Below are 72,089 nucleotides of genomic sequence, written 5' to 3' on the forward strand. Positions count from 1 at the left end.
GTTACAGATCTTAAGAAATCAAAGTTAGAAATTCAGAAATTCCATGGTTTCTCAATCTCTTTCTCTCACGGCCTTTCTTTCAATTTCTTATGGTTTCGGTCATGTATGAGAAGAAATGAAGAAGATTAAGAATAATAGTGATTTGTGGTGGTTAAGGTTGCGTTAGGTGTCAAGGTTGGATATATACATATTGCATTAAAGCCATGTTTCATGATTATAAGGGAATGGTTATATGTATTAAAGGGTCACAAGCCACGTTCCCTTATAATGATGATAATGAATTATTATAAGTGAAAAGATATATATTATGTATATATGTAACAAATCTTTCTTTGTTTCTTACCAAAACTAAATGATTAATAATAATAATAATAATAATAATAATAATAATAATAATAATAATAATAATAATAATAAATTCAATATTTGTCTAATTAAATTATATATTTTTTGATAAATAATTTAAATTTAATAAAATAAATAATAATTAAATTAAATTTCAATAATTATAAAATTATTTTCAACAAATAAAATTATGTCTCAATATAATATAATAACTTATAAATAGTTAATTATTTAATTTTTAAAAATATGGGGTCTTACATCCTATTCTACTTATAAAAATTTTCGTCTTCGAAAATTGCTATAAAATAAAAGAGGTTCATATGGCATACAAGTACCAGAGTAAAAGTACGATTATAAAGCTGAAGTTACAAGGTAAGATTGATACAAAAGATGACATGGTTCAAACGTGCGATGGTAAAACAAGCTGGGCGAAAGATTATAAAACATGCATGGGGCTAAAACGACACGCTTAACGTCCGCACATTGATCTCTTACCAACTCCATAGTTTCAACTTTTCAAACATCAACCTGACGTATATTCACCATTCCAAAATGTACTTTAACAAGTAGACTATTCGTGAATTTTCTCAATCTCATCAAACACTTCGCAACCCAATACTGGTCACAAACTTATCTTCTGCAAACTTCTCCACGGGACTCAGAACCCTAAAACATCCTGTGACGTCGCACGCTTACAAGCTCTACCTTTCGTGTTCACGAAACACATCATAAAGAGCTAACGCACCACTTGCTATGTATAATGGTCGCACGTGACATCAAAACAAATCTCAAGTCACTAAAAAGATACAAAGACCTTAGAAAAAGAACAAGCAACTCAGACAAGGTTCACAAAGATTTCAACGATTCACTTTGATGCATTAAACAAGTCCAAAATTACATCAAAGAATATACGAGTCAAGAAGAGGAGTTTAAATAACACAAGACAGATATCTAAGAAATTTAAGAGGACATAAGCAATTAGGATCAAATGAGAAAGCATATGAACAAGGAACAAGGTTGAAAAATAATTAGTTAAATTTTCAAGAAAGAAATCCCGAATAAGAAACTCTCGGCAAACCATGAAAGAATAGATACGTAACCGAGTGGAATCAAGAAATTAACTCCTAACGTTCCCAACGTTACCTATTACTTCTATCTCGTCTATGATAATCCATTAGTGTTTCCATATACATGAATCATTAGTATTAAGTTGGCCAGACCTAATACCATGAGAGATGCAACGGCCGACTAACAACATTAATCAATAGACAATCATGCATTTGAAACTCAAACTCTTGTCAGTGAGACAAGTCCTACTGCATGACAGACACTCAGAGTATGCAGTAAAGCATAGGCAGTCTATTCCCAAGGCTCTAACGGGAACGAACTGCTCTGATACCATAATGTAACACCCTAACTTTTAGCACGTCATGATCGTACCAAAAGTAAGGCGTTACTGATCTATTTTTCGTATTTACTATTTAATACTGAGCCTTTAGTTCGATTCGCGTTTCAATTTTTAAGAAAAAGTTGAAAGTTATGTTTTTATTAATTAAAATCATATATCAAAGATCTCCAAGAAATACTTGTCACATAGTTAGTAAGAATAATAAATATCATACAAAAGAATTCAAATGAAACTCAGATGCAACTCCTATCCCTCTGTATAAAATAAAATCTTAACTAACAAAGGCGAGGGAATTCTAGGAATGCGACTCAACCATAAACTTAACTCAACTAAGACTAATAATCGCCCGCAACTTTAAATTGGGTCTTCGAACCTGTGTCACTGAAAGGGTGGAAGATTTTGGGGTGAGAACAAACCATGCGTTCTCAGTAGGGAATGCAAATGCCGTAAGAGTAATGAAATAAAATGCAAATAATTAACTTTACTCATTAAAACTATATTTTTATCAAACCTTTTGAAAATACTTTTTACTATTATTTATATAATTAATTTCCTTCATTAAATTTCCGAACTTAAGACAAATCTCAATCACAACCTCAGTTCTCAGTCACCTCAATGCACAACCTAATAGCACAGAAAACAGGTCAACACACAAACAAATAGCAATAAAACAAACAGCACAATCACAGAGAGACAAGATAAGCAAACACAATCAAACGCAAGTATGCAAACAATGATGATGCATGTCTAGTCCTATCGCAGGTAATGAGCTCATTTGTCGGTTTTGACCTGCACCCGATGCAATCCGACTCGTAAGTCAGATAAGGCATTCCAACGGCATAACCTCTGCAAGTTTCTACTTCTTGCAGGCGCTGATTCTCCAGCTGAAGTATGTCGAACATGACCTCTGCAAGTACTTGCAGACACTGATTCTCCAGCTGAAGCATGTGCCACTTTCTCCTGGAAGCCATTCCATACACACGGGCATCCCCGCACAATCATTTACATATAAAGCCCACAACTTAACATTTTTCCATCGGCACCATAACCATTTACTTTCTGTCACCCTCTCGTGACCTTTTAAACATTTCATAATTACACGTGCCATGTTCTTTTCTCATTCTTTTTTTTCTAAACAAACCAAACTCCGATAATTTTTTATTTAAAACCAACAACAAACTCTAAAACCAAACAATACGATTTCTCAAAACATAGTTTCTTTCTTAAATAATTTAATTGTGAAACATAAACCTTTCCTTGATAAATCGAATTCAAAATAGAATAATTCTTTTCTTAACTAAATAAAACTTAAATAATATCATTTTTCAAATCCAAATCTTCTAAAATAACCTTTCAAATAAAACCTCAGATTTTATAAAATTTTGACATCTCTCCTAAAATTCGGACTTTGCCACTCTTTTCGCGTCCCAACCGAACCATGCTCAACCTCTTTTCAAACATTTTCAAAATCAGAAATCATTTTCAAATCTCAGTTCAATACCAACAAATCAAACCGAAATCAATCTTGTAAAATCTGGTTAATTAACGGCTAATTAACCCATAAATAAGAATTTATTCTAGAAAGCCTAAAATGTGATTTTTATGGCTAAATGTGATAGAGGAGACTGAGACGAGAATTTTGGTACCAATTCTATAGAATTCGGACCAAGATTGGACCGAACGGGCCAAACCGGGCCAACCGGACCCAAAGTGGGCCCTTGGCCCAACATAACTTAACCAAAACCCTAGTTTTCAGCACTCTCTCTCCTCATTTGTTACACACACAAGCTGAAATTAGAAAGAAAGGGAGGAAGAACACTCTCTCAAGTTCTCTCCCTTGGTTGATCTTCAAATCACCATAACTTTTGATCTAGAGCTCCGATTGCCGCCCCGTTTGCGGCCACGCGTTCACCGCGGAGAGCTCTACAAAACTCATACAATCAATCTTGAGGTAAGCCACGTGTTTCTGTTCGAAATCTCAGCCCTTATTTTCGAGTTTCATGGGTGAAATGTTGAGATTTTGGGTTCTTTGATGTTATAGGACCAAACTCTCTTGAAGGAGAAGGTTAATCTTGTCTCCTTGGACCTTGGGTGTGGTAAGATTCTCAACCCTAGTGTAATTTGTGATTTTATGATGTTTGGGTTTTGAGATGTTGTGTATGGGTATGATGGTTGTGGCTTAGGTTGTGTATGTGTGGATATTGGAGCTTAATTGGTGACTTTGAAAAGCTTGGAAAGGGTTTGGTGGTGAAAAATCTGTTCTTGGAGGTGTTGAGACCTTGAGAGCTTGTGAATAAGTGGTTTGGAAGTGCTCCGGTGGAGCTTGGGAAAATCGGCTAAGGTATGGTTTCGGTTTCCCGTATCTAATATGTAATGTGGTAGGAAATACTTAGGCTAGAGGCCCTAAGATAGGCATTGAATGGTTGATGTTGTTAAATAATTGAGATATATGATGTGGTCATATATGTGATGATGATTATTGATGCCTTAATGGTATGATGTATGAGAGTATGCATGTTGTGATATATGCTTGATGATTGGTTATGGTTGAATTGTGGGTTGAACCATGTCGATGGTGAATATGATATTGATTATGTATAATGATGGTTAATTGGAATTGGTGTTATTGAAAATTGGCATGAGGAATAGTATATGATATGTCAATGTGTTTGAGTTTGAGCCACTTGGGTGAAGTGGGATAAAATGATGAGATAGTGATTTTGGTAAATTGTGGTAAAGTGTCAATGTGTGAGTTGAGGAGGCTTGATGTTGAATTTGATACATTTGATTGATTTCAAAGAAAAGGGATGAAATTGGCATGTTTTGATTGATTTTGAAAAGAGTTGAAAATGGTTGTTTTGAAAATGGCATATTGTGGTTTTGTATGAAAATGTGGGTTTTGGGCATACTTTGACGGGACATAATTTGGACTACGGATCTCCGTTTTGTATCAAATCTGTTTAAAAATGAAATTGGATCCGGGATGTCCATGCCGTTTGAAGAACGGTTGAAAAACGATTTAAAATGAGGAAGTTATGTCCGTTGGAAGATTGGAGTTTAAATCTGTGAAATTCTGCAGCTTTTAACTTAGAAAAATTTTAGCAGAATGACCCCTTGCGCGTGGGCGCACCTGGCGCGTACGCGCCGATCTTCCAAGAAGTGCCATCCACGCGTGCGCGTGATGTGCGCGGGCGCGCCGATTGTGCTGCACCCAATGCCCAGCCATTTTCCAGAGAGTTATGCCAGAACTGTGCCGGTGTTGTGCCTAGGGCACGAGAACACCCGCGCGTACGCGTGGTTGACGCGTGCGCGTCGATGGGTAAGTTTGGAATCCACGCGTTAGCGTGCATGACGCTTACGCGTCGATGAGTTTTTGAGGCCATCCACGCGTGCGCGTGGAGTGCGCGTACGCGTGGCCCTGTTTTCATCCCAAAGTTGATTTTTGAGTTTTAAAAACCAAATCTCATACTTCTAAGCCTCCGATCTCACCATTTATATCTTAAATTATTATGGCATGCCTAGCTATTAAAAAGGGGCTAGTGAATGAGTTAACTTGCGAGTGAAGCAAGGGAAATATGAATGATCAATGAGGATCAAGATGATTATGTGAGATACGGAGGATGGTGGTGGAAGTGCTTGTTATGCCATGGGCCGAAAGGCTGTAATTGTTAATGAAATGGCTGGTTATGGATTTAACCGTAAGCCGGAATAGCTATGTATGCTATGAATATTGGCTGGTTATGGATTTAACCGTGAGCCGGAATAGCTGTGTATGCTATGAATATTGGCTGGTTCTGGACTGAACCGTGAGCCGGATGGCTGATATGGATGTTGATCCATGGATGAGGATTCATGCATGTTTATGCTGAATTATTGATAATTGTGATTTGCACTTCCACTATCTGAGATACGAGTTTCCCTGGGTAGTAGCAGTGGCTAGCCACCATGTGCTCCAGGTTGAGACTTGATACTCTGGTGACCCTATGTCGTAAGTGTGGCCGGGCACTGTGAAAGACCCGGATGAGCTCGCCCCCGAAATATTCACCAGTGAGGGTGATGGATATGGATCATATTTATGATCAAGTTTATAACGAGTATAACTCGAGTTGGGGATGCGCGACAGAGGGACAGTCCAATGGTTAGCGACCAGGACTTGTCGGGTTGGCTCTATAACCGACAAGATGATATCATCAGCCACTAGGGACAGGCATTCATCATATGCATACTATGTGAATTGTTTGAGATTGCCTATTTGACTGCATATTACTTGCTAATTGTCTAATTGTCTTAACTGCTCCTATTTGTATATTCTTTGTCTGATATAACTGTGTTTGTTACATTATACTTCTGCTGGTGGTTGGGAGGTGAGAAGGAATTGGAAAGGGAAGTATTAGTTAGACTGAAGAATCTTTAGTCAGATGCCCGTATATGGTTTAGCTTGTTTATAAGCTTTGATATTATCTGGAGGAAGTTCTAGGATTGCCTTTGGCTTTCCTCCATTATTATGTATTATATATGTGGAAGCTGTTACCATGCTGGGGACCTCTGGTTCTCACCCATGCGGATTTTGTGGTTTTCAGATGCAGGACGTACGGCTTCCCGCTGAGGCATGCTGGAGACTTCTAGATTTGCGAAGATCCTTTGTTCTCCGGGCTATGTTTTGGTTTATATGTTTTGTTAGATACTTTTATCTCCATTAAATAATACAAACTGTGATGACTCCTCTTATGGGGGATTTTGGAGAATAGGTTTTATGTATTTGTGTCCCTTTGGGTTTCCTTTGGGGTTTTCCTTATTTTATCATATGTATATATTGCTATGCTCGGACCGGTTATCTTCGCAGCCGGATCTTGAGTCTTGATATTCCTGTTTTTGACACTCCCTTGTATATATATATAATCTCGCGTTGGTTATCCTTGTTCGTTACGTTATCGAACGGAGTGTTGCGCTTTCGAGTTGCGATTGGTTTTTGTTTACCCCTTTTTTTGCAAAGGCTCCTAGTTATAATTAATCATTCATACTACTATACGTACTAAATTTTTATTTTAGAGGTCGTAATACCTTACCATCTCTGAATTATGACTTAAGCATAAGACTCTGTATGGTAGGGTGTTACATTATGGTATCAGAGCAGTTTGTTCCTGTAGAGCCTGAGGGATGGACTGACTATGCTTCTGTGCATTCTCTGTGTGTGTGTTATGTGCTATTAGTATATCTGCTTGATATATTTGGCATAAACGTTCATGAGCATGCATTTGGGACTTTGAAGCACTAGACTTCCGATATTGAGACTGATCAACTTAATATCGATTGTTGGGTGTGTATAGGAACCAGATGGCGCCTCGTGGACGCGATAGAGGTAGTGCGAGAGGTCGTACGAATGCTCGTGCACCGGAGAATAACCCTAATAACCCGGTGAACTTTATGGCTGCGTTGGAGAACATGGCTGCTGCTATGCAAGCCACTGCTGAGGCTCTTGGTCAACAGATGAACAACCATGGTAATGATGGAGGTGGAGTTCAGGGTCCGATGACCTTGGCAAACTTTTTGAAGGTTAATCCGCCTAAGTTCAAGGGAACTACTAGCCCGACTGAGGCTGATACATGGTTTCAGGCTATAGAGCGAGCATTACAAGCACAAGTGGTACCTGAAGGACAGCGTGTCGAGTTTGCCACTTATATGCTCACCGGTGAAGCGTCGCATTGGTGGCAAGGCATCCGACGTCTTCTGCAGCAGGGTGATGACTATATCACCTGGAATGTTTTTCAAGAAGAGTTCTATAAGAAGTACTTTCCGACTTCTGCCAGGACGGCTAAGGAACTTGAATTGTTACAGCTGAAGCAGGGTACTATGTCCATATCAGAGTATACTGACAAGTTTGAGGAGCTGTTCAGGTTCTCTCGTATGTGCCAAGGGACTCCGGTGGAATATGAGGAATGGAAGTGTGTTAAGTATGAAGGAGGACTCCGGAGTGATATCTTCAGTTCAGTGGGACCAATGGAGATTAGGACTTTCTCCGAGTTGGTGAACAAGTGTAGGGTTGCTGAAGAGTGTGTGAAAAGGGCAACCGCTGAGAAAGGGAGTCACAAAGGTTCATTCCCACAGAACCGAGGGAAGAGCTTTGCACCTAGAGGTCCGTCTTTCAAGAGGGGAGGCTCATTTAGGAGGCCCAACAACAACAACTCCCAAGGAAAGAAGTTTGGGAAGCAGCCTCAGAATGATCAAGCTTGCACTAGGTGTGGGAGTCACCATCCGGGAGCACCATGCAAGGCCAGATGGGGTTTGTGCTACAATTGTGGAAAAGCGGGGCATAAAGCCGCCAATTGTCCGGAGAAGCAGAAACAAGGTGCTGGGAAGGCACAACAGACTGGTCGGGTGTTCACCACTTCAGCTGTAGGAGCTGAGGGATCCGAGACACTTATTCGAGGTAACTGTGATTTAGCTGGTCAAACCTTAAATGCCTTATTTGATTCGGGAGCATCCCATTCATTCATTGCATTTGAGAAAGCCCATGAGTTAGGGTTGAAGATTGTAACTTTAGGTTATGATCTAAGGGTGTACAATGCTACCCATGAAGCCACGGTAACTAGGCTAGGATGCCCGGAAGTTTCCTTTAGGTTCAAGCAGCGTGATTTTGTTCATAATTTAATATGCTTACCGATGGTCGGTCTTGATCTTATCTTGGGATTAGATTAGTTATCTAAGAACCATGTCCTGCTTGATTGTTCTACAAAGTCGGTGTACTTTATGCCGGAAGATACAGAAGGGCCGGTCGTGGTGAATAATTATTACTTGAACTCGATGATGGTGAACTGTTCTGGGATCGAATGTCAGGGTATCATGTTGTTAACCGCGGGCGTTTCGGGAGATGATCAAAGGTTGGAACAGATTCCGATTGTGTGTGAGTTTCCGGAAGTGTTTCCCGATGATATTGATGAGTTTCCACCTAACCGAGAGGTTGAGTTTGCTATTGAGTTGGTGCCCGGGGCGGGACCAATCTCAAGTGCTCCTTATAGGATGTCACCGTTAGAGATGAACGAGCTAAAGTCTCAGTTAGAGGATTTGTTGGGAAAGAATTTCATACGACCAAGTGTCTCTCCGTGGGGTGCTCCAGTGTTACTGGTGAAGAAGAAGGATGGGAGTATGCGGCTCTGTGTGGATTACAGGCAGCTGAACAAGGTTACAATAAAGAATAAGTACCCATTGCCGAGAATTGATGATCTCATGGATCAGTTACAAGGAACTGGAGTTTTCTCCAAGATTGATTTGCGATCCGGTTATCACCAGATAAGGGTGAGGGATGAGGATATCCCTAAGACCGCTTTCAGGACTCGTTATGGTCATTACGAGTACACTGTGATGTCCTTTGGGTTGACGAACGCTCCTGCGATATTCATGGATTACATGAATAGAGTCTTCCGTCCGTTTCTGGATAAATTCGTTGTTGTCTTCATTGATGACATACTGATTTATTCCAAGACTGAAGAAGAGCATGCGGAACACTTGAGGACCGTGTTGCAGATTCTAAAGGAGAAGAAACTTTATGCAAAACTGTCGAAGTGTGAGTTTTGGAAGAGTGAGGTGAAGTTTTTGGGTCACGTGGTGAGTAAGAAGGGAATAGCCGTAGATCCAACTAAGGTGGAGGCTGTGATGGATTGGAAACAACCAACCACCGTAACAGAGATAAGGAGCTTTCTGGGTTTAGCTGGCTATTATAGAAGGTTTATCAAGGGCTTTTCACAGATAGCGTTACCAATGACAAAGTTAACCCGCAAAGACACTCCGTTTGTTTGGACTCCGGAGTGCGAGGAGAGCTTTCAGACATTGAAGAAAAAGTTGACTTCTGCACCTGTGTTAGTGTTACCCGAGCCGAATGAGCCTTTTGAGGTGTATTGTGACGCCTCATTGAAGGGTCTAGGGTGCGTGCTGATGCAGCACCATAATGTGGTGGCGTATGCCTCACGACAGTTGAGACCTCATGAAGTTAGTTACCCTACGCACGATTTGGAACTCGCTGCGGTTGTGTTTGCCTTGAAGGTGTGGAGGCATTATCTCTATGGGGTTAAGTTCCAAGTCTTCTCTGATCATAAGAGCTTGAAGTATCTCTTTGATCAAAAAGAGCTTAATATGAGGCAGAGAAGGTGGATGGAATTGTTGAAAGACTACGACTTTGAGTTGCATTACCATCCGGGAAAGGCGAACGTGGTAGCGGATGCGTTAAGTCAAAAGTCATTATATGCGGCTTGGATGATGCTCCAAGAGGAGAAGTTGCTCAAGGGATTCGAGAGTCTGAAAATTGGTTCTCAAGAAGTATCTGGAACCTTGTGTTTGAGCCGATTAGAAATCTCAAGTGACTTTAAGTCCGAACTCCTAAAGGCTCATCAAAATGATGAAGCTTTATGGAAGGTGTTACCAGCCATTGAGCAAGGAAAACAGTGGAGAGTGTCGGAAGAAAAAGATGGGTTATGGAGATTCAAGGGTAGAATCATTGTGCCGGATGTTGGCACTTTGAGGCAAGATATCTTAAAGGAGGCACACAAAAGCGGATTCTCCATTCACCCGGGAAGTACTAAGATGTACCATGATTTGAAGGCGATGTTTTGGTGGCCGGGTATGAAAAACGATGTGGCGGAATATGTTTCAAAGTGCTTAACTTGTCAAAAGGTAAAGATTGAACATCAAAAGCCTGCCGGTATGTTGCAACCTTTAGAGATTCCACAATGGAAGTGGGAAAGTATCGCAATGGACTTTGTGTCAGGATTGCCAAGGACTAGGGCTGGTTTTGATGCTATCTGGGTGATTGTGGACCGACTGACGAAGTCAGCTCACTTTTTGCCCATTCGCATGACTTACACCCTTGAGGAGCTAGCACGGTTATACATAAAGGAGATTGTGAGACTTCATGGTGTACCTGCTACTATAATCTCTGATAGAGATCCTCGTTTCACTTCAAGGTTTTGGGGTGCATTTCAGAAAGCTTTTGGAACCCGATTAAGCTTGAGCACGGCTTACCATCCTCAAACAGATGGTCAATCTGAGAGGACGATCCAAACACTAGAGGATATGTTGAGAGCTTGTGTTTTGGACCAACCGGCGAGTTGGGATCGGTATATGCCATTGGTGGAGTTTGCATACAATAATAGTTATCATGCGAGCATCGGAATGGCTCCGTATGAGGCCTTGTATGGGAGGAAATGTCAATCTCCGCTATGTTGGTATGAAGCTGGAGAGAAAAGCTTGTTGGGGCCGGAAATGATAGCGGAGACTACTGAACAAGTCAAGAAAATCCGAGATAGGATGCTCACGGCGCAGAGTCGTCAAAAGAGTTACGCCGATCAAAGGCGAAAGCCCTTAGAATTTGAGGAAGGAGACCATGTTTTTCTTAAGGTTACTCCGACTACGGGAGTAGGTAGGGCGATTAAGGCAAAGAAGTTGAATCCTCGATACATTGGTCCATTTCAAATCCTGGAGAGGATTGGACCGGTGGCGTATCGGATGGCTCTACCACCTCATCTTTCGAACCTGCACGACGTGTTTCACGTGTCGCAGCTTCGGAAGTACACTCCTGATGCTAGCCATGTGTTGGAACCCGAATCGGTTCAGTTAAGGGAAGATTTGACGCTTCCAGTGGCTCCAGTCAGAATTGATGATACTAGTATCAAACGGTTGCGTGGAAAAGAGGTTTCTTTAGTGAAAGTGGCTTGGAGTCGAGGCGGTGTTGAGGAACACACTTGGGAACTTGAGTCGGAGATGCGAACGGATTATCCACATTTGTTCTCAGGTAATTGCATTTGAATTTTGTGGGCAAAATTCCCAATTAGGTGGGTAGAATGTAAAACCCGGTTAATTAACGGCTAATTAACCCATAAATAAGAATTTATTCTAGAAAGCCTAAAATGTGATTTTTATGGCTAAATGTGATAGAGGAGACTGAGACGAGAATTTTGGTACCAATTCTATAGAATTCGGACCAAGATTGGACCGAACGGGCCAAACCGGGCCAACCGGACCCAAAGTGGGCCCTTGGCCCAACATAACTTAACCAAAACCCTAGTTTTCAGCACTCTCTCTCCTCATTTGTTACACACACAAGCTGAAATTAGAAAGAAAGGGAGGAAGAACACTCTCTCAAGTTCTCTCCCTTGGTTGATCTTCAAATCACCATAACTTTTGATCTAGAGCTCCGATTGCCGCCCCGTTTGCGGCCACGCGTTCACCGCGGAGAGCTCTACAAAACTCATACAATCAATCTTGAGGTAAGCCACGTGTTTCTGTTCGAAATCTCAGCCCTTATTTTCGAGTTTCATGGGTGAAATGTTGAGATTTTGGGTTCTTTGATGTTATAGGACCAAACTCTCTTGAAGGAGAAGGTTAATCTTGTCTCCTTGGACCTTGGGTGTGGTAAGATTCTCAACCCTAGTGTAATTTGTGATTTTATGATGTTTGGGTTTTGAGATGTTGTGTATGGGTATGATGGTTGTGGCTTAGGTTGTGTATGTGTGGATATTGGAGCTTAATTGGTGACTTTGAAAAGCTTGGAAAGGGTTTGGTGGTGAAAAATCTGTTCTTGGAGGTGTTGAGACCTTGAGAGCTTGTGAATAAGTGGTTTGGAAGTGCTCCGGTGGAGCTTGGGAAAATCGGCTAAGGTATGGTTTCGGTTTCCCGTATCTAATATGTAATGTGGTAGGAAATACTTAGGCTAGAGGCCCTAAGATAGGCATTGAATGGTTGATGTTGTTAAATAATTGAGATATATGATGTGGTCATATATGTGATGATGATTATTGATGCCTTAATGGTATGATGTATGAGAGTATGCATGTTGTGATATATGCTTGATGATTGGTTATGGTTGAATTGTGGGTTGAACCATGTCGATGGTGAATATGATATTGATTATGTATAATGATGGTTAATTGGAATTGGTGTTATTGAAAATTGGCATGAGGAATAGTATATGATATGTCAATGTGTTTGAGTTTGAGCCACTTGGGTGAAGTGGGATAAAATGATGAGATAGTGATTTTGGTAAATTGTGGTAAAGTGTCAATGTGTGAGTTGAGGAGGCTTGATGTTGAATTTGATACATTTGATTGATTTCAAAGAAAAGGGATGAAATTGGCATGTTTTGATTGATTTTGAAAAGAGTTGAAAATGGTTGTTTTGAAAATGGCATATTGTGGTTTTGTATGAAAATGTGGGTTTTGGGCATACTTTGACGGGACATAATTTGGACTACGGATCTCCGTTTTGTATCAAATCTGTTTAAAAATGAAATTGGATCCGGGATGTCCATGCCGTTCGAAGAACGGTTGAAAAACGATTTAAAATGAGGAAGTTATGTCCGTTGGAAGATTGGGGTTTAAATCTGTGAAATTCTGCAGCTTTTAACTTAGAAAAATTTTAGCAGAATGACCCCTTGCGCGTGGACGCACCTGGCGCGTACGCGCCGATCTTCCAAGAAGTGCCATCCACGCGTGCGCGTGATGTGCGCGGGCGCGCCGATTGTGCTGCACCCAATGCCCAACCATTTTCCAGAGAGTTATGCCAGAACTGTGCCGGTGTTGTGCCTAGGGCACGAGAACACCCGCGCGTACGCGTGGTTGACGCGTGCGCGTCGATGGGCAAGTTTGGAATCCACGCGTTAGCGTGCATGACGCTTACGCGTCGATGAGTTTTTGAGGCCATCCACGCGTGCGCGTGGAGTGCGCGTACGCGTGGCCCTGTTTTCATCCCAAAGTTGATTTTTGAGTTTTAAAAGCCAAATCTCATACTTCTAAGCCTCCGATCTCACCATTTATATCTTAAATTATTATGGCATGCCTAGCTATTAAAAAGGGGCTAGTGAATGAGTTAACTTGCGAGTGAAGCAAGGGAAATATGAATGATCAATGAGGATCAAGATGATTATGTGAGATGCGGAGGATGGTGGTGGAAGTGCTTGTTATGCCATGGGCCGAAAGGCTGTAATTGTTAATGAAATGGCTGGTTATGGATTTAACTGTGAGCCGGAATAGCTGTGTATGCTATGAATATTGGCTGGTTATGGATTTAACCGTGAGCCGGAATAGCTGTGTATGCTATGAATATTGGCTGGTTCTGGACTGAACCGTGAGCCGGATGGCTGATATGGATGTTGATCCATGGATGAGGATTCATGCATGTTTATGCTGAATTATTGATAATTGTGATTTGCACTTCCACTATCTGAGATACGAGTTTCCCTGGGTAGTAGCAGTGGCTAGCCACCATGTGCTCCAGGTTGAGACTTGATACTCTGGTGACCCTATGTCGTAAGTGTGGCCGGGCACTGTGAAAGACCCGGATGAGCTCGCCCCCGAAATATTCACCAGTGAGGGTGATGGATATGGATCATATTTATGATCAAGTTTATAACGAGTATAACTCGAGTTGGGGATGCGCGACAGAGGGACAGTCCAATGGTTAGCGACCAGGACTTGTCGGGTTGGCTCTATAACCGACAAGATGATATCATCAGCCACTAGGGACAGGCATTCATCATATGCATACTATGTAAATTGTTTGAGATTGCCTATTTGACTGCATATTACTTGCTAATTGTCTAAATGTCTTAACTGCTCCTATTTGTATATTCTTTGTCTGATATAACTGTGTTTGTTACATTATACTTCTGCTGGTGGTTGGGAGGTGAGAAGGAATTGGAAAGGGAAGTATTAGTTAGACTGAAAAATCTTTAGTCAGATGCCCGTATATGGTTTAGGTTGTTTATAAGCTTTGATATTATCTGGAGGAAGTTCTAGGATTGCCTTTGGCTTTCCTCCATTATTATGTATTATATATGTGGAAGCTGTTACCATGCTGGGGACCTCTGGTTCTCACCCATGCGGATTTTGTGGTTTTCAGATGCAGGACGTACGGCTTCCCGCTGAGGCATGCTGGAGACTTCTAGATTTGCGAAGATCCTTTGTTCTCCGGGCTATGTTTTGGTTTATATGTTTTGTTAGATACTTTTATCTCCATTAAATAATACAAACTGTGATGACTCCTCTTATGGGGGATTTTGGAGAATAGGTTTTATGTATTTGTGTCCCTTTGGGTTTCCTTTGGGGTTTTCCTTATTTTATCATATGTATATATTGCTATGCTCGGACCGGTTATCTTCGCAGCCGGATCTTGAGTCTTGATATTCCTGTTTTTGACACTCCCTTGTATATATATATAATCTCGCGTTGGTTATCCTTGTTCGTTACGTTATCGAACGGAGTGTTGCGCTTTCGAGTTGCGATTGGTTTTTGTTTACCCCTTTTTTTGCAAAGGCTCCTAGTTATAATTAATCATTCATACTACTATACGTACTAAATTTTTATTTTAGAGGTCGTAATACCTTACCATCTCTGAATTATGACTTAAGCATAAGACTCTGTATGGTAGGGTGTTACAAATCTCACCAGTTAATCACTCACAACAACGAACCCAGTCATAATCACAGCCATAACCCACACTCAATTCATCAATTACTCATACAACAGATTTTTAATAATCAACTCAGCATATTCAAGTTAATAAATAATCCCAGATTAATCACCATTCACAGCCACAATTTAACCAATTGCATCACATTCAATTATATTCACAATCACCAACAATCTCAATCTTATTAATTTTCATCAGTTAATCAAACGAGACATTTATGAATTATTTGCAGTTACTCACTAAACTTCAATTGCATTCGTAAATTAGAACAGTTAATTTTAAAATAAATCCCCTATCTCCGTGCAAAATCAAAGTCAATAAAGATTTTAGAGAAGCTTTTTGATCAAGTTGCTGAAGAAGAAAATATCAGAAATCGCCTGTGCCTCTTAGAACTCCAATTGACCAAATTTAAGGAGAAGAAAAGCTACGTCACCGTCAACTTCTACCGGACAAAAATAACGCCAACATGTAAAAAATGAGGATACGAACACTTTTACCAGATTAGATGTTTTATTGAAGTTACAGATCTTAAGAAATCAAAGTCAGAAATTCAGAAATTTCATGGTTTCTCAATCTCTTTCTCTCACGGCCTTTCTTTCATTTTCTTATGGTTTCGGTCATGTATGAAAAGAAATGAAGAAGATTAAGGATAATAGTGATTTGTGGTGGTTAAGGTTGCGTTAGGTGTCAAGATTGGATATATACATATTGCATTATAGCCACGTTTCATGATTATAAGGGAATGGTTATATGTATTAAAGGGTCACAAGCCACGTTCCCTTATAATGATGATAATGAATTATTATAAATAAATAGATATATATTATATGTATATATGTAACAAATCTTTCTTTATTTCTTACCAAAACTAAATGATTAATAATAATAATAATAATAATAATAATAATAATAATAATAATAAATTCAATATTTGTCTAATCAAAATATATATTTTTTGATAAATAATTTAAATTTAATAAAATAAATAATAATTAAATTAAATTTCAATAATTATAAAATTATTTTCAACAAATAAAATTATGTCTCAATATAATATAATAACTTATAAATAGTTAATTATTTAATTTTTAAAAATCTAGAGTCTTACATTGTTTTTTTAATGGCATTCAGCCAATGACAAATGACTAATAATAATAATAATTTTTTATTTTTTTTAAAATATCGTATTATAATAAAAATAATTTAAAAATTTTAATAAATTTTAAACTCAAAATATCATAAAAATTAGTTTAATTATTTTAAAAAAATAATTTTTTTAAATAAAATAATAAATCATAAATAATTTATTATTTAATTTTTAAAAATTTAAAGTACTACAAAGAACTTATAAAATATTGAAAAATAAATAAAAAAATATAATATAATATTATTTGAATATTCTAATGAGTGAAAGAAAATAAAATAATTCTTTAAAAAAATAAAAGATATATGAAGTATTAAATAGTAAATAAAAAATTAAAATTATATGTAAGCAAATTAAAATCATGTATTTAATGTAATTTGCAAGGAAAAAATTTACGTTATTGATTTGAATATTAATCATATTGCGTAATTGAAAAATCAAATCACAATGACAAATTAATTTTAATGTAGTAATAGCAAAATTTTAAAGCCAAGGTAAAACATTATTATCTTCATAAAAAAGTTGTTAAAGACTTAGTTAAGTTAGTTTAACGTTAGTATACCAATATAAGGGTTAAATATTTTTTTTTCCTACAATTTGAGGTCAAAATTAAAATTATTTTCGATTTTTTTTATTAAAATCATCTTTAATATTATAATATATTATAAAATCATCCTTTTTAATTTTTGGACTAAATTTCTTTGATAAAAAAAATATTAAAAAGCCTCTCTTCTCTTCGCTCTCATCCCAACTCATCCCTTTTTAGCTTTTTGTCCCTAATTCGCCCACACGAAGAAAACAAAAAATAGAGGGAGAATAGAGAATACAAGGGAGAGAAGGAGAAAAAAGAAGGGGGTGACGACGCCGGCATAAATAAGGAGAGTTCGCTGGCGTAAATGCAGCACTAGCCTTCGTTCTGTCACTTCGCAGTGCTACGCATGCATTCTTCCTTCTCCTCGTGCCACACCATGCTTCCTAGTTCTGCCTCCTGTAGTGTCACCGTTTCATTCTGCCTCCTAGTCGTGTTGCACCTCCTTTCTACCTCTATTCTGCTCTTTTCCTCTTTTGTTGAATTTTTGGTTAATTTGAAAAAAATTAGTTTATTTTAAAAAAAATTGTTACAGTTGGTTCTGTTGTTACCGAATTTGTATTGTTATTTCATTGTAATTATTAATTTGTAATCGTATAATTTTTATTGTTGCTGATTTTGGATCTGAAACTGTAGTTGATGATTGTTGAATTGTTGTTTAATTTGCAATTTCTGTTGATTTATTGTGGTTGATGCTGTTGCTGAATTGTTGCTAGTGAGTTTTTTAAGTATAAAAAAATAGAGAGGATTCAGGTAGAAAGAAAATGATTGGGGGTAGTAGGTGGGTGGGTGGTAGTGATTTTGGCAGAGTTAAGATTAGGCTTGTGATGATTTTCTTGTAGTAAGAGAAGAAAGGGTCAAGGCAGTGGTGTGATGGAGGTGGAATGAGTGTTGAGGGTGGGGAGTAAATGGTAAAGGCAGAAAATAAAAGGAGGAGAAATGCGATTTCGATTTTCTTCTCTTACTCTCTTTCTCTCTTCTTCATTCTTCCTTTTTTTCTTTTTTTTTTTATTTTTGAAGAACATATATATAATTTTTTAACTTTTTTAATTTATGTTGTTCTTAATTTTGTGATTGTTGCTGTTGTTGGATTGTTGATTTATTTTATGATTATTGCTGTTGTAACACCCTAATATTCAAATCCTTATATTCTAGTCATAAGTCAATGATAATAAGGTGGTACGACTCTCAAGGTGGATTTTTAATACATAGTTTATAAGTGTAATTGAAAGGAGTATTAATTAAGAAGTCTGAAAAGAGTAAAAATGAAATTGCGAAGTCGTATCACTCACGCATCGACAACTAAAAGATAAAGCGTGAAGTCAAAAACATTATGAGGATATAGTCATAAGTAGATAGCCACTAGACGCGACCCGCGAAGTTTAGGCCGGCTAGGGTACAGGATATAAGTAGTTGACATCAATAACTCCTAATCTTTCCCAAATGATACATAAGGGCCTCTATAGACAAGTTTTCATAAGGATTAAATACATATCATGAGTTCTTTAAAAACAAAAGCGGAGAGAATCTATTCAAAATGTAAATAAGTGATCTTAAAGGTCTTTGCCGTCTTTCAGTTAAATCACCGCTCACTGCTGAGCACCTGGACCTGCATCTGAAAAATAAGAGATATATACGGAATGAGAATCCCCGACCCATGAGTTTTCTAGTATGGTAAAAGTGCCAAATAAATACAATGCATTGTAATAAAAACTCACTAAGCATCCTAAACTTTCTTTCACCCAATATTTATCCTATATTCCCGCTAATCCATAAATAGGCAACTGTCATAAGAGAAAGCCAAATCTAATTCCTCTTCCTCATGCTTCCCAACTTTCTAACTCTCCAACAAATCAAAATCAGAATCATAAGCCAAACCATCACCAATTATTCTACCTCAGCAATTCTATATCAATACTTCATATCCTCACCTAGAGCTAGTGAAATCACTTCACTGCGTCTACCCAGAAAACTCAAATTACCTCATTCAATAATCATCAGTTTAAATTAATCATATAATTACTCCATCTTAACAAGAACAGCCCTCAGCGTCAACCGACACCAGCATGAGGGACCTCTCAGTTGTACACACACAAGCAATACAGACAAGTATTACACAATAAGGTACAAGTAGAACAATTAGCACATAATTAGGTAACATAGCATATATGATATAGCAATTCAAAACAAATAGGCAAACCCAAACAATTCAAACATATGCAAATGACGTATGACTGCCGTATGGCTGATGATATGATCTGTCGGTTATATAGCCAACCCGACTCGTCCTGGTAGCTAACCATGGATAGAAACACCCATGCAGAGAAAGTGCGCTTGAGTTACAACCCCTTTGCTATTACCCGCTCAACCCAAAGCCAGTGGAATAACCACTACTGTGGCTACTACCTAGGCGGGTGTTTAAAAGCTCAACCTGGAGCGAGTCAAATCTCTATTACTGTCGCTATTACCCAGGTGTCACAATCTCTGACCTGGAGCAAGTGGGACGAACCACAACCCTTGCTACTGCCCAGGATCTCAAAACATACATTCATTCAGTTTAAAATTAATCATCATTGTTATCAAATCTCAAACATTAACCTGTAGCAAGTGGAACAAACACAACCCTTGCTACTACTAATGTATCACAAATACACATTCATTCATAATCACTCTTCATTATTACCAATTCTCAAACAATGACCCAGAGCAAACGGGACGAACCACGACCCTTGCTACTACCCGGGCATAGTTTCTCTCTTTGTTGCGCCTTATTACCATTAGAGGGAATCTGTGCCCTATCACCATTAGAGGGTATCTATGCCCTGTTACCATTAGAGGGTATTGATGCCCTGTCACCCTTACAACCAGAGAGAAAACACAAGCATATTCACATTCAACTATTATTATTCGTTTACCACATTCATTCATTAATCATATATGCATCTTCGGCATACTCGCCACATGTTCAAGCTTCCTCAATCAATCATAATCATTTAATCATTAATCATATAGATATAGATACTCAGCCATAATTCAATGCTTATCACAGCCATCCGACTCATAACATACACAGCACTTTCACCATCATCCTCAGCAACTCATACAATCATCATTACTCATCATTCATCATTGATTATCACTTTACTTCATCTACAAGTTACCACATGTCCTAGCTTCTTCTCATTACTAGGCACACTAAAAAGATTTAAGACTAAAACGATAAAAACGAAGGCTTAGAAGTTTGAAATTTAGCTTAAAAATACAAAAAATCATATTTGCTGAAAACAGGGTCATGCGTGCGTGTGGAAAGCGGAAAAAAGGAGTGACGTGTGAGCGTCACCCATGCATAAGCGTGGAATTCAGAGAGGGAAAGTGACGCGTGCGCGTCAATCATGCGTACGCGTGGATGCGTTTTGTGCTCCTCGCAAAAAATCGGCACGCTACCATCACAACTCTCTGGAATTTATACCACGCACCTGCATCAGTACAGCGACGCGTACGCATCGGTCAGGCGCACGTGTGAGAGAGTAAAAATCGTAAGTGACGTGTGCGCGTCAGCCTAGCGTACGCGTCGGCGTACGTTTTGTGCTCCTCGCACAAAATCGACACACTACCATCACAACTCTCTGGAATTTATACCACGCACCTGCATCAGTACAGCAACGCATACGCGTCGGCCAGGCGCACGCGTGAGAGAGTAAAAATCGTGAGTGATGCGTGCAAGTCGGTCATGCGTACGCGTGGGCGTACGTTTTCTTAAAAATTTTACTAAGTCTGAAAAAGCTGCAAAATTTTATTTTCAAACCTCAAATTTCTGCCACACATAACTTCTTCTACAAAATTCTTTTTTCAACAGTTTCTAAACCGTTGGAAAGATCGTTGAATAAACTTTCATAAAAATTCAGTTTTGAAGAATTCCTAACTTCGAGGACCGAGTTACGGGCCACCAAAGTTGGTCAAAAATAAGTTTTTTTCCCAAAAACAGAAATCATCAATTATTCCAATGTTCACAAACCAAATTCATGTCCACTCATCCAAATGACCACAACCCAACCACATTCACTTAATTACACTCAAGTAAAACCAAACCTACCTCATCTACACAATTCAACTCAATTTTGTCACCTTCCACTCCTAAATTCCTAATTCCTTATTATTCTACATTCCTCCCATTTATTCACACACTCAATATTCAATATCCATTCAATCTCATATGACATCACACAATATACACATCACTTACCTTTCTTACCTCTTTTTGGCCTCCGGCCTCCTGTCCAAGATTCACGGCTTCCAGCCCAAATTCACAATTTAAATGCATATTCCACAAAATAATATTCATTATCCAATTCATCAAATTCTCAACACACCAAACATATAAATTTACACAATTCTCAACCCAATCATTAATTTACATTACATAACAATTATACATAGTAGTACCAACCATTTACACAATCCAAACTTAATCCTAGGGGCATCTAGCCTAGGAATTCTCATTACACCACACGGTACTTAAATGAAACTTAAACCGTACCTCTTAGAGCCAAATCAATTGAGCCTCTTCTTTGAAAGTCTCCACCAACCCTTAGCTCCAAGCCTCACCAAGGCCCCACAAGCAATATCAATCTTCCAATTGTGCACCAAAATTACCCAATACTCTAACATAATCAATTTTCACACTTATAATCAACCTAGGGTTCATGAAATTGATAAATCACAAGGATTAGAGGATTTCTTTTCTTAACCCACAAAATTGGTTGATGGAACTCACCAATGGCTCATACTAGCGCACTCCTAACAACCAAAACCATAAAATTACTCAACACCCAAAAACTTGAATTTAAGGAGAAAAATGAAAAATGGGCAGAGGAAAGTAAAATAGTCACTACAAAACTTAGATATAATTGTAGAGGATGAAAAGAGTGACGCGTGCCCACAAACGGCTCGTCAATCGGAGTACCGGATCAAAAGTCATGGTGATTTGAAATTTGATGGAGTTAGAATTTTCTCTCTTCTTCCTCTCTTCTCCATAATTGCGCCTCTCTCTCATTCTTTAGGGAAAATGAGCTGAAATGCTCATAACTAATGTTTATATATGTTGGGTCTTGGGGCCACTTAGGCCCGATTCACTTGGTTTAACCCGTTGGCCCAATTTTGGGCCAAAACCTTTAAGATCAGAGTTTTAAATCGTATTTTAAATATTTCTATCTTTCCAAAGTATTAATTCTTATTGCTTAAAATTATTCATTTCTAATTAATTTTTTCAGCTATAGTACCAGACAGATCGCAGCCGATATTGTCGGTCAAATTTTCAGTGCGCATTTTTATTCAGAAAACTATGTTTTCTGACTCAAAAAAATTCACTGAGTCCAAATATCATATTTAAATTATCAAATTCCGATTGCTAAATTTTCTAACCATATTCGTTCCTATTTAATTTATTATTTAATTAATTACGGTTTGACCAAATTTTACAGCTGAATTTTTTATTTATTTTGTGATTAGGGGTTAGTGATGAGGGAGAGTAAGATTTTGGGAGAAATAGAGAGAGAAAGAGATTCGATGATGATGAAAAAAGGGATTGGGGTCAGTGGTGAGGGGAAGATTTTTTTTAGGGGTAAAAATCATCTGAAAAAATATTGTTTATGGATAAAAGAATGATTTTATAACGTTTTGTAACGTTAAAAATGATTTTAAGAAGGAAAAAAAAGTTAGGGATGATTTTAATTTTTTACCAAGACCTCAAAAACAAAAAAAAGTACTTAACCCTTAGCATAATTATCTTCACTATGTTAGGCTAAATGAATTGGAAAAAAATGTTATGTATGCCATGTTATTAATTTCATCTAACAAATAATTGATATAATAATAGATTATTTACAATTAATTATAATTGATTTATTTTAGTCAACAAACAAAATAAATTTGAAAATATTTTCAAGAAAAAGCTATGTCAGTTTCATAATGAAATCATTGAAATTCAATTTGGTATTTATAAATTAATTAAATTAATTAGTATGACATTTAAATATCTAATTAAATTAATTAGTTGATATAATTAGTTTATCATAAAAAATTGAATTTAATAAGTTAAAAAAATAAATCAAAAAATACTCTCAAAAATATGTTACGTCAGCGTATAACTAAAACATATTGAAACTTCAAAGATAAAACTAAAACCAAATGATAAAGATAAAATTAAAAAAAAATTGCATTTATTATCTTATAGTTTTTTTAAATAAAAAACATATTTATACACCTTTAAACCGTATCCCTTTAACGCAATAATATTTTTTATTAAAATAAAAAATATAATAAATATCACATATATTTATTAATAAATTATATAAAAATATTTTTTGAAGCATATTACTTTTTTATATAAAAATAACTTAAATATACTTTTAAATGTAATTATAATAATTAACTAAGTATTATATATTTTTTAGTAATTTACATTTAATGATTTATCTCTAATAATATATTTAATAATGTAATAATTTTTTATATTTTAAAATATTTTAAAATATTTTAATTATAGTAAAATATAAGATATAGTGTAAAAAAATTAAAATGACATAAATTTTTTATTAAAAAATTATACTTTTTGTTTCATTTGATTAGAAATATGAAAAATTTTATCCACAAAATTTAAATGCCCATATTTAAGCCGCATAATTTAATAATTTTTTAATTTAGATACTAATCATGTTAATTCTCCTAACTTTTTTAGTCTATATTCTCCCTCCACCAAAACAAACTTTATCACCAATTCAACATTCAAAAATTTTATATTTAAACAGAAGTTTTTTTTAGTTGTAATTTTTCTCTGTTACTTTTAATTAAATTTATGAATAAAGTATCATTTTTGTTCTCAACGTTTGGGATAAGTTTTAAAGTTGTCCCTAACATTTGAATTGTCCTATTTAAGTCCCTAACGTTTTAAAATTGCCTCAATGTTGTCCTGCCGTTAGAAATCTGTTAACGGAATTGACGACGGGACAAAATTGAGACAATTTTGAAACGTTAGGGATTTAAATATGACGAACACGTTAGGGGACAAAAACGATATATAGAAATAAATTTTAATTTTATCCTTCAATAATATTATTTTTTATGGTACATAGTTATTCAATTATTTTTTATTTACGTCTAAGTAAATTATACTTAATCACATTAATTTTATTCTAAATAAATTTATTTTTTTATAATTTTACGCTTAAAAATTTTTACTCATCATAAAATATTTGTAGAATGATTAGTATATAAACTTGTGGAAAAAAATGATACATATACAATAAAGTAATGTGATTCTAGTCATTTTACAGATATTTCATGATGAGTAAAAGTCTTTAAGAATAAAATTAAAAAAAATAAATTTATTTAGAATCAAAGTAATGTGATTAAGTGTAATTTACTTAAATGTGATTAAAAAATAATTGAATAACTATGTACAGTAAAAGATTGATATTAGTGAAGGATAAAATAAAAATTTATATCTATGTATCGTTTTTATCCCAACGTTTTCGTCCTATTTAAGTCCCTAACGTTTTAAAATTGTCTCAATTTTGTCCCGTCGTCAATTCCGTTAACAGATACATAACGGCAGGACAACATTGGGTCAATTTTGAAATGTTAGGGACTTAAATAGGACGATTCAAACGTTAGCGACAATTTTGAGACTTACACCAAACGTTGGGGACAAAAACAATACTTTATTTTAAATTTATTTAATCTTATCAAATTTTTTTATACCTTTTGTTGGCTTTGATTAATAACATTGTCTATACTAACTAATTCTATTAAAAGATTGACTTTCACTTTTTTCATGATCTATTAAAGTAAAAAAATTGATTAATAATAAAAATATGGGGTAAGTATGGTTTTGGTTCTTAAAGTTTTTCGCCAGAATCGAATCCGTCCCTCATCTAATTTTCGATTTAAAATGGTTCTTAACGTTTTTTTTCGTATTAAAATCGTCCTTATAATTTTTTTGGACAAAAATACCCTCACCACTACTAACACAATTACCTTATCAACTACCACCACCACCACCACCAACACCAACACCACCGCCACAACCAGCATCACCGCCACAACCAACACCAACACCACCACCACCACCACCACCACCAACACTAACACCAACCAACACCAACATTAAATTCAGAAATCAACAAAACCAACAATTCAGAAATGAAATCAGATTCAACAAGAACAAAACCAACAATGATTCAACAAATCAAGAAGCAGAAGAAGCATAAGACGAAGCAGAAACAGAGATCGAAGCAAGAAGCAGAGGCGACGAGGAGCAGCGACGAGGCGGTGAGGAGCAGCAGAGCGGAAGCCGACGACGAGGAGGGCGAAGCGCGAGGGCACGGCGGTGGCGCGAGGGCGACGCGGTGACGACGAGGGCGAGGAGCGGCGTCGGCGAGGAGCGACGAGGAGCGGCAGCGGCGACGACCCCTTCTCTCCCCCCTCCTCCCTGTTTCTTGACCCCCTTTCTTTCTCTCCCTATCCTCCGATTCTCTGTATCCCTTTCTCTCCTTTCTTTCGGCGACGGCAGCTCCAAGCTTCGTCGGCGCCGTCCCCCTCTCCCCTTCCCCTTCCCCCTCCCCCTCTTCCCTTCCCCTCCCCTTCCCTCCTCTCCTCCCCCTTCGTATACCCTTTTCTTCCCCCCCCAAAACGCGTTTTCTTTTCCCCCTCCAACACGCGTTACACGCATTTTTTTTAATTTTATAATTTTTATTATTAAATAGGAATAGGAGTAGTTTAGGAATAATATAAAAAAATTATTAAAAAGGACGATTTTAATACGAAAAAAACGTTAAGGATCATTTTAAATCGAAAATTAGATGAGGAATGGATTCGATTCTGGCAAAAAACTTTAAAGAGTAAAATCATACTTACCCCTAAAAATATTTAATATACAAATATTAATATTTAAATAATCGAGAAATCACTACTTAATAGTAAGATGTAGCTTAACTTTACATATTATAGAGTACGACAAACTTTTAACACGCTACATTGAATCAAAATATTTTTTAAATAAAAATATACTTTCTTGTTGAGTTCAGTAATACATGCAAGTGCTTTTATTGTATTTTTTTCATAAATTAATCATAATGTATAAACTTGATTTCATAATCACAACCATTGTCGTTTTAAAGTATGGTTAAATAAATAAAAATTAGAACTATAAAATAGAAAGCTTCAAAAATAAATTATTTTTTATTTTTATAATAAATTAGAATACTACAATATTCAACTGTGTAAAAGATAGATATCTAATTCTATGGCTAGAAATTTTAGATTATATCACATAAAAATTTTTTATATCACCAAGTATTTTTAAATTATTTATATAAATAAGGTCAATAACATGAAGAATGAAGAATAGGGTTTTTTAGACAACGAGGGATGAAGATCGGACTGAGGAAGACAACAAAAAAGGAGATAAAAATGTGATTCTACTGGAAGAGGCAGATATATCAGAAGGTATTAACGCTTACTCCAATAGTCTCTATGGTAGACTCTTTGCTTCCAAAACCTTCTCAGTTGGAATCATGGGGAATGCTTTAAAGGCTATATGGAAAAACCCGAAAGGATTTAGCGTGAGTGACAAAGGGGATAATTCCTTCCAATTATTTTTTAATAAAGAAGTGGATGTCTTGCGTGTTGAACGTGGTTCTCCATGGCTATTCAAAGATTATGTGCTCCATGTCAAGAGATGGAAGGAAGCTTAGAACTGTGATGAAGAGATTATTTTCAATTTTTCAGTTTGGGTTCAATTTTGGGGTTTTTCATAATCGTTTAAAACCCTCGAAGTTGGACGTAAATTGGGAGAGAAACTGGGCATAGTGTTGGAAGTAGGTAAATTTCAGATGCGAGACAGACAAACTAGGATTGTGATGGCCAAAATCAATATTGATACTGCCAGGCAAGTGAGAGATCAGTTAATAGTGACAGGACCTAATAAAAAGGAGGTAGAAGTGACACTGCGCTATGAGAGACTTGGAAAGTTCTGTACCTATTGTGTAAAATTGTGGCATGAGGTGAAAAACTGTCATGATATGTTGAAGGACACAGAGAGTGATATAGTAAAAGAGGATGACATTGGCGAATGGGTTAAAGCCAGCCAAGTGGGAACGCGAATCTACTCTGAATGAGAAAGAACATTCAACAACTCAACCCAAAAACAGAATAAAGCCACTCAACGTAAGAAAAAACTGGCAGCACCTGATTCATCTCAATCAGCCAATTCTAGAACAGAATGCATGGAGGTTATCATAGCTGGTCAGTCCAATACCAAGGAGGATGAAGGGCAGCTTATGCAGTTCGCTATTGGGCAGTGTCTCACCACAAAGAAAGGTAAGAAGTGTAAAAGGCTAGCAAGACAAGGTGCTGCTGAGTCAGATACTAGAAGTGAACCCAAAAGAAGGTTGATGAGTGGTATAGCTGAAGGATCTACAAAGAAAGCAAGAACAGAGAATGAAAATGCAGTTGAATAGATGGTGGAGGGTGCCAGCCTACAAATGGCACACAAGGCGCCATGAGAACTATAGTTTGGAAATGTCAAAATTTGGGGAGACCCCTGACACAAGACTAGCAATTGCTCAGACACTAAATATTGAACATATCGGAACACAAGAAAAATACCTGGGGCTGCCCTCTATAGTTCAAAAATCAAAGAAAGCAACCTTTGGAGCTATCAAGGATAAAGTTCAGAAGAGGATTATGGGTTGGAAAAGAAGTCTATTGTCATCAGGTGGCAGGCACACGCTATTGAGAGCGGTGGGAGAGGCGATTCCTAATTATACACTCTCTTGTTTCAAGCTCCCGGACACGCTATTGACTGAGATTCATAGCATGCTCTTACAATTTTGGTGGGGTAAAAAAGGTGCAGAACGAAGAATAGTTTGGATTAAATGGGACACAATGACAAGACTGAAGAAAGATGGAGGGCTGAGGATCAAGGACCTAAGGGTGCAAAATTTGGCTTTATTGGGCAAGCAATGTTGGCGTCTAATGAAATACCCTAATTCTACTCTATCAAGAATGCTCAAAGCTAAATATTTCAGAAATACAGATTTTCTACACGCAGAGATAGGAAGCGTACCATCGTGGGGATGGAGAAGTGTTCTTGAAGGGCACAAGGTGATCGAGAAAGGCTTGATATGAAAAATAGGCTCTGGTACTAATATTCGCATCTTCCATGACCTCTGGCTCCCACCACCAGTGCCCCTTAATGTCGCTCAAAATACACTCACAATCCTGCCAAATCTGCAAGTGTATTATGTTAGTGTGTTACTAAATCCTGATAGAAGTTGGAATAGAAATTTGATTGAGTCAATTTTTCAATTGATATATGCAATAAATTTTTTCAATCAAACCAACAGAGGAGGAGGATGAAGTTAATTGGTGCTGGACAAAATCTGGTATATATGAAGTGGGGTCAGGATACAAAATTGCTTATGGATTCTTTCATTCTCTTACTTCATTGAGGCCCTAGAACATACAGAACAACAGAGTCTGGAATAGCATTTGGGAATTGAAATTACCTCATAAAATTAAGGTTTTTCTATGGAAAAGTCTTCATGAAAAGCTTTCATTGTTACAACAAGTTGACAGTCGGTTTGCATCCACTCCTGCCGCTTGTCCAAGATGCATGTTGAAGGTTGAATCAATTTCTCATGCTTTGTTCCAATGTCCCTGGTGGACGAAATTGTGATCCATGTTCTAACTATTTTGAGAGAAATCATTATTATGGCACTGGTTGAATTCACAACTCCGTTCAACTAACCAGCAAGTGTACTGCGTCGTCCAAGTAATAAACCTTACGTGAGTAAGGGTCGATCCCACAGAGATTGTTGGCATGAAGCAAGCTATGGTCACCTTGTAAATCTCAGTTAGGCAGATTAAAATTGGTTTATGGTTTCGAAAATTAATAATAATAATAAAATAGAAGAAATAATAAAAGGGATAGAACACTTATGCAGATTCATTGGTGGAAATTTCAGATAAGCATATGGAGATACTGTATGGCTCAAGGACGCCTGCTCTCCTACTGCTTCAACTCAATCCTTCTTACTCCTTTCCATGGCAAGCTGTATGTAGGGCATCACCGTTGTTAGTGGCTACATCCCATCCTCTCAGTGAAAATGGTCCTCTGCGGCTGTCACTCGCATGGCTAATCATCTGTCGGTTCTCAATCAGGTTGGAATAGAATCCATTGATTCTTTTGCGCTTGTCATCACGCCCAGCCTTCAGGAGTTTGAAGCTTGTCACAGTCATTCAATCCCAGAATCCTACTCGGAATACCATAGACAAGGTTTAGACTTTCCGGATCCTCATGAATGCCGCCATCTATCTAGCTTATACCACGAAGATTCTGTTGGGGAATCTAAGAGATACACATTCAAGCTCTGTTGCATGTAGAACGGAAGTGGTTGTCAATCACGTGCGTTCATGAGTGAGAATAATAATGAGGGTTATCTAATAATCACATTCATCATGTTCTTGGGTGCGAATGAATATCTTAGAATAAGAATAAGAGAGAATTGAATAAAAGAAAATAGAACTGCATTAATACTTGAGGTACAGCAGAGCTCCACACCCTTAATCTATGGTGTGCAGAAACTCCACCGTTGAAAATACATAAGTAAAAGGTTCAGGCATGGCCAAATGGCCAGCCCCCATGTGGTCACAAGACCGAATGATCAAAGACATCTAATACAATAGTTGAATGTTCTATTTATAATAAACTAGCTCCTAGGGTTTACATGAGTAAGTAATTGATGCATAAATCCACTTCCGGGGCCCACTTGGTGTATGTTTGGGCTGAGCTTGATCAATCCACGAGCTGAGGCTTCTCTTGGAGTTGAACTCCGAGTTATGACGTGTTTTGGGCGTTCAACTCCGGATCATGACGTTTTTCTGGCGTTTAACTCCAGACAGCAGCATGTACTTGGCGTTCAACGCCAAGTTACGTCGTCAATTTCCGAATAAAGTATGGACTATTATATATTGCTGGAAAGCTCTGGATGTCTACTTTTCAACGCCGTTGAGAGCGCGCCATTTGGAGTTCTGTAGCTCCAGAAAATCCATTTCGAGTGCAGGGAGGTCAGAATCCAACAGCATCAGCAGTCCTTTTGTCAGCCTTTTTCAGAGTTTTGCTCAAATCCCTCAATTTCAGTCAGAATTTACCTGAAATCACAGAAAAACACACAAACTCATAGTAAAGTCCAGAAATGTGAATTTAGCATGAAAACTAATGAAAACATCCCTAAAAGTAGCTTGAACTTATTAAAAACTGCCTAAAAACAATGCCAAAAAGCGTATAAATTATCCGCTCATCACAACACCAAACTTAAATTGTTGCTTGTTCCCAAGCAACTGAAAATCAAATAGGATAAAAAGAAGAGAATATACTATAAATTCCAGAATATCAATGAATATTAATTATAATTAGATGAGCGGGACTTGTAGCTTTTTGCTTCTGAATAGTTTTGGCATCTCACTTTTTCCTTTGAAGTTTTGAATGATTGGCTTCTCTAGGAACTTAGAATTTCGGATAGTGTTATTGACTTTCCTAGTTAAGCATGTTGATTCTTGAACACAGCTACTTATGAGTCTTGGCCGTGGCCCTAAGCACTTTGTTTTCCAGTATTACCACCGGATACATAAATGCCACAGACACATGACCGGGTGAACCTTTTCAGATTGTGACTCAGCTTTGCTAGAGTCCCCAGTTAGTGGTGTCCAGAGCTCTTAAGCACACTCTTTTGCTTTGGATCACGACTTTAACCACTCAGTCTCAAGCTTTTCACTTGGACCTTCATGACACAAGCATATGGTTAGGGACAGCTTGATTTAGCCGCTTAGGCCTGGATTTAATTTCCTTGGGCCCTCCTATCCATTGATGCTCAAAGCCTTGGATCCTCTTTACCCTTGCCTTTTGGTTTTAAGGGCTATTGGCTTTTTCTACTGCTCCTTCTCTTTTTTTTTTCTATTTTTTTCGCCAATTTTTTTCTTTTTTTTTCGCAAGCTTCTTCTTTTTCACTGCTTTTTCTTGCTTCAAGAATCAATTTCATGATTTTTCAGATCATCAATAACATTTCTCTTTGTTCATCATTCTTTCAAGAACCAACAGTTTTAACATTCATAAACAACAAGATCAAAAGACATATGCACTGTTCAAGCATTCATTCAGAAAACAAAAAGTATTGTCACCACATCAATATAATTAAATTAAATTCAAGAGCTATTTTCGAAATTTATGTACTTCTTGTTCTTTTGAATTAAAGCATTTTTCATTTAAGAGAGGTGAAGGATTAATGGATTTTATTCATAGCTTTAAGGCATGGTTACATACTAATGATCATGAAATAAAGACACAAAACATAGATAAACACAATACTAAAAACCGAAAAACAGAAAGAAATAAGAACAAGGAATGAATCCACCTGAGTGAGGGTGGCGCCTTCTTGAAGAACCAATGGTGCTCTTTGAGCTCCTCTATGTCTCTTCCTTGCTTCTGTTGAATGATTCCTAGTAATTTTGGTGTTCCTCCCCTTAGTTGCTTCCAATATTTGTGTGGAGGACAACTTATTCCCTGAGGTATCTCAGGGATCTCTTGATTTGCAGCCACATGTTCTACCACTGAGCTATGACGGCTTATATTAGTCTTTCCATCTCCCATGACTCAGAGGTGGAAGCTTTTTGTCTTCCCTTTGAGGTTTCTCTGGTTTTAGGTGCCATTAATGGTAATGGAAAAGCAAAAAAAAGCTATGCTTTTACCACACCAAACTTAAAATATTGCTCGCCCTCGAGCAAGAGAAGAAAGAAGAGAAGAAGAAGAAGAAGAAGAAGAGAATGGAGGAGAGTGAGGGGAGATGGATTCGTCTATATGGGTGGTGAATGAAAAACAGAAGGGATGACCATGAATGGAGAGAGAGAGGGCGAGGTAGGTGGGGATCCTGTGAGGTTCACAGATCCTGAGGTGATCCTGTGGGGTCCACAGATCCTGAGGTGTCAAAGAATTCCATCCCTGCACCAAATAGGCATGTAAAATGCCTTTGCACACCATTCTGGCGTTTAAACGCCCATTGGTGCACATTCTGGGCGTTCAACGCCCATGTAAAGCATGTTTCTGGCGTTGAACGCCAGTTTCATGCTTGTTACTGGCGTTCAGCGCCAGTTTTTCCTCTCTGGGCACATTCCTGGCGTTCAGCGCCAGAATGTTGCTTGTTTCTGGCGTTCAGCGCCAGAATGGTGCTCTGTTCTGGCGTTGAACGCCGGCCAGATGCACCTTACTGGCGTTGAACGCCAGCCTGTGCGTCCTCCAGGATGAAATTTTTTTCTTCTGCTGTTTTTGATTCTGTTTTTAATTTTTATGATTTTTTCGTGACTCCTCATGATCATGTACCTAATAAAACACAAAATAACAATAAAATAAAATAAAATAAAAATTAGATAAATAAAATTGGGTTGCCTCCCAACAAGCGCTTCTTTAATGTCAATAGCTTGACAGTGGCTCTCATGGAGCCACAAGGTGATCAGGTCAATGTTGCATAGTTGCCAACACCAAACTTAGAGTTTGGATATGGGGTCTTAACACCAAACTTAGAGTTTGGTTGTGGCCTCACAACACCAAACTTAGAGTTTGACTGTGTGGGCTCTTCTTGACTCTGAACTGAGAGAAGCTCTTCATGCTTACTCTCTTCTGTCACAGAGGGATGGCCATGTGCCTTAAACACAAGGTAGTCCCCATTCAATTGAAGGACTAACTCACCTCTGTTGACATCTATCACAGCTCCTGCTGTGGCTAGGAAAGGTCTTCCAAGGATGATGCAATCATCCTCTTCCTTCCTAGTGTTTAAGATTATGAAATCAGCAGGGATGTAAAGGCCTTCAACCTTTACTAGCACGTCCTCTACTATTCCATAGGCTTGTCTCAATGACTTGTCTGCCAGTTGTAATGAGAACAAGGCAGGTTGTACCTCAATGATCCCCAGCTTCTCCATTACAGAGAGTGGCATTAGATTTATCCCTGACTCCAGATCACACAGAGCTTTTTCAAAGATCATGGTGCCTATGGTACAAGGTATTAAGAATTTTCCAGGATCTTGTTTCTTTTGAGGTAGAATTTTTTGAATCCAAGTATCCAGTTCATTAATGAGCAAGGGAGGTTCACTTTCCCAAGTCTCATTACCAAATAACTTGGCATTCAGCTTCATGATAGCTCCTAAATATTGAGCAACTTGCTCTCCAGTTACATCTTCATCCTCTTCAGAGGAAGAATAGTCTTCAGAGCTCATGAATGGCAGAAGGAGATTCAATGGAATCTCTATGGTCTCTGTATGAGCCTCAGATTCCTTTGGATCCTTAATAGGAGACTCCTTCTTGCTTGAGGGACGTCCCAGGAGGTCTTCCTCACTAGGATTTTCGTCCTCCTCCTCCCTTGTGCATTCGGCCATATTGACTATGTCAATGGCCTTGCACTCTCCTTTTGGATTTTCTTCTGTATTGCTTGGGAGAATACTGGGAGGAGTTTCAATGACTTTCTTACTCAGCTGGCCCACTTGTGCCTCCAGATTTCTAATGGAGGATCTTGTTTCACTCATGAAACTGAAAGTGGCCTTTGACAGATCAGAGACTACATTGGCTAAATTAGAGGTGTTTTGTTCAGAATTCTCTGTCTGTTGCTGAGAAGATGATGGATATGGCTTGCTATTGCCCAGCCTATTGCGTCCACCATTGTTAAAACCTTGTTGAGGTTTTTGTTGATCCTTCCATGAGAAATTTGGATGATTTCTCCATGATGAGTTATAGGTGTTTCCATAGGGTTCACCCATGTAATTAACCTCTGCCATGGCAGGGTTCTCAAGATCATAAGCTTCTTCAGAAGCTGCCTCTCTAGTACTGTTGGATGCATGTTGCAATCCATTCAGATTTTGAGAGATCATGTTGACCTGTTGAGTCAACACTTTGTTCTGAGCCAATATGGCATTCAGAGTATCAATTTCAAGAACTCCTTTCTTCTGAGGTATCCCATTGTTCACGGAATTCCTCTCAGAAGTGTACATGAATTGGTTGTTTGCAACCATGTCAATGAGTTCTTGAGCCTCTTCAGGCGTTTTCTTCAGGTGAATAGATCCACCTGCAGAATGGTCCAATGACATTTTCGAAAATTCAGAGAGACCATAATAGAATATATCTAATATGGTCCATTCTGAAAACATGTCAGATGGACATCTTTTGGTCAGCTGCTTGTATCTTTCCCAAGCTTCATAGAGGGATTCACCATCTTTTTGTTTGAAGGTTTGAACATCCACTCTCAGCTTGCTCAGCTTTTGAGGAGGAAAGAACTTGTCCAAGAAGGCAGTGACCAGCTTATCCCATGAGTCCAGGCTATCCTTGGGTTGTGAATCCAACCATATTCTAGCTCTGTCTCTTACAGCAAAAGGGAAAAGCATGAGTCTGTAGACTTCAGGATCAACCCCATTCGTCTTTACAGTCTCACAGATCTGCAAGAACTCAGTTAAAAACTGATAGGGATCTTCAGATGGAAGTCCATAAAACTTGCAGTTTTGTTGCATTAAAGCAACTAGCTGAGGTTTCAGCTCAAAGTTGTTGGCTCCAATGGCAGGAATGGAGATGCTTCTTCCATCAAACTTGGACGTTGGCTTTGTGAAGTCACCAAGCATTCTCCTTGCATTATTATTATTTTCGGCTGCCATCTCCTTCTCTTGTTCGAAAATTTCTGAAAGGTTGTTTCTGGATTGTTGTAATTTAGCTTCTCTTAATTTTCTCTTCAGAGTCCTTTCAGGTTCTGGATCAATTTCAACAAGAGTGCCTTTATCCTTGTTCCTGCTCATATGAAAGAGAAGAAAACAAGAAAAGAAAGAGGAATCCTCTATGTCACAGTATAGAGATTCCTTTATGTTAGTAAAAAAAGAAGGGGGTAGAAGAATGAAGAAGGAGGTTCGGATTCATGGATGAAGAGAGGTGAAGAGAAGTGTTAGTAATTAAATAATTAAATAAGAAGAGAGAGAGGAGAAATTTCGAAAATAATTTTGAAAAGGGGTTAGTGATTTTCGAAAATTAGAAATAAATTGTAATTAAAATTAAAACATGAAACAATTAATTAATTAAAAAAAATGTTTGAAAAAGGGATGAGATATTTTCGAAAATTAGAGAGGGAAAAGTAGTTAGGTGGTTTTGAAAAAGATAAGAAACAAACAAGAAGTTAGTTAGTTGATTGAAAAAAGATTTGAAATCAAAATTGAAAAAGATAAGAAGATAGTAAGTTAGATAAGATATTTTTGAAATCAAATTTTGAAAAAGATAAAATTTTTGAAAAAGATCAAATAAAAGATAAAAAAGATTTAATTCAAAAATTTTGAAATTATTTACTTCACTAACAAGAAACTACAAGATAAGATTCTAGAACTTAAAGATTGAACCTTTCTTAACAAGAAAGTAACAAACTTCAAATTTTTGAACCAATCACATTAATTATTAGTGAATTTTCGAAAATTAGATGTAGAGATAAGGAAAGGATTTTGAAAATAATTTGAAATTTTCGAAAATTATAAAAAAAAATGAAAAAGATATGATTTTTGAAAAAAGATTTTAAAAAGATAAGATTTTTAAAAATTGAAATTTTGACTTGAATTGCAAGAAACAACTAATTTTAAAAATTTTTGACCAAGTCAACTCAAAATTTTGAAAATTTGGAGGAAAATAAGGAAAAGATATTTTTTTTATTTTTGAATTTTTAATTATGAGAGAGAAAAACAACAAAAATGCTTAATGCATGAAATTTTTAGATCAAAACAATGAATGCATGCAAGAATGCTATGAATGTCAAGATGAACACCAAGAACACTTTGAAGATCATGATGAACATCAAGAACATAATTTTGAAAAGTTTTTGATGCAAAGAAAACATGCAAGACACCAAACTTAGAAATCTTTAATGCATGAAAAATATGAATGCAAAGATGCACATGAAAAACAACAAACAATACAAAACAAGAAATCATCAAGATCAACCAAGAGGACTTATCAAGAACAACTTGAAGATCATGAAGAACACTATGAATGCATGGATTTTCGAAAAAATGCAAGAAAAATTTTTAAAAGCATGCAATTGACACCAAACTTAAAGATTGACTCAAGACTCAAACAAGAACATAAAATATTTTTTATTTTTATGATTTTATAATTTTTTTGGATTTTTATTAAATTTTTTTTTTCGAAAAAATATTTTAGAAAAACAAAAAAGAAAAGAAAAATTTTGAAAAAGATTTTTGAAAAGAAAATTACCTAATCTGAGCAACAAGATGAACCGTCAGTTGTCCATACCCGAACAATCGCCGGCAACGGCGCCAAAAACTTGGTGGACGAAATTGTGATCCATGTTCTAACTATTTTGAGAGAAATCATTATTATGGCACTGGTTGAATTCACAACTCCGTTCAACTAACCAGCAAGTGTACTGGGTCGTCCAAGTAATAAACCTTACGTGAGTAAGGGTCGATCCCACAGAGATTGTTGGCATGAAGCAAGCTATGGTCACCTTGTAAATCTCAGTTAGGCAGATTAAAATTGGTTTATGGTTTCGAAAATTAATAATAATAATAAAATAGAAGAAATAATAAAAGGGATAGAACACTTATGCAGATTCATTGGTGGAAATTTCAGATAAGCATATGGAGATACTGTATGGCTCAAGGACGCCTGCTCTCCTACTGCTTCAACTCAATTCTTTTTACTCCTTTCCATGGCAAGCTGTATGTAGGGCATCACCGTTGTCAGTGGCTACATCCCATCCTCTCAGTGAAAATGGTCCTCTGCGGCTGTCACTCGCATGGCTAATCATCTGTCGGTTCTCAATCAGGTTGGAATAGAATCCATTGATTCTTTTGCGCTTGTCATCACGCCCAGCCTTCAGGAGTTTGAAGCTCGTCACAGTCATTCAATCCCAGAATCCTACTCGGAATACCATAGACAAGGTTTAGACTTTTCGGATCCTCATGAATGCCGCCATCTATCTAGCTTATACCACGAAGATTCTGTTGGGGAATCTAAGAGATACACATTCAAGCTCTGTTGCATGTAGAACGGAAGTGGTTGTCAATCACGTGCGTTCATGAGTGAGAATAATAATGAGGGTTATCTAATCATCACATTCATCATGTTCTTGGGTGCGAATGAATATCTTAGAATAAGAATAAGAGAGAATTGAATAAAAGAAATAGAACTGCATTAATACTTGAGGTACAGCAGAGCTCCACACCCTTAATCTATGGTGTGCAGAAACTCCACCGTTGAAAATACATAAGTAAAAGGTTCAGGCATGGCCGAATGGCCAGCCCCCATGTGGTCACAAGACCGAATGATCAAAGACATCTAATACAATAGTTGAATGTTCTATTTATAATAAACTAGCTCCTAGGGTTTACATGAGTAAGTAATTGATGCATAAATCCACTTCCGGGGCCCACTTGGTGTATGTTTGGGCTGAGCTTGATCAATCCACGAGCTGAGGCTTCTCTTGGAGTTGAACTCCGAGTTATGACGTGTTTTGGGCGTTCAACTCCGGATCATGACGTTTTTCTGGCGTTTAACTCCAGACAGCAGCATGTACTTGGCGTTCAACGCCAAGTTACGTCATCAATTTCAGAATAAAGTATGGACTATTATATATTGCCGGAAAGCTCTGGATGTCTACTTTTCAACACCGTTGAGAGCGCGCCATTTGGAGTTCTGTAGCTCCAGAAAATCCATTTCGAGTGCAGGGAGGTCAGAATCCAACAGCATCAGCAGTCCTTTTGTCAGCATTTTTCAGAGTTTTGCTCAAATCCCTCAATTTCAGTCAGAATTTACCTGAAATCATAGAAAAACACACAAACTCATAGTAAAGTCCAGAAATGTGAATTTAGCATGAAAACTAATGAAAACATCCCTAAAAGTAGCTTGAACTTATTAAAAACTGCCTAAAAATAATGCCAAAAAGCGTATAAATTATCCGCTCATCAGTCCCCTGTCTTCAATAATATGGAGTCTAAGCTTAATAACCCCTGACTTATGGATGAGAGAAGAAGAGACATTTTTCAATTGGTGGCAACGAGTCTTATCCTAGGTAGCGGCTCAATTCGACGGTAGACAAAAGACCCTCCTCATAGCGGTGCTGTGTTGGAGCACTTGGAAAGCGAGGAATCGGTGTGTTTTTGATAAGATAATAAGCCCGACACCAGAGATAGTGAAAGAAGCCAGCAATTTAGTGCGTGAACTCGTGACCATACCTGATAGATGCTGCTAATTTTTTTTGCTCTTGCTTTACTCTTTTCTAAACTCTTAGTCTTTCAATCACAGTTGGTGATAAATGGGAATACCCAATTCTTTTGTACTTTCATCTAGAAACACTTTTATTTTATATTAATAAAATAATATTTATCTTTGAAAAAAAACATAAAAGTAAATATATATTTTATAAATTGTATGAAGAATAACAAAAATATAAAATAAAATAAAAATACAAAATATAAAAGAAGAAAAAAAATATTATTATTACCTTTTAATCAAAAGGAGCAAAGGACTTACAAAGTCTATAAAATAAAAGTACTAAATATAGTTTAGTAGAATGAATAAAAATGTAAAATTAGTATGAAAAATTGAGTAAAATACTTTAAACAACTTTATACAAATAATTTTTTTATTTTAAAGGACCTTGATATTATTTTAGGAGCAAAATATTAAAAATTAATTAAAAATAAAATAAAATCATATAAAGTCTTAAAGAATAATGTTAAAAAATAAATAAATTATAAAATATATAAAAATATAAAATATAAAATATTATTTGAATATTCTAAAGAGTGAAAGAAAACAAAAGAATCAACTAAAAAAATAAAAGATATGAAGAGTGTTAAAAAGTAAATGAGAACTTAAAATTATATGTAAGAAAACTAAAATCATGAATTTAATGTGATTTACAAGAAAAAACATTTTATTCATTTGAATATTAATCATATTGCATAATTAAAAAATCAAATCACAATGACAAATTAAGTTGAATATAGTAATAGCAAAATTTTAAAGCTAACACAAAACATTATATTATTTTTATGAAAAAAAATTATTAATGACTTAGATTAATATTAGCATATTAATATAATTAAATTCACTATGTTAGGCTAATGAATTGGCAAAAAAATTGTTACATTACATATGACAATATTATTAATTCCATCCAAAATCAAATAATTGATATAATAATAGATTATTTACAATTGATTATAATTGATATTTAGTTTAATCAATAAAAAAAATAAAATTGAAAAATATCTTCAAGAAGTTATGTCTGTCCATAATTAAATAACTGAAATTTAATTTGGTATTTATGAATTAATTAAATCAATTAAATTAATTAGTATGACATTTAAATATCTAATCAAATCAACTAGTTGATATAATTAACTCATTATAATGAGTTGTATTTAATGAGATAAAAGAAATAAACTAGAAAATATTCTAAAAAACATGACATGTCAGCTCCATCATTAAGTGTAAAAATCCAATTTTTATATAATACTAGTGTATGTTCTCGTATCTTACACGGGATAATACATAAAATTATATAATAATTATTATTATAAATATTTTACAACTTAAAAGTTTTAAAAATAATTAATATTTATTTTAATCAATTTGGATTGGTTGAATGATAATCTTATTTGTCCGCTTAAGCAAGTATTTGCAGTTCGAATCTCGTCTTGTGTGTATAAGCAATCCATTAGTTAGCGACAGACTCTTAATAAATAGAACATCAATATGTGGTAGATTAGTCCTCGACTTGCCGAGTTAGGAATCCGTAGAAAAAAATTGTAACACCCTAACTTGTAGCACCTCATGATCGAACCAAAAGTAAGGCGTTACTAACCTAATTCCTTTTATTTACTGTTTAATATTGAGCCTTTAGTTCGATTTTGCATTAGAAAAGCCGAAAAATTTTGTTTCTATTAGTTAAAACCACATTTCAAAGATCTTTAAATAATAATAATCACATAATTATTAATAATAATAAATATTATATAACAGAATTCAAATAAAACTCAGATACAACTCTTATCCCTCTGTATAAAATAAAATCTTAACTAACAAAGGTAAGGGAATTCTAGGAAAGCGACTCAACGCATAAACTTAACTCAAATAAAACTAATAATCGCCCGCAGCTTCCAACTGAGTCTTCGAACCTATGTCACTGAAAGGGTGGAAGATTTTGGGGTGAGAACACACCACGCATTCTCAGTAGGAAATGGAAATGTCGAAAGAGTAATGAAATAAAATACAAATAATTAACTTTACTCAATAAAACTATATTTTTATCAAACCTTTTTGAAAATACATTTTACTATTACTTTATATAATTAATTACTTTCTTTAGATTTCCGAAATTAAAACAATTCTCAATCACAACCTCGGTTCTCAGTCACCTCAATACACCAACTAATAGCACAAGAAACAGATCAACACACAGACAAATTGTAATATGACAAACAACACAATCACGGAGAAACTAAATAAGCAGACACAATCAAATATAAATGTGCAAACAACATGATGCATGTCTATTGATGAACGGACTTTTGTGTGGTTTAGAATTCACAAATAAACTCTCGTTGCAAGTATAATTTCTAAACCAACAATAATCCTTTCATACAAAAGTTTGGTTGTCACAAATAACAAACCCCTAAAATTAATAACCGAAGTATTCAAACCTCGGGTCATCTCTTAAGAAATTTCAGGAAAGTGTTCTTGTTATTGGTTATGAGTTGTATATTTGGGGTTTTGAATAAGGGAACAGGGAAAATTAAATTGCAAGGAAAATCAAATGACAAAAAAGGTCTTGGAAAGGTTTGGTAGTCAAGGATCTCTCTCCTTATCACTAACCACAATATGAGAATTGGTAAGGATCAATCTCATTAATTCATCCTCTAGTTAGTAGTAGAGAAAAGTTAAATGAGCTATATCAATCCAGGTCTATAAGTACTAACTCTCCACTAATTCAATTAGTGAGAACTAGAGTTAATGGCTCACAATCATCAAATACTTGGACATTAGTAACTCAAGAGTTCCTAAGTTACCATCCCAAGCCAAGAACATAAAAGTCTAATTTAAAATCCTCCCAAGCATTTCATCAAACACTTGGAAGGCACAAAATAAGAACATAGAAAATTAATAAGAGAATATTAAATCTAAGCAACCAATTGCAACATCAATAGAAACAAATGAAGGACAGAGCATCAAACATAAAATACCTCAAATTGCATCAATAAGAAAATTAAATCTAACATGGAAAATTCATAAACCAAATTGTAGAATAAATAGATTAACAAGAGAAGATAGATAAACTAAAATACTAGAACAAATAAGAGTAGAAGAAAACTAAATTAAAGTATATTAGAATCTAAAATTGAAAAGGAATAAAACTAAGAATCCTAAAACCTAGAGAGAGGAGAGAGCCTCTCTCTCTAGAAAACTACATCTAAAACCCTCAATTATGAATAATGATTGAATGAATGATGGATGAATGCCTTCCCCCTTCAGTCCTTGGTCTTTTTAGCCTTTTTTCGCCAAAGATTGGCTTCAAAACTGGGCCAGAAGCCCTCCTGAAATTGCCAGGTGTGATTTCATTAAAGGTATCAGCGTGGGCATCGACGCGTACGCGTACAGCGCGCATACGCGTCCCTGGAGTAGTGTGCGACCTGCGCGCACGCGTACTGTGCGCGCGCGCGTCCTTGGGTGCATGCAAAGATGCACTTAAAGATTGCACCGTCCTCGGTGCATGCAAAGATGTGCAAGTAGATGGGTGGCTCCAACTGACGCTTTTTCTCCTAAGATTGTGCGGCGGACTTGTTGATTGTCCCATTAGAAACTTTCCTTTTTCCTCCTCGGTGGCCATCCTGAAAGAAGAGAAAAAGGAAGAAGAATAACCTAGAAGCAAAGATAAGAAAACAAGTAAAGTATGTGTGGGTTAATGCCAAATAGTGAGGATCTCAACTACATGGTAGCTACAACATGCAAGTGAGAAAACAGTAGAAGCAAGTGGCATATCAATAGTGTAAAAATTTGCGACAATGGGGGAGAGTGGGTATGAAAAATGGTATAAGTTCATATCAATACAAAAAGAATACAAGTATCATAAAATAGTAGAATTGACTTAGAAATAATGTCACCTAACAATATAAAACAAGTCACTAAGCACCAAAATAATACAAGAAAAAGATGCAACAGTTGAATAAGAACATTTAACACCAATGATAAAATAAGAAATGAGAAAAGAGGATAAAGGCATGAACAAAATTAAAATACAATGAAAGAACGTAAAAAAAATGCAATATGTAAAAGAGAATGAAAGAGAATAAAGATGAGAAGGAAAGAGAAGAAAGTGAGAAAGGAAGAGGAAAGAAGAAAAGGAGAGAGGAAAGTAGGAGAGAGAGAAGAAGAAGAATGAAGAAAAAATGAGGAAGGGGAAGAGAAAGAATTAGGATTTGAAAAGAGAAGAAGAGAAAAGAAGGTAGAGAAAACATGGAACAGGGATGCGCGCTGCATAAGTGATGTGGCGCGACCAACGCATACGCGTACTGCGTGCGGACGCGTGGGCGCACAAAAGAGAAAGGGACGCGGAGGCGTCGGGTACGCTTATGGGTGACCAAAGCGGTGCCTCTAGCGCGAGGCCAGCACCGCGCACGCACAACTCACTGTAACTTTCGCAATTGGGCAAAATTTCAATCGACGCGTGCACGGCATGTACGCGCACGCGTGCATAGCCAAGTGGTGAAAAGGATGCGTACGCGTCAGGCATGTGTACGCGTGGGTCAATTTGTGCTTCTAGCATGAACCCAGTGCGAGGCCATCACAACTTTCGGGCAAAACACTCATTTACACCAATTATCATAGCCACACGTGCGCGCCATGCACGCTTCCACGTGGGTCGCCCAAACCAAGAGGGTCGCGTACGCGTCAGGTACGTGTACGCGTGGGTGAGCTTGTGCGTTGGGCATGCTTCCTACACAGCTCCTGCAGAACCCTCTGTAACTTTTGTTACAAAATTTGATCGCTAAGGGGCGCGCGTGCGTCACGGATGCGTAAGCGTCGATGGCTCTCCTCCTTATATATATATATATATATATATATATATATATATATATATATATATATATATATATATATGCAGAATGCAGGGATGATGTATGATATATGAATGAACACAGACAAATATGAATTAAAATAAAACTAAGAATGAAAAAGAACGATCATACCATGATGGATTGTCTCCCACCTAACACTTTTAGTTAAAGTCCTTAAGTTGGACATTTGGTGAGCTCCTTGTCAGGGCGGCTTATGCTTGAACTCTTCCAAGAATCCCAACCAATGCTTGCAATTCCAATAGCCTCCGGGATCCCAAACTAGGCGCCTAAAGCCTTGAAGCAAGTTGAAGCAAGTGACAAGGCCCCAAGAGTGTTGAGTGCTAGAATAAATTCTGGGATCCCAAACCTTGTTTTTGCACCTGTCTTCGTATTGATCATCATTGTTCCAATCGAGTGACAAGCAATTTGAATTCTCACTGAAGCGTCCAAACAACTTCCTAGACCCATTCAATCGAGCTCTACACCAACCTTTTCATTTCAACTTGGAGCATACAACCATATTGAACCTTGCATGACAATTCCAACCCCTAACTATCTTCCTCTTACTCTTAACGCCACAAAGAGCCCTAAGTTGATCATATTCAAGTGGGAAAGTAAAGGTTAAGGATATGAATTTTACCCACTTGAATGTTGTATTGGATGGTAATGGCTTTGGGGGAGTGGTCTCCAACAACTTTGGTAAGGTGATTTCAAGTTCCACTCCCGTGTGTTCTTTCTTGACAACTTCCACCTCTTTGCAAGCTTCTTCAATATCAACATCTTCCTCTTGGTAGCTTTCTTCCAATTCGATCTCTTCTTCATTGCTCACCAAGGGCATGGGAGGTTGTCCTTCCTCTTCTTTAATCTCCATGTCAAGTCCAATGGGAGAGGATTCAATTATAGATAAGGATTCATCAATGATTGAATCCATCTATGGATCAACCTCTTCAAAGTCTTCAACCATGATATGCCTTGGAGGTTGTACACCCTCCTCAACATCAATTTCAAACGTCTTAGAAGGAGGCTCTATGACTTGATTTCCCATGGAGGTTCTGCATCTCCTAAGTTTTCAACCACTTCCTCTTCTTCTATAATTTCGGCTTTCTCCACTTGCTCTAAAAAATCGAACTCTTCCTTGATGTCTTCCTTTACTAATTCTTCAACCACTCATTCGCTTTCAAGGGTCTCTACTACCTCCACCTTTTGGGCCTCCTCTTGCTTTTTTTGAAGTATAGATGCATGAAGTCAATCCAATACGTCCCTAAGACGGTCCATTCTCTCTTGTTCCATGTCAATAATATAATTGGTATCATCTTGCTCTTGGATCGGTGGATATGAATGTTCTTCCATAGAGGGTGGTGGTGCACTAGAGCTTGAGGATTGAGTATTCGAGGTAGAGGATTGGTCCATGCGGGATATAAGAGCTTGGAGAGTAGAGGTGAGATTAGTGAGAGTAGAGGTGAGTGTGGTTTGAAGCCTTATTTGCCCTTGATGAATAGCACTAAGGGTGTTGTTATCCAGTGGAGGTTGGGGTGGATAGGAGGGTTCATTATTTTGGAGAAAGGATTCATAATAGGAAGGTGGTTCTTCTTGGTAAGGGCATGGAGATGGTGAATATTGAGGTGGTGGTTCATGAGAGTAATTATGTTGGAGTTGGGGTGGTTCTATGTATTGTTCATAGGGTGATTGGTATGGTAGATAAGGGTTAGGATCATATGGAGGTGTTTGGTTGAAGGGGGCTTGTGAGTATGGTGGTTCAAAGTTATGTCGGGAAGGTGGCTCATAGGCATATGGTGGTGGTTGTTGATATCAAAAGGGTGCTCACCATAGCCATTATCTTGGTATGCCTCTTGGAATGGCTCTTGGGCATAGTATGTCGGTGGAGGTTGTTGTCAAGAGGGTTGATCAAATCCATGTGGCTCCTCCCATCTTTGATTCTCCCATCCTTGATGCATATTATCATTGTAGCTTCCATTTCCTGCAACATAGTTTGAACTAAACTCATAGGCAAAGGAGTGAGAATTCATAGTAGCAAATAAAAATAAAATCTAATAAAAATAAGCGACTAAGTCCTAAAACTAACAAAAACTAACAAACAAGAAAAAAGCAAATATTTAAATAACCAATAATAAGGCACACGTTTGTAATTCCCCGGCAACGGCGCCATTTTGACGAAGGACTTTTGTGTGGTCTAGAATTTCATAAATAAGTTCTCGTTGAAAGTATAGCTTCTAAACCAACAAGAATCCTTTCGTACAAAAATTTTGGTTGTCATAAGTAACAAACCCCTAAAAATAATAATAACCGAAGTATTTAAACCTCGGGTCATCTCTCAAGGAATTACAGGAAAGTGTTCTTATAATTGGTTATGTAAAGATATATTTTGGGGTTTTTGAATAAGGAAACAAGAAAAGTAAATTGCAAAGGAAATCAAATGAATAGAAAAGCTCTTGGCAAGGTTTAGTGGTCAAGAATCTCTATCCTTATCACTAACCACAACATGAGATCTATCCCATTAAGTCATCCTCTAACTAATAGTAAAGGAAAGTTAAATGAGCTATATCAATCCAAGTCCATAAGTCCTAGCTCTCCACCAATTCAATTAGTGAGAACTAGAGTTAATGACTCCCAATCATCAATTTTTTTGGACATTAGTAACTCAAGAGTTCCTAAGTTGCCATCCCAAGCCAAGAACATAAAAGTCTAATTTGAGATCCTCCCAAGCATTTTGTCAAACACTTGGAAGGCACAAAATAAAAATATAGAAAATCAATAAGAGAATATTAAATCCAAACAATCAATTGAAAGTATCAATAACACAAATTGAAGAAAGCAATCATAAATATAAAATACCTCAAATTGGATTAAATAGAAAATCAAATCTAACATGAGAATTCATAAACTAAATGAGAAGATAAAGTAATCAACAAGGGAAATAAATAAACCAGAATGCTAAGACAAATAAGAGTAAAAGAGAAACTAAATTAAAGGAACATTGAACCTGAATTTGATGAAGAAATAAATCTAAAACTAAGAGAATCCTAAAACCTAAAAATTACGAATAATGGGAAGTGTCTCTCTGATTCCTCCACTCTGCAGCCTCTAATCTGTGTTTTCTGGGCCGAAAACTGGGTAAAAAACGGCGATTTCTGGGTCGCTGAAATTTTGCAAATGCGCGAGTCCGCGTCCATGCCGTGTGCGCATCGCTTAGCTGCGTGGTAACTATGACAAATTATATATCATTTTGAAGCCCCGGATATTAGCTTTCCAACGCAACTAAAACCGCCTCATTTGGATCTTTGTAGCTCAAGTTATGATCAATTGAATATGAAGAGGTCAGGCTTGACAGCTTTGCGATTCCTTCAATTTCCTATATTCCTTCCACTTTTGCATGCTTCCTTTCCATCCTCTAAGCCATTCTTGCCTTGTAAACCCTGAAAACACTTAACACACATATCACGGCATCGAATGGTAATAAGAGAAGATTACAGCTAGCAAATTTAAGGTCAGAGAAGCATGTTTTCAATCATAGCACAAAATCAGGAAGGAAAATGTAAAACATGCAATTTCTATGAATAAGTGTAAGAATAATGGATAAAATCCACTAAATTAAGCACAAGATAAACCCTAAAAATGGGATTTATCAAGGCCCAATGCAGATAAAGTCCACGCGTCCCCTATTAAATCGACTCAGATTGGATCTCCATTGCTAGTTAGATATGGTAATGAGTACTTAGGAGAGCGTGAGAAGCCCCTTCCCAGCCCTCATTCCTATTTAAAAAAATGATCCCGTTCCTTCTTCGTTATTGCAAGTTTCTGTTTAATTATCCCTTAAGGAATGCAGATCTTCTCGAGTATCTATGAGTATTCTTTGAAAACTTTTGAAAAAATTAACACAAAAAGACATAATATAATAATAATAATAAAATAATCAATTTAATATAATGCAATATAATTTATAACATATTCATTATGAAAAATAACATTTTAAAAGGAGAAAACATAAAAATATATTCTAACATAATAACATAACATAATTTTTTGGGATGATACTGAACGACGTAGTGACGGACTTGAGCGGCAGAGAAAGTGAGTTAGAGAAAGAGGATCGAGGCTGAGAATAAGTTTGGAAGAAAAAGGAAAAATTGGAATTGGAGACAGAAATTAGGGTTACTAAATTCAAGAAATGAATTTATGTATATATAAATTAGGATAAATTAATAATTTTATATTTGTGTATATTTAATAGGTTCCATGGGGTGGGTACTTATGTCCGTGTCTCCATTAGAGGTGGCAAACGAAAAAACCCGCCCTGTCTCACCAAAAGTCTGCTATCTAGTGGGTTGGTCTGCCCCACCCTACCTAAACATATAAAATTGAAGCAACAAGGTTCGATTTATATGGTCCATGGTAAATCGAAGCAATAAGGTTCGATTTATACTCACTTAGTAGCAATCCAGCTCATTTTAAATGAATCTCCTTCGTTCGATTTAGTAGCATAGATAGCATCCAAGTAATTCGAATCTTATAGATTCGATTAACTACGACAACACATAATTCGAACTCCATAAATTTGATTTACATTGATATGTAAATTGAGACATGTACATAGCCTTTTTTAATTTGGGGGATATACGTAAAATTGGTATGCAAATGATTTATAAAGATGATTTACCCCACATAATATATCTTGTGAAATCATAATATTTTGAGAAGTGATGTATAGACAACTTAAATGTTGATAATTCAGAAAAATTTTAGAAAAAAATAAAAATATAAAAAAATTACATGTTGATGCATAAGATTTTTTTTAAAAAAAAATTTGTCCATAGTCTATGATTAATAACTTTAAAATTATATATATGTGTTATTTATTTTATATATATTTTTTATTTTATAGTGACTTATAATTTTGTTATCGACAATGTTAGTAGTTATAGAGAGATTTTTACCTTTAAATAAATTATAGAGAAATTAAAAACAAAATTAGTTGCTATTTTCTGACAGTTCATTTAGTTTTTAGTTTAAATTAAAATTAAATTATATATTTAATTTATATTTGTTTATTTATCCTAATGATTGTATATAATAGATAATATATTTAATCATGTATTGAAAGAAACTATTGACTTTTATATAATTGAAAGTTAACTATGAAATTGAAACTAAAATGAAGTGAAATACAATAAACATATGAAGAGCGAAAATAAAATAAATAATTAAAAATAAGATAATAAAATAATTTAAAAAAGTAAAAAAAAGACATAAAAATAATGTATGTAGTTACCAAAAATACATTGTAAAAAAATTAGTATAATAAATAAATATAAAAGATGAAAGACAAAAATTAAGATATATTTTTGTTAAAAAATTTAAGAAAAATATTGTGAAGAAGAACCTATTAATTAAGTTTTATGAAAATATTATAAAAATTTAAAATGTTAGTAAATAAAATAGTAACTCCTTTAAGAACTATTAATCAAAATACATAAAAGCACATTCTGATTTCTAGATATAGAAAATAATAAGAAAATAATTCAAATTAAATTCATTTATTTTATTTTTTATTTATTATTTATTAAATAATTTAATATTTATTTAATTTTGGTCAAATAAGATAATATAATTGATTAGTTATAATTAATGTTGTTCACTCTAATGGTATAATTGAAACATATTAAAATTCTAAAGGTAAAATTAAAATTAAATGTCAAGGATAAAATTTAAATAAAATTGCATTTACTATCTTGTAAATTTTTTTAATAAAAATCTCATTTATACATCTTTATAATGCATCACTTTAGTACAATGATATTTTTATTAAAAATAAAAATTATGATAAATATCTCATATATTTGTTAGTAAATTATATACAAATATTTTTTAAAGCATATCACTTTTATCATATGAAAATAACTTAAATACCTTTAAATGTAATTATGATAATTCATTGAGTATTATATTTTTTTTTTGCTAATTTATATTTAATAATTTATCTCTAACTTTTAATTATAGTAAAAATGTAAGATATGATGCAAAAAAAAAAGCCAAAGTGACATAAATTTTTTACTAAATTTTTTTTTATTTTTTAGACACGTATCTAATTTTTTAAGTTATACACTTTAATTTATATAAATTAATGACAATTAAATGTACAAAAAAATACTAATTAATAAAGAAATAAAATTTAAGATAAACATGTCCTGAAAAAATTGAAATAAAATAAAGATTTTTAATTATGAACATTAATTATAATCACATATATTTACTTCAAGATTTATACTTCGAAAATTCAGTATATTAATATTTTATATTTTTATTTCTCAATTTTAGACTTTCACAAACATTAGTTACTCTCCAATAATGACAATGCTTTAAAAGAAATAAACATAGTTAAATGATCTATAAATTATATAAAAATTTTCAAAATAACATAAAAAATATACAATTACCTAAAATATAATATTTGTGTAGTAACTTAAAAAATATGATGATTTTTATAATTTTGTGTGGCTATTTATATATAGAAGATCAAAAGATCATGATTATCTAACAAAATTAATTTTATTTATTGCATTCAATTTGAATGAATACAAAATAATCTTATTTTAGTTTAGTCCTTAATTTACATGATTTAAATTTAGCTCAATAAATATGATTTGATTTGATTTAATTATTAGTGAAAAATATCTCGAGAACATATTTTATTCATAGATTTATTATTTTAATTAATTAATCTAATTAGTTAATTAATACAAATAATTAGTATAATTAATTTGGTTTAATAAATTTAAAAAATAAATTAAAAAATACTAACAGAACATTAAAAGAAATAAATTAAAAAATACTACCAAATCAAATTGATATAAATTATAATAAATTATGTGATATTTAAATATCTAATCAAATCAATTAGTTGATATAGTTAATTTATCATAATAAATTGTATTTAATGAGTTAAAAGAAATAAATTGCTAAACACTCTCATAAGCATGTCATGTTAACTCCATCATTAAGTGCAGAAACCTGATTTTTATATAATAGAATAGATAATAAATAGAAATGAGAATATGATATGTGACATATTTTAATTATGAAATTGGTATTATATAATCAATTTTTTTCTGAATCCTTATTGCTTATTCGTTGCTAATTTTTACGTAATTACTTAATAATTTTCGCTTATGAAACTATCAACTACCTAATATTATGATTTAATTAATAGAAATAATGACATTAATATTTTTTCATAAGTCTTGTTATTATTTATAATTAGGAAATAGCCATAAATAAATTTATTTCCTTAATGAATGTTAATTTTGTTTTCAAAATCTATATTACCTTCAAAATTTTAGCGTAATTGAGTCTAATTTCTACATTTAATTTTGAAATAAATTTACTCGAAAAAGTTAATATGTAAATCACATTATTATTATAAAATTATTTTTTTTAACATAATTAGTGGTGCTTATTTGAACTATTAAATTTAGATTCTAATGATATTAAAGTCAACCTATTTTATTATTTTGTGCCTTCAAAAAATTTACACGACTGAGATAAAAATATAATAATTAAAAAAAAATTCATTACAATGGGTATATTCATTTTAACAAATATTCTTCTATCTAATACTATAAAAAAATACATTGGCCATTTTGAATTGCTATAGGTCAACTTCTATCCATATTAGTAAAATGCCTAAATTGAGATATATTCATCAAGCAAACAATCAATAAAATATTCATCCGTACTTTCTCATTTTGGGTACATTTATACATAAAAGAAATTATACATAAAGAAAAAAAAAAAGAAGAAAAGAAGAGTTGAAATAGTGTAAAACCCGGTTAATTAACGGCTAATTAACCCATAAATGAGAATTTATTCTAGAAAGCCTAAAATGTGATTTTTATGGCTAAATGTGATAGAGGAGATTGAGACGAGAATTTTGGTACCAATTTTATAGAATTCGGACCAAGATTGGACCGAACGGGTCAAACCGGGCCAATTGGACCCAAAGTGGGCCCTTGGCCCAACATAACTTAACCAAAACCCTAGTTTTCAGCACTCTCTCTCCTCATTTGTTACACACACAAGCTGAAATTAGAAAGAAAGGGAGGAAGAACACTCTCTCAAGTTCTCTCCCTTGGTTGATCTTCAAATCACCATAACTTTTGATCTAGAGCTCCGATTGCCGCCCCGTTTGCGGCCACGCGTTCACCGCGGAGAGCTCTACAAAACCCATACAATTAATCTTGAGGTAAGCCACGTGTTTCTGTTCGAAATCTCAGCCCTTATTTTCGAGTTTCATGGGTGAAATGTTGAGATTTTGGGTTCTTTGATGTTATAGGACCAAACCCTCTTGAAGGAGAAGGTTAATCTTGTCTCCTTGGACCTTGGGTGTGGTAAGATTCTCAACCCTAGTGTGATTTGTGGTTTTATGATGTTTGGGTATTGAGATGTTGTGTATGGGTATGATGATTGTGGCTTAGGTTGTGTACATGTGAATATTGGAGCTTGATTGGTGACTTTGAAAAGCTTGGAAAAGGTTTGGTGGTGAAAAATCTGTTCTTGGAGGTGTTGAGGCCTTGAGAGCTTGTGGTTAAGTGGTTTGGAAGTGCTCCGGTGGAGCTTGGGAAATTCGGCTAAGGTATGGTTTCGGTTTCCCGTATCTAATATGTAATGTGGTAGGAAATACTTAGGCTAGAGGCCCTAAGATAGGCATTGAATTGTTGATGTTGTTGAATGATTGAGATATATGATGTGGTCATATATGTGATGATGATTATTGATGCCTTGGTGGTATGATGTATGAGAAATATGCATGTTGTGATATATGCTTGATGATTGGTTATGGTTGAAGTGTGGGTTGAACCATGTTGATGGTGAATATGATATTGATTATGTATAATGATGGTTAATTGGGATTGGTGTTGTTGAAAATTGGCATGAGGAATAGTATATGATATGTCAATATGTTTGAGTTTGAGCCACTTGGGTGAAGTGGGCTAGAATGATGAAATAGTAATTTTGTATATTGTGGTAATGTGTCAATGTGTGAGTTGAGGAGGCTTGATGTTGAATTTGATACATTTTGATTGATTTCAAAGAAAAGGGGTGAAATTGGCATGTTTTGATTGATTTTGGAAAGAGTTGAAAATGGTTGTTTTGAAAATGGCATATTGTGGTTTTGTATGAAAATATGGTTTTTGGGCTTACTTTGACGGGACATAACTTGGACTACGGATCTCCGTTTTGTACCAAATCTGTTTAAAAAGGAAATTGGATCCGGGATGTCCATGCCGTTCGAAGAACGGGTGAAAAACAATTTAAAATGAGGAAGTTATGTCCGTCGGAAGATTGGGGTCTAAATCTGTGAAATTCTGCAGCTTTTAACTTAGAAAATTTTTAGCAGAATTACCCCTTGCGCGTGGGCGCACCTGGCGCGTACGCGCCGATCTTCCGAAAAGTGCCATCCACGCGTACGCGTGATGTGCGCGGGCGCGCCGATTGTGCTGCACCCAATGTCCAACCATTTTCCAGAGAGTTGTGCCAGAACTGTGCCGGTGTTGTGCCTGGGGCACGAGAACACCCGCGCGTACGCGTGGTTGGCGCGTGCGCGTCGATGGACAAGTTTGGAATCCACGCGTTAGCGTGCATGACGCTTACGCGTCGATGAGTTTTTAAGGCCATCCACGCGTGCGCGTGGAGTGCGCGTACGCGCGGCCCTGTTTTCATTCCAAAGTTGATTTTTGAGTTTTAAAAGCCAAATCTCATACTTCTAAGCCTCCGATCTCACCATTTATGTCTTAAATCATTATGGCATGCCTAGCTATTAAGAAGGGGCTAGTGAATGAGGTAACTTACGAGTGAAGCAAGGGGAATATGAATGATCAATGAGGATCAAGATGATTATGTGAGATGCGGAGGATGGTGGTGGAAGTGCTTGTTATGCCATGGGCCGAAAGGCTATAATTGTTAATGAAATGGCTGGTTATGGATTTAACCGTGAGCCGGAATAGCTGTGTATGCTATGAATATTGGCTGGTTCCGGATTGAACCGTGAGCCGGAATGGCTGATATGGATGTTGATCCATGGATGAGAATTCATGCATGTTGATGCTGAATTATTGATAATTGTGAAATTGTACTTCCACTATCTGAGGTACGAGTTTCCTTGGGTAGTAGCAGTGGCTAGCCACCACGTGCTCCAGGTTGAGACTCGAAGCTCTGTTAACCCTATGTCGTAAGTGTGGCCGGGCACTGTGAAAGGCCCGGATGAGCTCGAACCCCCGTAAATATTCACCAGTGAGGGTGATGGATATGGATCATGTTTATGATCAAGTTTATAACGAGTATAACTCGAGTTTGGGGATGCACGACAGAGGGACAGTCCAATGGTTAGCGACCAGGACTTGTCGGGTTGGCTATATAACCGACAAGATGATATCATCGGCCACTAGGGACAGGCATTCATCATATGCATAATATGTGAATTGTTTGAGATTGCCTATTTGACTGCATATTACTTGCTAATTGTCTAAATGTCTTAACTGCTCCTATTTGTATATTCTTTGTCTGATATAACTGTGTTTGCTATGATATATTCCTGCTGGTGTTTGGGAGGTTTGAAGGAATTGGAAAGGGAAGTATTAGTTAGACTGAAGAATCTTTAGTCAGATGCCCTTATATGGTTTAGCTTGTTTATAAGCCTTGAAATTATCTGGAGGAAGTTCTAGGATTGCCTTTGGCTTTCCTCTATTATTATGTAATATATATGTGGAAGCTGTTACCATGCTGGGGACCTCTGGTTCTCACCCATGCGGATTTTGTGGTTTTCAGATGCAGGACGTGAGGTTTCCCGCTGAGGCATACTAGAGACTTCTAGAGTTGCGAAGATTCCTTGTTCTTGGGGACTATGTTTCGGTTTATATGTTTTGCTTAGATACTTTTATCTCCATTAAATAATACAAACTGTGATGACTCCTCTTATGGGAGATTTTGGAGAATAGGTTTTATGTTTTTGTGTCCCTTTGGGTTTCCTTTGGGGTTTTCCTTATTTTATCATATGTATATATTGCTATGCTCGGACCGGTTATCTTCGCAGCCGGATCTTGAGTCTTGATATTCCTGTTTTTGACACTCCTTTGTATATATATAATCTCGCGTTGGTTATCTTTATTCGTTACGATATTGATCGGAGTGTGCGTTTTTGAGTTGCGATGGGTTTTGTTTACCCCTTTTTCTATAAAGGCTCCTAGTTATAATCAATCATTCATACTACTTTTCGTACTAATTTTTATTTTAGAGGTCGTAATACCTTGCCATCACTGAATTATGACTTAAGCATAAGACTCTGTATGGTAGGGTGTTACATTATGGTATCAGAGCAGTTCGTTCCTGTAGAGCCTGAGGGATGGACTGACTATGCTTCTGTGCATTCTCTGTATGTGTGTGTTATGTGCTATTAGTATATCTACTTGATATAATTGGCATAAACGTTCATGAGCATGCATTTGGGACTTTGAAGTACTAGACTTCCGATATTGAGACTGATCAACTTAATATTGATTGTTTGGTATGTATAGGAACCAGATGGCGCCTCGTGGACGCGGTAGAGGTAGTGCGAGAGGTCGTACGAATGCTCGTGCACCGGAGAATAACCCTAATGACCCGGTGAACTTTATGGCTGCGTTGGAGAACATGGCTGCGGCTATGCAAGCCACTGCTGAGGTTCTTGGCCAACAGATGAACAACCATGGTAATGATGGAGGTGGAGTTCAGGGCCCGATGACACTGGCAAACTTTTTGAAGGTTAATCCGCCTAAGTTCAAGGGAACTACTAGCCCGACTGAGGCTGATACATGGTTTCAGGCCATAGAGCGAGCGCTGCAAGCACAAGTGGTACCTGAAGGGCAGCGTGTCGAGTTTGCTACCTACATGCTCACAGGCGAAGCGTCGCATTGGTGGCAAGGCATCCGACGTCTTCTGCAGCAGGCTGATGACTATATCACCTGGAATGTCTTCCAAGAAGAGTTCTATAAGAAGTACTTTCCACCTTCTGCTAGGACGGCTAAGAAACTTGAATTGTTATAGCTGAAGCAGGGTACTATGTCCATATCAGAGTATACTGACAAGTTTGAGGAGCTGTTCAGGTTCTCTCGTATGTGCCAAGGGACCCCGGTGGAATATGAGGAATGGAAGTGTGTTAAGTATGAAGGAGGACTTCGGAGTGATATTTTCAGTTCAGTGGGACCAATGGAGATTAGGACCTTCTCCGAATTGGTGAACAAGTGTAGGGTTGCTGAAGAGTGTGTGAAAAGGGCAACCGCTGAGAAAGGGACTCACAAAGGATCATTCCCACAGAACCGAGGGAAGAGCTTTGCACCTAGAGGTCCGTCTTTCAAGAGGGGAGGCTCTTTCAGGAGGCCCAATAACAACAACAACTCCCAAGGAAAGAAGTTTGGGAAGCAGCCTCAGAATGATCAAGCTTGCACTAGGTGTGGGAGTCACCATCCGGGAGCACCATGCAAGGCCGGATGGGGTTTGTGCTACAATTGTGGAAAAGCGGGGCATAAAGCCGCCAATTGTCTGGAGAGGCAGAAACAAGGTGCTGGGAAGGCACAACAGACTGGTCGGGTGTTCACCACTTCAGCTATAGGTGCTGAGGGATCTGAGACACTCATTCGAGGTAACTGTGAATTAGCTGGTCAAACATTAAATGCTTTATTTGATTCTGGAGCATCGCATTCATTCATTGCATTTGAGAAAGCCCATGAGTTAGGGTTGAAGATTGTAACTTTAGGTTATGATCTAAGAGTGTACAATGCTACCCATGAAGCCACGGTAACTAGGCTAGGATGCCCGGAAGTTTCCTTTAGGTTCAAGCAGCGTGATTTTGTTCATAATTTAATCTGCTTACCGATGGTCGGCCTTGATCTTATCTTGGGATTGGACTGGTTATCTAAGAACCATGTTTTGCTAGATTGTTCCACAAAGTCGGTGTACTTTATGCCGGAGGATACAGAAGGGCCGGTCGTGGTAAATAATTATTACTTGAATTCGATGATGGTGAACTGTTCTGGAATCGAATGTCAGGGTATCCTGTTGTTAACTGCGGGCATTTCGGGTGATGATCAAAGGTTGGAACAGATTCCGGTTGTGTGTGAGTTTCCGGAAGTGTTTCCCGATGATATTGATGAGTTTCCACCTAACCGAGAGGTTGAGTTTGCTATTGAGTTGGTGCCCGGGGCGGGACCAATCTCAAGTGCTCCTTATAGGATGTCACCGTTAGAGATGAACGAGCTAAAGTCTCAGTTAGAGGATTTGTTGGGAAAGAATTTCATACGACCAAGTGTCTCTCCGTGGGGTGCTCCAGTGTTACTGGTGAAGAAGAAAGATGGGAGTATGCGGCTCTGTGTGGATTACAGGCAGCTGAACAAGGTCACAATAAAGAATAAGTACCCATTGCCGAGAATTGATGATCTCATGGATCAGTTACAAGGAGCTGGAGTTTTCTCCAAGATCGATTTGCGATCCGGTTATCACCAGATAAGGGTGAGGGGTGAGGATATCCCTAAGACCGCTTTCAGAACTCGTTATGGTCATTACGAGTACACTGTAATGTCCTTTGGATTGACGAACGCTCCTGCGGTATTCATGGACTACATGAATAGAGTCTTCCGTCCGTTTCTGGATAAATTCGTTGTTGTCTTCATTGATGATATACTAATTTATTCCAAGACTGAAGAAGAGCATGCGGAACACTTGAGGACCGTGTTGCAGATTCTAAAGGAGAAGAAACTTTATGCAAAACTGTCTAAGTGTGAGTTTTGGAAGAGTGAGGTGAAGTTTTTGGGTCACGTGGTGAGTAAGAAGGGAATAGCCGTAGATCCAACTAAGGTGGAGGCCGTGATGGATTGGAAACAACCAACCACCATAGCAGAGATAAGGAGTTTTCTGGGTTTAGCTGGCTATTATAGAAGGTTTATCAAGGGCTTTTCACAGATAGCGTTACCAATGACAAAGTTAACCCGCAAAGACACTCCGTTTGTTTGGACTCCGGAGTGCGAGGAGAGCTTTCAGACATTGAAGAAAAAGTTGACTTCTGCACCTGTGTTAGTGTTACCCGAGCCGAATGAGCCTTTTGAGGTGTATTGTGACGCCTCATTGAAGGGTCTAGGGTGCGTGCTGATGCAGCACCATAATGTGGTGGCGTATGCCTCACGACAGTTGAGACCTCATGAAGTTAGTTACCCTACGCACGATTTGGAACTCGCTGCGGTTGTGTTTGCCTTGAAGGTGTGGAGGCATTATCTCTATGGGGTTAAGTTCCAAGTCTTCTCTGATCATAAGAGCTTGAAGTATCTCTTTGATCAAAAAGAGCTTAATATGAGGCAGAGAAGGTGGATGGAATTGTTGAAAGACTACGACTTTGAGTTGCATTACCATCCGGGAAAGGCGAACGTGGTAGCGGATGCGTTAAGTCGAAAGTCATTATATGCGGCTTGGATGATGCTCCAAGAGGAAGTTGCTCAAGGGATTCGAGAGTCTGAAAATTGGTTCTCAAGAAGTATCTGGAACCTTGTGTTTGAGCCGATTAGAAATCTCAAGTGACTTTAAGTCCGAACTCCTGAAGGCTCATCAAAATGATGAAGCTTTATGGAAGGTGTTACCGGCCATTGAGCAAGGAAAACAGTGGAGAGTGTCGGAAGAAAAAAATGGGTTATGGAGATTCAAGGGTAGAATCATTGTGCCGGATGTTGGCACTTTGAGGCAAGATATCTTAAAGGAGGCACACAAAAGCGGATTCTCCATTCACCCGGGAAGTACTAAGATGTACCATGATTTAAAGGCGATGGTTTGGTGGCCGGGTATGAAGAATGATGTGGCGGAATATGTTTCAAAGTGCTTAACTTGTCAAAAGGTAAAGATTGAACATCAAAGGCCCGCCGGTATGTTGCAACCTTTAGAGATTCCACAATGGAAGTGGGAAAGTATTGCAATGGACTTTGTGTCAGGATTGCCAAGGACTAGAGCTGGTTTTGATGCTATTTGGGTGATTGTGGACCGATTGACGAAGTCAGCTCACTTTTTGCCCATTCGTATGACTTACACCCTGGAGGAGCTAGCACGGTTATACATAAAGGAGATTGTGAGACTTCATGGTGTACCTGCTACTATAATCTCTGATAGAGATCCTCGTTTCACTTCAAGGTTTTGGGGTGCATTTCAGAAGGCTTTTGGAACCCGTTTAAGCTTGAGCACGGCTTACCATCCTCAAACAGATGGTCAATCTGAGAGGACGATCCAAACACTAGAGGATATGTTGAGAGCTTATGTTTTGGACCAACCGGCGAGTTGGGATCGGTATATGCCATTAGTGGAGTTTGCATACAATAATAGTTAGCATGCGAGCATCGGAATGGCTCCGTATGAGGCCTTGTATGGGAGGAAATGTCAATCTCCGCTATGTTGGTATGAAGCTGGAGAGAAAAGCTTGTTGGGGCCAGAAATGATAGCTGAGACCACTGAGCAAGTCAAGAAAATCCGAGATAGGATGCTTACGGCGCAGAGTCGTCAAAAGAGTTACGCCGATCAGAGGCGAAAGCCCTTAGAATTTGAGGAAGGAGACCATGTTTTCCTTAAGGTTACTCCGACTACGGGAGTAGGTAGGGCGATTAAGGCAAAGAAGTTGAATCCTCGATACATTGGTCCATTTCAGATCCTAGAGAGGATTGGACCGGTGGCGTATCGGATGGCTCTACCACCTCATCTTTCGAACCTGCACGACGTGTTTCACGTGTCGCAGCTTCGGAAGTACACTCCTGATGCTAGCCATGTGTTGGAACCCGAATCGGTTCAGTTAAGGGAAGATTTGACGCTTCTAGTGGCTCCAGTCAGAATTGATGATACTAGTATCAAACGGTTGCGTGGAAAAGAGGTTTCTTTAGTGAAAGTGGCTTGGAGTCGAGGCGATGTTGAGGAACATACTTGGGAACTTGAGTTGGAGATGCGAACGGACTACCCGCTTTTATTCTCAGGTAATTGCATTTGAATTTTGTGGGCAAAATTCCCAATTAGGTGGGTAGAATGTAAAACCCGGTTAATTAACGGCTAATTAACCCATAAATGAGAATTTATTCTAGAAAGCCTAAAATGTGATTTTTATGGCTAAATGTGATAGAGGAGATTGAGACGAGAATTTTGGTACCAATTTTATAGAATTCGGACCAAGATTGGACCGAACGGGTCAAACCGGGCCAATTGGACCCAAAGTGGGCTCTTGGCCCAACATAACTTAACCAAAACCCTAGTTTTCAGCACTCTCTCTCCTCATTTGTTACACACACAAGCTGAAATTAGAAAGAAAGGGAGGAAGAACACTCTCTCAAGTTCTCTCCCTTGGTTGATCTTCAAATCACCATAACTTTTGATCTAGAGCTCCGATTGCCGCCCCGTTTGCGGCCACGCGTTCACCGCGGAGAGCTCTACAAAACCCATACAATCAATCTTGAGGTAAGCCACGTGTTGCTGTTCGAAATCTCAGCCCTTATTTTCGAGTTTCATGGGTGAAATGTTGAGATTTTGGGTTCTTTGATGTTATAGGACCAAACCCTCTTGAAGGAGAAGGTTAATCTTGTCTCCTTGGACCTTGGGTGTGGTAAGATTCTCAACCCTAGTGTGATTTGTGGTTTTATGATGTTTGGGTATTGAGATGTTGTGTATGGGTATGATGATTGTGGCTTAGGTTGTGTACATGTGAATATTGGAGCTTGATTGGTGACTTTGAAAAGCTTGGAAAAGGTTTGGTGGTGAAAAATCTGTTCTTGGAGGTGTTGAGGCCTTGAGAGCTTGTGGTTAAGTGGTTTGGAAGTGCTCCGGTGTAGCTTGGGAAATTCGGCTAAGGTATGGTTTCGGTTTCCCGTATCTAATATGTAATGTGGTAGGAAATACTTAGGCTAGAGGCCCTAAGATAGGCATTGAATTGTTGATGTTGTTGAATGATTGAGATATATGATGTGGTCATATATGTGATGATGATTATTGATGCCTTGGTGGTATGATGTATGAGAAATATGCATGTTGTGATATATGCTTGATGATTGGTTATGGTTGAAGTGTGGGTTGAACCATGTTGATGGTGAATATGATATTGATTATGTATAATGATGGTTAATTGGGATTGGTGTTGTTGAAAATTGGCATGAGGAATAGTATATGATATGTCAATATGTTTGAGTTTGAGCCACTTGGGTGAAGTGGGCTAGAATGATGAAATAGTGATTTTGTATATTGTGGTAATGTGTCAATGTGTGAGTTGAGGAGGCTTGATGTTGAATTTGATACATTTTGATTGATTTCAAAGAAAAGGGGTGAAATTGGCATGTTTTGATTGATTTTGGAAAGAGTTGAAAATGGTTGTTTTGAAAATGGCATATTGTGGTTTTGTATGAAAATATGGTTTTTGGGCTTACTTTGACGGGACATAACTTGGACTACGGATCTCCGTTTTGTACCAAATCTGTTTAAAAAGGAAATTGGATCCGGGATGTCCATGCCGTTCGAAGAACGGGTGAAAAACAATTTAAAATGAGGAAGTTATGTCCGTCGGAAGATTGGGGTCTAAATCTGTGAAATTCTGCAGCTTTTAACTTAGAAAATTTTTAGCAGAATTACCCCTTGCGCGTGGGCGCACCTGGCGCGTACGCGCCGATCTTCCGAAAAGTGCCATCCACGCGTACGCGTGATGTGCGCGGGCGCGCCGATTGTGCTGCACCCAATGTCCAGCCATTTTTCAGAGAGTTGTGCCAGAACTGTGCCGGTGTTGTGCCTGGGGCACGAGAACACCCGCGCGTACGCGTGGTTGGCGCGTGCGCGTCGATGGGCAAGTTTGGAATCCACGCGTTAGCGTGCATGACGCTTACACGTCGATGAGTTTTTAAGGCCATCCACGCGTGCGCGTGGAGTGCGCGTACGCGCGGCCCTGTTTTCATCCCAAAGTTGATTTTTGAGTTTTAAAAGCCAAATCTCATACTTCTAAGCCTCCGATCTCACCATTTATGTCTTAAATCATTATGGCATGCCTAGCTATTAAGAAGGGGCTAGTGAATGAGGTAACTTGCGAGTGAAGCAAGGGGAATATGAATGATCAATGAGGATCAAGATGATTATGTGAGATGCGGAGGATGGTGGTGGAAGTGCTTGTTATGCCATGGGCCGAAAGGCTATAATTGTTAATGAAATGGCTGGTTATGGATTTAACCGTGAGCCGGAATAGCTGTGTATGCTATGAATATTGGCTGGTTCCGGATTGAACCGTGAGCCGGAATGGCTGATATGGATGTTGATCCATGGATGAGAATTCATGCATGTTGATGCTGAATTATTGATAATTGTGAAATTGCACTTCCACTATCTGAGGTACGAGTTTCCTTGGGTAGTAGCAGTGGCTAGCCACCACGTGCTCCAGGTTGAGACTCGAAGCTCTGTTAACCCTATGTCGTAAGTGTGGCCGGGCACTGTGAAAGGCCCGGATGAGCTCGAACCCCCGTAAATATTCACCAGTGAGGGTGATGGATATGGATCATGTTTATGATCAAGTTTATAACGAGTATAACTCGAGTTTGGGGATGCACGACAGAGGGACAGTCCAATGGTTAGCGACCAGGACTTGTCGGGTTGGCTATATAACCGACAAGATGATATCATCGGCCACTAGGGACAGGCATTCATCATATGCATAATATGTGAATTGTTTGAGATTGCCTATTTGACTGCATATTACTTGCTAATTGTCTAAATGTCTTAACTGCTCCTATTTGTATATTCTTTGTCTGATATAACTGTGTTTGCTATGATATATTCCTGCTGGTGTTTGGGAGGTTTGAAGGAATTGGAAAGGGAAGTATTAGTTAGACTGAAGAATCTTTAGTCAGATGCCCTTATATGGTTTAGCTTGTTTATAAGCCTTGAAATTATCTGGAGGAAGTTCTAGGATTGCCTTTGGCTTTCCTCTATTATTATGTAATATATATGTGGAAGCTGTTACCATGCTGGGGACCTCTGGTTCTCACCCATGCGGATTTTGTGGTTTTCAGATGCAGGACGTGAGGTTTCCCGCTGAGGCATACTGGAGACTTCTAGAGTTGCGAAGATTCCTTGTTCTTGGGGACTATGTTTCGGTTTATATGTTTTGCTTAGATACTTTTATCTCCATTAAATAATACAAACTGTGATGACTCCTCTTATGGGAGATTTTGGAGAATAGGTTTTATGTTTTTGTGTCCCTTTGGGTTTCCTTTGGGGTTTTCCTTATTTTATCATATGTATATATTGCTATGCTCGGACCGGTTATCTTCGCAGCCGGATCTTGAGTCTTGATATTCCTGTTTTTGACACTCCTTTGTATATATATAATCTCGCGTTAGTTATCTTTATTCGTTACGATATTGATCGGAGTGTGCGTTTTTGAGTTGCGATGGGTTTTGTTTACCCCTTTTTCTATAAAGGCTCCTAGTTATAATCAATCATTCATACTACTATACGTACTAATTTTTATTTTAGAGGTCGTAATACCTTGCCATCACTGAATTATGACTTAAGCATAAGACTCTGTATGGTAGGGTGTTACAAATAGTAAGAGTGATAAAAATTACGATTCTTATAATTTTGTGTGGCCATCTATATAGTAGACCAGACAACTGTGATTATTTAACAAAGTTAATTTGTATTTATTGCACTCAACTTGAATAAGTAAGAAATTATCTTATTTTATTTTAGTCCTTAATTCACATGATTTGAATTTAGCTCAACATATATGATATAATTTGATATGATTTAATTATTAGTTGAAAATATTTCAATTGCCTATTTTATTCATAGATTTATTATTTTAATGACTAATAAATTAATCAAATTAATTAATTATTAATTAGTACACACAATATATTTGGTTTAACAAATTAAAAGAAATAAATTAAAAAATATTAACAGAATATTAAAATAAATAAATTAGGAAATACTACCATATCAAATTGATATAAATTATAATAAATTATATGATATTTAAATATCTAATCAAATCAATTAATTGATATTGTTAGTTTATTATAATAACTTGTATTTAATGAGTTAAAAAAATAAATCAGAAAACACTCTCAGAAGCATGCCACGTCAACTCTATCATTAAGTACAGAAACTCGATTTTTATATAATAGAATAGATAATAAATATAATAAATAAATAATAATAGATAATAGATCAGTATAAAAAATACTATTAAAATCGACAACCAAATTGATGGTAAAGCTATCGATAATTTTAAAAATCGACGATAAAATTGACGATGGAAGCAGTCACTTTTAAATAGGAATTAATATTTAATACTAATGTATTAATAGGCATGAATTAATCCAAGTTCTTTATATAACAAAAACTATTTTAAGAAAATAATAATAATAATAATAATAATAATAATAATAATAATAATAATAATAATAATAATAAAATTGAAATTAACCAACATAATAAAGTGCCAAAATGTTTAGATAAATATAATAGATAGATTATGATTATTTGATGTGATTTGAATTAGTAAATATCACATATATACAAGCATATGATATATGATTTTGTTGCACATAAAAAAATATTTCATAGTTGAAAAATGAAAATTATATTTAAATAAATTAAAACTGTAAAATATGGGCAAGATAATTTTATTAATTTGTTTAAAATCTTTTATTAATTATTTAATTGCTTGATATAAAATTAAAAAATTATTTGAAGTAAAATTAAAACCATCTTTCATCAGTGAAGACAATATGAATTTTTAATGGAAAAAAAATACGATTCATATATTTTGACTAAGTTATATATCATGTATAATATTTAGAATAGTTTCTATTAATTAATAAAAATTAAACATAATTGTAATAATGTCTTAATTTTGTTTAATATGTTTATTCATTCCCATGTAAAAATGAAAAGAAACCAAATTAATAAAATGTTGAAGTGTTTATAACAATACACTTTATAATCAATTTTATAATATATACTTCTGTTAGTCGAGATAAATCATTTCGACTAATTAGGCTGATTCGAAATATTAGTAAAGGGTTAGGAAGAAAGCAAAGGTCAAAATGATGTACGTGCAGGCATTCATTAGAAGTTATTTGACACGGACTTGACTTAGGTACCTGAGTAAATCGAACAAGGATTCGATTGAAGAATCGAACAGGTGCTCGAATAAAGGATCGTGCGGTTACGTTAAGTAGAGAAGTTAAAGACTTTCTCCAAGTGAGGAATTTATGGGTAACATCTATGGGCAAAAGAGCGGGAACAATTACTTAAGAATCCGCATACAAGGCAGTGTAGTGTAATTAAGGATCGGTTACTGACATAAGTTATAAATATTACAATATTTTAGGAAATAGGGGTTGGAACTTTTCTTCAGAAATACACTCAAGCACACTCACATCCCCAACGAATTTCTGAGTCTGCATTCGAGTTCGATTTTTGTAGAGTTCCTTCCATTGTCTTTAAATTTCCATTTATATTTTCCGTAAAACTTTACTTTTTCCGTCCAATTTATTTTTCAAGCAATGTTTAATTTCTTTATCCAATTTACATTTCAGCATCTTTAATTTTTATGTCAAAAATCCTTTGATTCAATCGAAGGCATTTTACCACTTTGTTTAAATTCAATGCAAACTATTCCAATTTCAGTCTATTTACTTTTTGAATCTTTTCTTTTACACTTCTTTTATCTTCTTGGCACTTTCGAACTTATTTTCTGTTTTAATACTCGTCTAATTCGAGAACCTTTGATGCACTTATAGAACTAGTACCTACAAAAAAGGAGTAGGTTTCACTCTCAGACCATTAGAATCGAACTACTATTGATTTGCTAAAAATTGATAAAATAAATTGGCACGCTCAGTGGGGCAGTTTTAAACTGAAGTGTATCAAAAGATTAATATTTTGGTGTCATTTGGTGTATGTAATTGAGAAGTGGAAGGATTATTCACATGGCTAATGAATTGTCAAATGTGAATGGTGGTTCGTCCACCAATGACAGTATACTAGTAATTATGCAATCTTCAGATGTTACTTCGCGTTCGGAAGGTTTGGGTATAAGTGAAAGTATAGTGGTTACTAGTGTGCAAACTAGAAATGTTGGACGTAATATTCGTCCACGTGGTACCTTACCACCAGTCCAGCCTCCAATAATCACTAGTTGGCCTCCTTATGGTCTTTCTCCTGGTTATACTCCACCGGTGAGTGGTTTTGTTCCTCCTGTTCATTTTGAGAGTGTAAATGGAGTAAATAATTCTCAAAACCCACAACAGCATTATGAGTTTTCTTGTGATTATAATGTGGGCTCTACATTGAATGCCTCTAATTCCATGGCGGTATTTAGACAACATGTAGAGGAAAGTCATCATGATTTAGTCAACTTATTGACTCAACAAATGACCATAATTCTAAATACCATGATGGCTGATCACGAATCGAAATTTGAACACCTTGCCAGACAAGTCGAACGGATTGCTCGAATCGTTGATTATGATGAAGGTGAAAGGCATGAGGGCAGGGGGAATAATGAAGGATTTGAAAATATATTTCAAAATAAAAACAATGTTTTAAATGGAGAGAATCCTCAGATAATTTCCCGTGGCCAGAATACAGATGATATACTAGCCAGATTACGCGCTAATCATGGTGGTGAACGTTATCAAGTTACAAGAATTATGGAAGAAGTGCTCAATCGAGTTGGTTTGAATGTCAGTTTTATGAACCGATCCCATTTTGTGTCTGCTTTTCCTCAAGTTATTCAAATGGCTGAAGTGCCAAGAGGGGTAAAGAATCCAAAAATAATAACAAAATTTGCAAGGGAAGTTGGAGAGTCAACCACTGAACATGTTGCTCGATATTTGGTTGAGATTGGGAATCTAGCCAATGATGAGAATTTGAAAATGAAGTTTTTCCCTTCTTTGTTAACGAAGAATGCGTTTACTTGATTTTCAAATCTTAGACCAAATTCGATAACGACATGGAATCGGTTGGAAACTGCTTTTCACGCTCAATTTTATCGAGGGAAATTGAATGTGGTAGTTACTGACCTAGTTTCTTTGAAACGAGAGGATGGTGAAACCATTGATGACTATATGATACGTTTCAAAAATGCTAGAAGTAGATGCTATGTATCATTACCTGAGAGTGAAGTGGTGAAAATAGCAGTTATGGGGTTAGGATTCTATATGCGTCGAAAGTTACTTAATGTGCATATCCCTGACTTAGCCCATTTAGCTGAAAGGGTTCGTCAGGTCGAATTAATGAAGAAAGAAAAAGAGAAATATAGGAATGAACAGAAGTTAAAGAGTAAACCTTTTACTCGAAAAGAGAAGGTTGCTTATGTAACCATGAAGTCCTCAGAGGAGGAGTTCGATCTCGAAGCAGAGGTCGATTTGGCCGAACTTAAGAAGGGTCCTCCATATGTTTGTTCCTTACTTAAAAAGCTTCCTAGTAATGAAAAGTTGAATGATTCAAAACTAAAGAGTGGGAAAAATATAGTTTTGATATTTCGAAATCTGATCAGATTTTCGATGTGTTGCTTAAAGATAAACAATTAATTCTGCCTGAGGGTAGAACTTTACTTTCGGTGAAAGATTTAAAAGGAAAACCTTATTGTAAATTTCACCAAGCAACCAGTCATTCGACCTCAGGGACCTGATTCAGGAAGCCATCATGGAAGGACGTTTGAAATTTGATGATGGAAAAAAGGAAATGAAAGTTGATGTTGATCCTTTCGACGCGGAAGTTGGTTTTGTTGAACCATACTTTGGAGTAAATATGGTCGGAATGTCATATGATTTTGACGTGGCTCTAGATGATTTTGAGTCACAAGTTCGATTAGTATATCCTCGAGCAGGAGATGGTCTGTTAGATTTCTTGGTACAACAAAAGATCAAATATCGATATGTATCTTTGTGTCCACGGTGTAATGTTGTATTCGATGCTGAAGCTGCAGCAATCTTCAAAAAAGAAAGAATGAAGAAGGATTTAGCTCATAGAGAGGAGCAAGCTCATCAGAGACAACCAATTCGGCGTATAGAAGGGCAAAGTTCTAAGGTCTCTCAGCCAAATGTTATTGCACTGTTGAGCCGTTCTCAGACTATAGGTGTCTAGTGGATTCGGAATTGTCAGGAATTCCAGAATCAATATGCTCTTTATCAGCGAAATCCACAGTGGGGACATCGAGGACCTCCTCGAAACCAATATCCTATCAATGTGGTCGAGCCAGGGCATACCCAAAGGGTAGAGGAAGAAGGAATCTAAATCAGAACAAGAAGCCTCAATCAGAAAAAGGCAAGGGGAAAACTCCTTTAGTGCATTCTCGAATAGTATTTCCTTCTGATGGGAGACATGCCTAAAGAGAATTCCTTCTTTTGCAAAGTTGGAGAAAGGTAAGGCAATAGCTTATTCTTCAGGAACTGATAAAGGCAAAGAGGCTGATTTGGATGAGGAGTACTTCAAGGAAGGAGATGATGAGATGGTTGGAACTATTTTGATTATTCCAACTGAGTATTTGGGTGAGTATGAAGGTGATTTAGAAGAGGACTATGACATAGATGTTAAAGATGCTTTTTCTTTCATCCGATATGAGGATGAACCAGGGTATTTCTTGAGGCTCACCGAAAAGTAAAAGTCTCATCGCTGCTCACTCCATACTACTACCACTTTGAGTGGTATTAAAGTAAATAAAGTCTTGATTGATGGTGGAGCAGCAATAAGTCTCTTACCAGAAAGGATGCTGATAAAGGTTGGTAAGCATCCTGATGACTTGGTTCCCACCAATATTACTGTAACAGACTTTAGTGGCTCTTCTACTCCTGCAAAAGGTCTGGTTACTATGGGGGTGAAAGTGGGGTCATCTGAGCGAAACACTGTATTTGTGGTGGTGCCATCGAAAGCAAGTTACAATGCTTTACTAGGTCGAGACTGGATTCACGAAGTTGGGGCTATACCATCTACTGTGCATCAAAGTTTCCTCCTTTGGACAGAGGATGGCAAGCCTGAAGTTGTTAAGGCAGATTCGAATCTATATGTCGAATAGCTGCATGTCGATTTCAGGGTGTATAGTCCAAAACTGAAGCCTTTAAATGTTGACAGGGCATTAAATTCTTATAACTGCGAGGGCTGCTACTTATCTTCAGAAGGTTTAACAGTGAAGTTGCACCATCCACATCTGAATGTGATCCCAACTGGTTGGGATCGTCCATCTTGAATGGATTTGAGACTGTATTCGATGGAGCATGCTCAAGACGTCTAGAATTACCTGATAATCTTAAATAATTATATAAGTAATTTTCCTTATGTAGAAAATAAAGGTGGTTCTTCTGATGAAGTAGAATTATTTAGGAATGCAAGTTCTTTTCTTAGTTAAAACAACTCGATGTCTTCAATCGAGTTTAGTCATGGCTTAGGTTTTTCTTCATTATGTAATGCAAATGATATTGTTAGTCCAAATGCTGATTTAATAGCAGAAGTTCATTGTATTGAAAATAAAGTTGATGTTAATCCAGCAAATGATCAAGTTCATTTTATTCCGAATGAATCTATTGATTTCTCTTTTGATTGCATCTATGATTTAGAACCTTTGGGTTTTGAAAAATATTCATTAAAAGATGAGGATCATTTAAAAGGGTTTGAATCTCAAGATCCCCTAGAAGAAATCAATTTGGGATCTCTTGATGACGTTCGAATCACCTATATTTGTAAAGATCTTGTAGATCCTTTTCGAACTGAGCTGTTCCATCTTTTACATGAATTTAAACATTATTTTGCTTGGGATTATTATGAGATACATGGTCTCGATCGTTCTCTTGTAGAGCATCGATTAGCATTGAAACCAAATGCTTGACCTGTGAAGCAAACTCCTCGTCATTTTGCTCCAGAAATCAATCAAAAGATTAAGGAAGAAATAGAACGGTTTATTAAAGCAAAGTTTATTCGAACTGCACGTTATGTTGAATGGGTTTCAAATATTGTTCTTGTAATGAAGAAAAATGGAAAGTTAAGGGTGTGCATTAATTTCAGACATCTGAATAATGATACCCCGAAAGATGAGTATTTTATGCCAATTGCAGATATGTTGATCGATTCTGCAGCGGAAAATGAGATTTTAAGTTTTATGGACGGTTATTCAGGATATAACCAAATCTTCATCGCAGAAGATGATGTATCCAAAACTTCCTTTCATTGTCTCGGGGCTTTAGGTACTTACGAATGGGTGGTTATGCCTTTCGGATTGAAAAATGCTAGTGCAACTTATCAGCAAGCAATGAACGCTATATTCCATGAGTATATTGGGAGATTTATGGAGGTGTATATCGATGACGTTATGGTCAAATTGATTTCGGTGAATCAACGTATTGATCATCTAAGAAAAGTATTTGTTACTATGAGGAAGAAAGGATTAAAGATGAATCCTTTAAAATGTGCCTCTGGTGTATCAGTTGTGAATTTCCTAGGCTTTGTGGTTCATAAAAAAGGAATTGCAATCGATAAGAGCAATGCCGATGCAATATTAGCATTGTCTGCGCCTAGATCGAAAAAAGAAGTATAATCATTCCTGGGAAAAGTAAATTATCTCCAGATGTTTATTTTGAATCTTTCTAATCGAACCCGAGTGTTTACACCCTTAGTGAAACTAAAGAATGATGCACAGTTTGAATGGACGAATGAGCATCAACATGCATTTGATGGATCGAAGCACAAAGATGGTGCAGGGGTTGGAATTCTTATTATCTTGCCAGAAGGGATTCCATCAGAATTTCTGTTCGAGTTAAAATATCCTTGCTCGAATAATATGGCAGAGTATGAAGCTTTAATTTTTGGTCTTGAAATATTGATCGGTAAAGGGGCTTTGAAAGTCCAAATAATAGGAGACTTTCAGTTGGTTCTGAAATAATTATCGAAGGAGTTCAAATGTAATAATGAGAAGTTGCAAAAATATTTGGCAACGGCTTGGGAGTTGTTAACCTCTTTTCGAAAAATTTCTTTGGTTCATATCCTAAGGATTCATAACGAGATCGCTAATGAGTTAGCCCAAATTACTTCAAGATATAGAATCGGCCCAGAAACTTTAAGAAAATTAGCTAGTATCCATCAAATTTTAGTGTCTGCAGATGAAAGAGAGGCTTTGTGTATAGGCAAATGGGAAGATAATGATTGGAGAAAGCCTATTGCTGAGTATTTAAAGAATCCCAACATCCCAGTCGATAGAAAGATAAAATTGCAAGCAATAAATTTTGTCTTGATGGCTGATGAGTTGTATAAAAAGAAAATCGATGGAAGTCTGTCGAGATGTCTAAGTCAAAATGATAAAGACATTGCTTTGGGCGAAGTCCATAAAGGAATATGTGGTGCTCATCAAGCTGGGAAGAATATGAAATAGGTGCTATATCGCAATCATGTGTATTGGCCATCTATGATCAAAGATTGTATTGAATATGCAAAGGCGTGTTAAGAATGTCAAAAGCATGGTTCGATACAACAAATCGCAGCATCTGAATTGCATTCGATTATAAAGCCATGGCCGTTTAATGGTTGGGCTTTAGATCTAATTGGATTGATTCACCCCCTTCATCGAAACATCATAAATTTATTTTGGTAGCAATTGATTATTTCACAAAATGGGTTGGAGCAGTTCCTTTAATAGAAGCTGGTCAAAATGAAATAATAGATTTTATTGAGAAACATATAATCCATTGATTTAGGATTCCTCAAACATTGAGCACTGATCAATGGACTATGTATACTGGTCAGCGCATCAAGAATTTTGCAACTTCGAGGAATATTAATATGATTACTTCGACTCCTTATTATGCACAGGCCAATGAGCAAGTTGAGGCAGAAAATAAAATCCTGATAAGTTTGATTAAAAACCAGATCAGGAATAGACCTCGAACTTGGCATGAAACGTTAAGTCAAGTACTTTGTGCTTATCAAAATTCACTAAGAGGGTCAACAGGTACGTCGCCTTATAAATTAGTATATGGCCATGATGTTGTGCTACCTTTGGAAATCAATCTGAATACTTTGAGATGTCAAAACAAAATAATTTGCCAATTGATGATTATTAGAATGCAATGTTCGGTGAGTTAAATGAATTAGATTCAGAGCGAGTATTGGTACTTGAAAATATGATTCGACAAAAAGAAAGTGTTGCTCGAAATTACAATCGTCGAATAAAGGAGAAACACTTCAGTATAGGTGAGTTGGTTTTGAAAGTTATTTTGCCAATGGAAAAAAAATCGAGAGTTCTTGACAAATGGTCCCATACTTGGGAAGGCCCTTTCCAAGTGATAGGAATATATTCTGGAAATGCATATCGAATTAAGGATATCGAATCAGGAAATATAATCGATTCGATTAATGAAAAGTATTTAAAGTAATATCATTGTTTGCCGAATTAAAATTAAAATTCATAAGTCCGAAAATAAAGAAAACCATTACAAGTACTGAAGTCTAAGGTGATGAAATGTAAGGCGCCATAAGCTTCGCTAAGTTTGAGCGTAACTTTACCCTTTCATTGTCTAGAACTGAAAGTGTCTCAGCATGCCTAATTTTTCATGTTGAGTCATGTCAAGTTGTTTCTCACATTCTTCTTGTTTGGCCTCAATAGAAATGATTTCTTGAACAAGTTATTGTTGCTCTTGCTGGGTAGTGGCTAGAGGTGTAGCTATATCAGCTCTTCTTTTCTGAATTTTGGCAAGTTTTTCATTAATCTGAGCTAATTCTGCTTCAATTTTTCTCTCGTCCCTATCATAGTGAGCTTGAACGGAAATAGCCTGAGAGATTATCAAATTGAATTCTTCACAGGAAGCTTTGATTGGTTGAAGGATTGCAGTATAGCTTTCTGCTTCAGTTCTGATC

At 36.7% G+C, this 72,089-nt stretch overlaps 1 protein-coding gene across 1 annotated transcript; it reads left to right on the forward strand.

Moving 5' to 3' along the window:
* Positions 1 to 27,519: 27,519 nt before the first annotated feature.
* Positions 27,520 to 28,128, forward strand: LOC130939992 (uncharacterized mitochondrial protein AtMg00310-like). Its single transcript, XM_057868050.1, has one exon. It carries the CDS (start codon positions 27,520 to 27,522, stop codon positions 28,126 to 28,128), a length of 609 nt encoding a protein of 202 aa, XP_057724033.1.
* Positions 28,129 to 72,089: the final 43,961 nt, after the last annotated feature.

This window comes from Arachis stenosperma, chromosome 7 (assembly GCF_014773155.1).
Source record: "Arachis stenosperma cultivar V10309 chromosome 7, arast.V10309.gnm1.PFL2, whole genome shotgun sequence".
Lineage (NCBI taxonomy): Eukaryota > Viridiplantae > Streptophyta > Magnoliopsida > Fabales > Fabaceae > Arachis > Arachis stenosperma.

Coding starts and splice junctions, on each gene's coding strand:
- LOC130939992 (XM_057868050.1), top strand. CDS start 27,520: ATGTCAAAATTTGGGGAGACCCCTGACACAAGACTAGCAATTGCTCAG.